We start from the raw sequence: 71,469 nt of genomic DNA on the forward strand, positions 1-71,469 counted from the left end.
GCTGGCCCTCTACAGACCCCGGGTGCCTATCCACAGAAGGACAGGGCACAGGCCCGAGGATGGCACGTCTCTCAATCCACTGTGCTGAGGAAACAGACCTGAAGACAGGGCTTAACTCAGTCCCCACTGCTAAGGGAAAGAGCTAAGGCCACAACTCTCCCAGTCTTCTCTGATCAAAGCCGATGAGGGAGCAGGAGTTTCTCAGTCCTCTCTGCTCGGGGGACAGACCTTAGGACATGACCTCACTCAGTACTCTCTACTCAGGAGCAATTCATAAAGGGACACCTCTCCACATACATGTCACTCAGCAAACAGGAGAACAGGAACTCTGGGTCCTCTCAGCTCAGGTGACCGGCCTGAGGATGGGACTCCTGTTGGGCCGTCTTCTAAGGGGATAGATAAGAGAACAGGACCTCTCTCAGTCCCATCAACTCAGGGGACAGGCCTGAGGGTGGGACCCCCCCTCGGCCCATCTTCTAAGAGGATAGATATGAGGACAGGACCTCTCTAGGTCCCCTCAGCCCAGGGGACAAGCCTGAGCATGGGATTCCTGTCAGTCCATCTTCTAAGGGGATAGAGGGATTGATATGAGGACAGGACCTCTCTCGGTCCAGTCAGATCAGGAGACAAGCCTGAGGATGGGACCCCTGTCGGTCCATCTTCTGACGGGATAAATATGAGGATAGGAACGCTCACAGTCCCCTCAGCTCAGGGGACAGGCCTGAGGATGGGACCCCTGTTGGTTCACCTTTTAAGGGGATAGATATGAGGACAGGACCTCTCTCTGTCCTCTCTGCTCAAGGGAGAGATCTGAGGATGGGACCCCTTCCGTTCCATCTTCTAAGGGGATAGATATGAGGAGAGGAATCCTCTCAGTCCCCTCAGCTCAGGGGCCAGGCCTGAGGATGGGACCCCTGTCGGTCCATCTTCTAAGGGGATAGACATGAGGACAGGACGTCACTGAGTCCTCTCTGCTATAGGCAGAGACCTGAGGATGGGACCACTGTCGGTCCATCTCCTGAGGGGATAGATATGAGGACAGGACCTCTTTCATGCCCCTCAGCTCAGGGGACAGGCCTGAGGATGGGACCCCTGACGGTCCATCTTCCAAGGTGATAGATATAAAGACAGGACCTCTCGATCCCGTCAGCTCAGGTAACAGGCCTGAGGGTGTGACCAATATCGCTCCATCTTGTAAGCGATTAGATATGAGGACAGGACCTCTCTTGGTCCCCCAGCTCAGGGTACGGGCCTGAGGATGGGACCCCTGTCGATTCATATTCTAAGGGGATAGATGTGAGGACAGAACTCTCTGTCCCCTCAGCTCAGGGGACAGGTCTGAGGATGGGACCCCTGTCGGTTCATATTCTAAGGGGATAGATATGAGGACAGGACCTCTCTCAATCCTCTCTGCTCCATACACAGACCTGAGTTTGGGACCCCAGTCAGTCCAACTTCTGAGGGGATAGATATGAGGACAGGAACTCTGTCAGACCCTCAGCTCAGGGGACAGGTCTGAGGATAGGACCCCTGTCAGTCCATCTTCTAAGGTGATAGATATGAGAACAGGACCTCTCTCATCCCCTCAGCTCAGGGGACAGGTGTGAGGATGGGACCCCTGTCGGTCCATTTTCCTAGGGGATAGATATGAGGACAGGGCGTCTCTCAGTCCTCTCTGCTCCAGGCACAGACCTGAGGATGGGACCCCTATTGGTCCATCTCCTGAGGGGATAGCTATGAGGACAGGACTGAGTCTCTCCATCCCCTCAGCTCAGGGGACAGGGCTGAGGATGGGACCCCTGTCGGTCCATCTCCTAGGGGATAGATATGAGGACAGGATCTCTCTCCGTCTCCCCTCAGCTCAGGGGACAAATCTGAGGATGGAATCCCAGTCCGTCCGTCTTCTAAGGGCATAGATATGAAAACAGTACCTCTCTGAATCCCCTCAGCAGAGGGGATAGGCCTGAGGACAGGTCCCCTGTCCGTCCATCTTTTAAGGGGACTGATATGAGGACAGGACATCTCTCAGTTCTCTCTGCTCAGGGGACAGGTCTGAGGATGGAACCCCTGTCAGTCCATCTTCTAAGGGGATAGATATGAGGACAGGAACTCTCAGTCCCCTCACCTCAGGAGATTGCCCTAAGGATGGCACTCCTGTCGGTCCATCTTCTAAGCAGATAGATATGAGGTCAGGACCTCTTTCGGTCCTCTCAGCTCAGTGGACAGAACTGAGGATGGGACTTTTGCAGTTTATCTTCTAAGGGGATAGATATGAGGACAGGAACTGTCCCGGGCCCCTCAGCTCATGGGACAGGCCAGAGGATGGGACCCCTGACGGTCTATTTCCAAGGTGATACATATAAAGACAGGACCTCTGTGGGTCCCCTCAGCTCAGGGGACAGGTCTGAGGGTGGGACCCCTGTCGGTTCACATTCTAAGGGGATAGGTATGAGGACAGGAACTCTCTCAGTCCCCTCAGCTCAGGGGACAGGCCAGAGGATGGGACCCCTGTTGGTCCATCTTCTAAGGAGATAGATATGAGGACAGACACTCTCAGCCCCCTCAGCTCAGGGGACAGGCCTGAGGGTGGGACCCCTGTCGGTCCATCTTCTAAGGGGATTGATGTGAGGACAGGACCTCTCTCAGTCCTCTCTGCTCAAGGGACAGGCCTGAGGATGCGACCCGAGTCGTTTTATCTTCTAAGAGGATTGATGTGAGGTCCAGACCCCTCTCTGTCCTCTCTGCTCAAGGGACCGACCTGAGGATGGGACCCCTGTGGTTCCATCTTCTAAAGGGATAGATATGAGGACAGGGCATCTCTAAGTCCCATCTGCTCTAGGCACAGGCCTGAGGATGGGACCCCTGTCGGTCCATCTACTAGGGGGATAGATGTGAGGACAGGACCTCTCTCAGTCCTCTCAGCTCAGGGGATAGGACTGACGATGGAAGCCCTGTCGGTTTATCTTTTAAGGGGATATATATGAGGACAGAACCTCTCTCGGTCTCCTCAGCTCAGGGGACAGGCCTGAGGGTGGGACCCTTGTCGGTCCATCTTCTAAGGTTATAGATATGAGGATAAGACCTCTCTTGGTCCCCTCAGCTTAGAGGACAAGTCTGAGGATGGGACCTGTGTGCGCCCATCCTCCAAGAAGATAGATATGAGGAGAGGACTTTTCTCTGTCCCCTCAGCTCAGGGGACAGGCCTGAGGATGGGACCCTTGTCGGTCCATCTTCTAAGGGGATAGCTATGATGATAGTACCTCTCTGGGTCCCCTCAGCTCAGGGAGAGGCCTGAGGTTGGGATCCCTGTTGGTCCATCTTCTAAGGGGATAGATATGAGGGCCGGACCTCTCTCAGTCCTCTCAGCTCAGTGGACAGGCCTGAGGATGGGACCCCTGTTGGTCCATCTGCTGAGCTGATAGATGTGAGGACAGGACCTTTCTTCATCCCCTCAGCTCAGGGGACAGGCCTGAGGATGGGACCCCTGTCGGTCCATCTTTTAAGGGGATACATATGAGGACAGGACGTCTGTCAGTCCTCTCTGCTCTAGACACGGACCTGAGTTTGGGACCTCTGTCGGTCCATCTTCTGAGGGGATAGATATGAGGAGAGGAACTCTCTCAGTCCCCTCAGCTCAGGGGAAAGGCCTGAGGATGGGACCCCTGTTGGTCCATCTTCTAAGGGGATCGATGTGAGGACAGGACCTCTCTCAGTCCTCTCAGCGTAGGGGGTAGGCCTTAGGATGGGTCCCCTGTCCCTCCATTTTCTAAGTAGATAGACTTGAGGACAGGATGTCTCTCAGTCCTCTCTGCTCAAGGGACGGATCTGAGGATGGGACCCCTGTCGGTCCATCTTATGAGGGGATAGATATGAGGACAGGAACTCTCTCAGTCCCCTTAGCTCAGGGGACAGGCCTGAAGATACGACCCCTGTCGGTCCATCTTCTTAGGGGACAGATATGAGGACAGGACCTCTCTCAATCCTCTCTGCTCAAAGGACAGGCCTGAGGACAGGACCCCTCTAAGTCCTCTTTGCTCTGGGATAGACACGTGAATGGGATCTTTCTCAGTCGACTGTGCTCAGAAGACAGGCCACAGCACAGGACCTCTCTCTGCCCACTAAGCCTCACATGCCTGAAGACAGCATCTCTCTCAGTCTTCTCTGCCCGGGGACACCGGAGGATGATACCTCTCCCACTGCTTTCTACTCAGGGTCAGGCCTGAGGACAGGACCACTCTCCGTCTTCTCTGCTAAGGGGACAGACCTTAGGATGGGATCCCTCTCTGACCTCTTACACAGAGGATGGGCCTGTGGACAGGACCTCTCTTATGACTCTCCGCCCAGGGATGGGTCTGAGGACAGGAGTCCTCTCAGTCGTCCTGCTCAGGGGATGCCTGAGGATGAGACCTCTGTCAGTTCTGTTTGCTCAGGGGGCAAACTAGAAGATGGGACCTCTCTCAGTCCTCTCTGCTCAGAAAGAAACCTGAGGATTGTACTCTGTCGGACATTTCTGCTCATGGACAGGGCTGATGATAGGATCTCTCTCCGTTGTTCTGCACAGGGGACACCTGAGTATGGGACCTCTTTCAGTCCTCTTTGCTCATGGAACAGGCCTGAAAATGAGACCTCTGTCATTTCTCTATGATCAGGGACAGAGTTGAGGACAGCACCTTTCACAGTTCCCCCTGCTCAGGTTTCGGAGAGAGGCCTCTCTGCTCAGGAGACCCAACTCAGTCCTCTCTTGTTAAGGAACAGGTCTTATGATGGCACCCATCTCAGTTAATTTTCTCAGAGGTATACCTGTAGACAGGACCGCTCTCACTCCTCTCTGCTCGGGGGACAGACCTGAGGACAAGACCTCTCTCAGACCGCTTTGATCAGGGACAGGCCTGGTGACGGGACCTCTCTCAGTCCTCCCTGCTCAGGGGACAGGCCTTAGGATGGGACCCCACTCAGTCTTGTCTATTCTGGGACAGTCCTGAGGACGGGACTTCTCTGAGTCCTTTCTGCTCAGTCTCACCCCCCATGATTGGGCTCTGATCCCGCTCCCTCATCCACTGCTCAAGCCGTCTGTGAGCCCAGGAGGTTGCTGCTTATTGGATGGGCTTGGTCAGCCCCTGGGCACCCGGGAAGGCACCTCGATGGACCTTTCTGTCCCCAGGCCACACATGCCCCGTGCCCCCACCCCCCAGGGACACTTGGTGAGGACTGTGCAGTGAAGCACAATGCATGGTAGGAGCTCTGCCAGCCGGCACACACCGAGGGCCTGGCCAGGATGAAAGGGACAGGGGGCCCCGTGGTGGGGCCCGTCCTTCAGGCCCAGCAAAGTCTCCTTGCTCCAGGCTGGTGGGGAAGCAACTGGTTCCTCCCGGTACCTCCTTCCAGACTCCCTGGCTAGATCCCTTCCAGGTTTCACAACCCAGCTATCCAGCATGTGTGCTCACACGCTCACTGACACAGTCGCACACACGTTCAGTGACACGCTCACGTTCCAGACACACTCACATGCGCGCACACATTGAGTGACAAACACGCATTGAATGACACATACATGCCTGCTCATCGACACACCCACATTTGCAGTCAGCACACTCACGCACAATGACTCACAAACGCACACACACTGACACGCATTGACACACTCACAGTGTCACACACATGCAGCGACATGCATGCTCACCTTCAATGGCACAGCCTCATTCCCCCACACACTCCCACTCACACATGCTTAGTGATGCAGTCACATGCTGTCACTTGGATTCACACACACTCACTTTCTCAGAAACTCATGCACATGCTCACACTGACACACACACGCACATGCGCAAACACACCCGCTCAGACACTCACGGCACACACAGGTCCACTCTGAACAGGGAAAACCAAGGAGCCCTGACAGGCTCTGGCAAGGTCAGCCAAGCTCTTCGCCCTCTCTTCTTGTCCTGTCCCTGAAATCTGGAGGGGCCCTTGGAAAGTGAGCAGTTGACTTGGCCCTGCTGAGACACAAGGGACAGACATGCTGGGGTTGTGCCCAGCCTGAAGAAGGCAGGGACAGCAGAGCACAGTGGGGGCCCCAGGCATGCCCGCGGGGCACCCCGATGCGACACACTACAAGGGTCCCTGAGACACTGGTTAGGCACCTTCAGGCCGAGGAGGCTGCAGACCCAGCCCCAGGGACCTGCTGCCCCTGCCCCTCCCCGACAGCCCCGCAAAACTACCCCCCGCCCACGCCTGCACTCGCCTGTGTATGCCTAGTGTCTCCCAGGGCCCCTGCCGCCCTGCAGCCCTGCTGACTGCAGCTCTGCTCAAGCAGACAGGTCGCCTAGATCCAGGATTCCTCAGCCCAGGCGGGCAGCCACCCATTCCCAGCACTGGCTCCCAGGCTGCTTTGGGGCACCCTGGCTATCATCTGAGCCAAAGGGATGGTCGGAGGCTCTGTGCTCCAGAACAGCTGGAGGAAGCGTGTGGGCACAGACTGAGTGAGCTCTGGGAGACCCTCGCCAGGTCCAAGTCACTGATCCCGTCCCCTCCCCGCACTTGTGCAGGGAGGGGCCTATCAGTTGTCCCAGTCCTGTTGCCCACAGACTCTGGGTTAGTTAAATGGCTGATCGAGGACTACCCTCAATTTGTGGCGAGCTCCCTGGCCTGTTGGGAGAGAGAGCCAGTCCCAGGAGGGCTCAGGAGGGCGGGTTCCAGGATCCTCAGGCCCCCACTGAGGACTGCCCCTCCGGCCAGTGCTCAAGGAGGATTGCTGCCCTGGGGACTCAATCAGCCACTGCCCATGAAAACCAGAATCCTGTCGCCAGGCTCCATGCAGCCCAAAGAACCACACAGGCCCTCAGGGACCCTGCTCTGCCCACACACCAGTGTCAGCCTGGCCACTGTGGCCCTCACCCCACCCAACTCCATCCCCCGCAAACCTCACCTCCAGTTTCCCACAGCAGAGGTGAGGCCGGCTGGAACACTGAATGAAGTTTATTGAAGAGAAACATGTACTGAAACCATTGAAGAGAAGGGAACCACAACACAGAGAGAAACTGCAAATGGCCACCACAGGACACAGGTCCCACACAGGTCCCAGGCCCCCTCCTCCTGGGGTTCCTGGCAAGGCGCTTCATCTACCCGCCCTCCTGCTGCCGACCCTGCTGCCACGTCCCTCCTTCCTGAGGGCCCCAGGGTCCGCCTCTTGCCAGGACAGTGGACTCTGGCAGAGTCCACCGGCTTCAGGGAGCCCCCTCCCAAGCCCATCCGCTGGGGCAGGGCCCTGTCCTATGGCCCTCACAGGACACCAAAAACACAGCAGGGAACACCCCCCCCCCCCAGTCAAAGAAACTGAGTCATGAGTAACAACAGGAGTAGAACGCCAAAGCACAAAGCTCCCCGGGGAGTCTCAGGCAGGGCAAGTCTGCTCTGTCCCAGGTCCGGTTCTTCCTCACACAGTCATGGTCACCATCATGGTCACAGTCACCATCGTGGTCATGCTCACCATAGCAGTCACAGGACGAGCATCCACCGTGCCCTGGCGCCTCCTTCCACCATCTCCCAGGACTGTGCTGGGGGCCTCCGGGGAGGAACTGCTCAGAGAAGAACACACACAGCTCCACGAGAACGAGCAGCCGCTGGCCTAGGTCTACACTGGGAAAGCAGAGGTGGTGCTCATGATGTGGGACAGACAGCAGCGAGCAGAGCCTGGGCTCGCAGGAAGCTCACAGCATGTGCCCCAGGCCCAGAGGCGGCTACACCGATGTGCGCACAGCACACTACTTTGTGTAGGAACAACGGCTAGCGGTGGGTGAGTGGGTGTCTGCTGGACGTGTGGGTCACTATGGGGCCTACACAGGTGAGGGTGGGCTTCCAGGAACAGGGGGCAGCCTGCCCCAGGGATGGCAAGTGGGGGCCACCTCTTGGGAAATGCAGGCAGGTGGCACCCTTGAGAGAGCCTCTTTCCCCTATCACTCCCAACACAGGACAAGGCGTGGGGGCAGACATCTTCAGGCTGGCTGCTCAGGGCTCCCTCCAGGCCAGCTCCCCATTTGGTATCAAACGTGGTCATCTGGGTCACTGGGAAGGACTGGTGATGGTGGCCAGGGCCCCTTGGGGGAGGTGGGAGGCACAGCTCCAAACGTGGGGTGAGGGACCGGCCTTGGCCTGGCCTCCATCTGCCTCCAGGGTGCTGCTGCCTGGGAGGAGAGGAGCCCTCGGGGCCCTCAGAGCCTATTTGCCCGGGGGGGACTTGGGCTTGCCCACCTCCCCAGCCCCGTCCTCATCCTCATTTTCTGACTCCTCCAAGATGGGCTTGAGCCCCTCCTGGGGAGGCTCCTCAGCCTCCTGGCCTCCGACCTGGACAAGGCCCTCTGGCTCCCAGCTGGGACCTCCTGGGGCCATGTCGACTCCACTGCCCATCCGGGCTGGGAGGCCCCCAGGGGCGTCGGGGGGCCTTGCCTGACCTAGGCCTTCAAGGCATGCAGGGGCATTTTCAACTTCCCCAGTGGCAGGGGCGCCCCTGGCAGCCTCTTTGGTGGCAGAAGCAGCCTCAGCAGCATCTTCCGCTCTGGGATCAGCCTCGCTGGCGTTCCCCTGGGTTGGGGATGCCTGGGCGGCATCTCCACCGGCAGGGGACGCCTGGATGGCAGCTGGGTCTTCACTCTCCACTGGGGCTGCTGGCCAGGCCGCACACTGCTGGCTCCTCGCTGGGGAGGCCGCCAATGCCTCCATGTCCCGGATGAGCCGCAGCAGCCTCAGGAAGCCGGGTGGCCTCCTCTCCAGCTGCATCCTCCTCAGGGTATCCTGAAGCGCCTCGCTGGGGTGGGCCCGAGACAGCACCTGCCGCAGTCGCAGGTAGTTGGCCATGGCTGGGTGGACAGCCCCCTTCTCCACGGCCTTCTGCAGCAGGCCTTCCAGGCGCACCACGAAGGCAAACAGCCCCTCCTGGGGCCCTTGTGTGCAGGTCAGGAACTTCATCCGCGAGGTCATCCACGTGTCCCGGCTCCTAAACACCTGCCCCAGCGCCGTCAGGCAGTCCTGCGCAGAGAAGTCGGGCTCTTCCTCCAGGAGGCCGCTCACGATATCCAGGGCCAGGCCATCCAAGCTATCCAGCAGCCGCCTCCTTCTCTCCCTTTCCGACGCATGGCACCACAGCTGCAGCATATCCTTGGCGTCCTCCAACCAGCTCTCAAAGGATTCTTCCACGCAGCCTGGCTGCTCCCTCCCGGAAAAGGGTCTCAGTTCCCGGTAGGCCATAGTTTTCATCAGAGGCCGCAGGGTCTGGCTCCTTGACTGGGTCCAGGCCTCTACCTCACCTGCACCTACTGCCTCACCTACAGCTCCTGCCTCATCTTCACCTCCTTCCTCACCTGCACCTCCTTCTTCACCTGCACCTTCTGCCTCACCTGCACCTCCTTCCTCACCTGCACCTCCTTCCTCACCTGCACCTCCTGCCTCACCTGCACCTCCTGCCTCATCTTCACCTCCTGCCTTATCTGCACCTCCTGCCTCTCCTGCAGATCTTTCCTCATTCACACCTCCTGCCTCACTGACAGATCCTGCCTCACCTGCAGCTCCCGCCTCACCTGCGCCTCTGGCCACTGCTTGCCCCTGGGGCTGTGCAGGGAAACTGGGCATATCCTGAAACTCAGCATCAGGAACCTGGGGCAGGGAGATCACTTTCCAGGGTCCCCCTTTGCCTGCTATTTGGCGAGGAATGAAGCTTCGGTTTAAACCCTCAGTGAACTCCACCAAGGCTGCCCTGGCCCCGAGCTCCTTTCTGAATACCTTGATGAGCACTCGGTACCTGCCCAGGGGCGACAGGGCAGCCTGCACGGCCTCCTGGAACTCATGTTCCTCACAGTCGTCAGGGATATCCAGGATGAGCAGGGAGCGCTCTGTGTTCGCACCCATCCTCCTGCACCAGTCCCGAAGAATCGCCAGAGCCATCGCAGAGGACTTGAGGGAGGGAGCCTGATCAGACAGGAATGTGTGCTGACTGTTGCAGTCTCTGACGCAGCCTGTGAGTGCAAAGGGGAGAGAGGGACGTTGCTGCCAATCAACTCACCCCCACTACAGGCCTTTGCCCTCCCCTCCCAAGCACTGCAGCAGCCAGGGATCCACTCCCTCCCACTGCTGCAGCCCATGCACCCCCGAAGCCCTCCCCCAGTTGGTGACACTTAATCCCTTGGCACACACCCACAACCTCTATTGGGAGACCCCCTTTTGCCTGAGCTGATGTCCCCTTATCACACCACAACGAGTGCACCTCCCCCTCCCGCCATCATCTGTAACATTGCAGCCAGGAGTCCTCCCCTATCCAAGCCCCTGCAACAGGTAGCTCTCCCCCCACCCAGAGTCCCTGCGGCCAGGAGTCCTCCCCTACACAGATCTTCGCAGCCTGGAGTCCTTCCTTACCCAAACTGCGGAAGGGAAGCAGAGAGACCTCCCCCACTCTCTTCCCCAGCTCCAAACCAGGAGCCCCCTCCCTCTTTTGATCTTCCGTGTAACCTGGCAACCCCCTCCGCGTCCCCCACACCTGCAGCCAGAAGTCCCCTTCCTCCCCCCACAGCCAGAGTCCCCCTCTCTCCCATCGTCCCCTGCACCCCTGTAGCAGGAGCCCCCCTCCCGCCCCACCAGACTGCTGCAGCCAGGAGCCCCCTCCTCCTCTCTCTGCGGGCGCTGGGCCGGACCAGGACCCTCTCTCGCGACCACTGCCTGCTGAGGCAGCGATCTGGCCCCTGCCCAGAGCACCCGCGGTCACTCTGGGGTCCCGCCAGCGCCTGCTCACTTTCTCCGATTCTGCGGACGCTGCGACCACCGGCGGAAAAATGCCGCCTTCAAGCTGTGGAGCCCACTCCGGAGGCCGCCAAGAGGCCCTGGAGCAGGAGGGTGCAAGATCTCGCTTCAGTCACGCGGCCGCGCTGCGCAGCGCAGGGGTCTCCCAGGCCCGATGTGCTAAGACCACAGGGCTTCCCGCTTCTCCCAGAAGCCCCAGGTAGATGAGGAAGAAAAATTTCGTAGTCTCTGTGGAAGACAAGTGGCTAGACAGGAGGAGACATCTGTGTTGCCCTGGCAACAGGACCTGCATGGTAAGGGCTTAATGTTCCAAGGCTTGGAGCCTCTGGGAGCAACAGACCCACCGATTGGCCCTCTACCATCAAAATGACCTCCATCAGTAACTGTGGCAAATTGCTGGGATGGGGTGGACTAGAAGTCACGAGCAGGAGATCCTAAGACCAGGTCCCCAGGGTATTCACAGCCTGCCCTGCTCAGGCCTGGAATCCCTACAACATAGATCGATTGCTGGCTGTGTTCCTCATCACAGCTCTTTACCGCCTGGAGGCTGGCCTTCAACCACCTGGGCAGCCATTGCATAGGAAAGCGTGTAGGCTTTCGATCAGACAGATGCAGCCTCACCTAACAGCTGGGTGGCCTATATCTGTCAGTGAACATGTATGCCCATCATCTAGAAATGGGCAATAAAACACTTTCCTTTTTATACATTGCTGGCTATGAGTTTCTAATAAATAGTTTGGCTACACTGTTCATGAGGGATATTTTTCTGTAATTTTCTGGTTTTATATCATCTTTTTATCAGGATTTAGGTTTGTACTGGTCCCATAAACTGAGCTAAGAATTGTTCCCTGCTCCTCTATTTTCTGAAACTGTTGTGTAAAATTGGCAATTTTTGTTCCATAAATATTTGCTAGAGTTCACCCATGAAATCATCTGGGCCTGGATTTTTGTTTTATTTTTAGAAATGTTTTCTGTTAATAAATATATTTACGAAGTATAGGGCTATTCGTTTTTTCTATTCAATCCATTGGAAGTTTTGGTAAATTGCTTTGTTTCCAATGCATGGGTCAATTTTATCTAAGTTGTCAAAATTATTGTCATAAAGTTAATATTCCCTCACTATTCTTTTAATGCCTATATGACCTCTAATGATACCCCTCTTTCTTGGCTGATATTAATGATTCTTTTCTTTTTTCTTGATTAGCCTTCCTAAGGGCTATACATTTTGTTGCTCTTTTAAAATATGTATGATTTGCTTACTTTTAATTTGTTTTCTATTTTGTTGATTTCTGCTCTTGTATCTCTATTATCTCCTTCCTTCTACTTATTCGAGATTTACTTTGCTATTCCTTTTCTAGTCTCTTTAGGTGGAATGTTTTGTATATTTACTGATTTATATTAAATGTTAAATATATTTTATATATTTACTGATTTCCTGTCTAGTGGTTATATCAGTTGCTGAGGCAGGGATGATGAAATCTCCAACTACAATTGTGGAAATGCCTAGTTGTTCCTTTGTACTGTCAATTTTTGTTTCATATGTTTTGAGGCTCTGTTATTGGGTGCAAACATATTTATGAGTTCTATGTGTTTCTGATTAATTGAACCTTACATAATTATTACCTCTATCTGAGGCAATACTCTTTGGAACTCCACTTTGTCTGCTATTAACATAGCAATTCCCACTTTCTTATGCTTGCCCCTTGCATGGTATATAATTTACAACCTCTTACTATCAACCCATCTGAGTCTCTATATTAAAATTGCAACTCTTGGAGACAGCAAAAATCTTGCTCTTTTATTCATTCTGACAGTCTCTGCCTTTTCATTGGAGTGTTTAGCCCATTTACATTGAATGTTATGTTTGATATGTTTGGATTTAGGTCTATCCTTTTACTATTTGCTCCATCTGATTTTGATCCCATGTTCCCCATTTCCTGCCCAGATTAATCAAATATATTTTATAATTCACTTTTAATGTATCTATTATCTTCTTAGCTATACCTCTTTGCATTTTTGTAGTGCTCACTCTAGAGATTACGATGTATATCTTTAACTTTTTACTGTCTACTTAGAGTTAATATTGTACATAAATGTAAGAAACTCTCCATCATATAGATTCACTTCCATTCCACCTCATCCTTTATGCTATAGTTGCCAAGCCCTAGTATATACTATTAAACTGTTTACTTTAAAGTCATATTATTACAAAGAAATTAAGAGCAAATAACTATTCATTAATATTTACCCACACATTTACCATTTCCTGTGTTCTTCATTTCTACCCAAAGATCAAAGATTTCCTCTAGTTTCATTTTTCTTCAGATTGAAAGACTTCCTTTAATATTTCTTTTAGTGCAGTTCTGTTGATGAATTTTCTTAGCTTTCATGTATCTCAAAAGATATTTATTTCACCTTCATTCTTGAATTTGTTCTATTTCCCTAGATATAGAGTTCTGGATTGGAAGATTTTTTTTTTTTTTCTTTCACTGTTTTAGAGATGTTGCTCCACTGTCTTCTGGCTTCCATTGTTTCTGATGAGAATTAAGTTCTTAATATGCTCCCATATGTAGTGTTTCATTTTCCTCTGACTACTTTCTTACCCTTTTTTGTTTTCAGTAGCTTGACTACAACGTACCTAGATGTTGCTTTCCTTTGTAGTTATCCTCTTTGTGGTTCATCGAGTTTCATTAAATTTGTAAATAATGGATTTCCCAAGAAAAATGATACTAGAGGAATTTTTCAGCCATTATTTATTCAGATAGCTTTCCTTCCCCATTTTCTCTATCCCATCCTGGCACTCAAAATACACATTTGAACTTTATATATTGTCCTACAGACCACTGAGTTTCCATTCCTTTTTATTGTTGTTCCTCTTGGTTTATCCGAATAGATCATCTCTATTGATCTAGCTTCAAGTTCATGATTTTTCTGTCATCTGCAATCTGTTATTAAAACAATCCATTGAATTTTTCACTTTATGTTTTTCAGTTCTGGAATTACAGTTGGTTTTTTTTCTCTTTTTTAAATTTTTATTTTAGGTTTAGGGGTACATGTGAAGGTTCGTTGCCTAGATAAACACATGTCATATGGGTTTATTGTACATATTATTACATCACCCAGGTATTAAGCTCGTACCCAATAGTTATCTTTTCTGTTCCCCTCCCTCCACCCACCCACCATCCTCAAGTAGACCCCAGCGTCTGTTGTTTCCTCCTTTGTGTTCGTAAGTTATTATCATTTAGCTCCCACTTGCAAGTGAGAACATGCAGTATTTGGCTTTCTGTTCCTGTGTCAGTTCGCTAAGGATGATAGCCTCCAGCTTCATCCATGTTCCTGCAAAAGACATACTCTTGTTCTTTTTGTGGCTGCATAATATTCTATCATGTATATGTAGCATATATCCTTTATCCAGTCTGTCATTGATAGGCATTTAGGTTGATTCCATATCTTTGCTATTATGAATAGTGCTGCAGCAAACATTCATGTGCATGTGTCTTTATGGAAGAATGCTTTATATTCCTCTGGGTATATACCCAGTAATGAGATTGCTGGGTTGAATGGTAGTTTTGCTTTTAGCTCTTTGAGGAATGACCATACTGTTTTCCACAATGGTAGAACTAATTTACACTGTCACCAACAGTGTATAAGGGTTTCCTTTTCTCCACAACCTCGCCAGCATCTGTTATTTTTTTACTTTTTAATAATAGCCATTCTGACTGATGTGAGATGGCATTTCGTTGTGGTTTTCATTTCCATTTCTCTAATGATCAGTGATATTGAGCTTTTTTTCCATATGCTTTTTGGCCACATGTATGTCTTCTTTTGAGAAGTATCTGTTCATGTCTTTTGCGCACTTTTTAATGGGGTTGTTTGTTTTTCTCTTGTAAGTTTATTTAATTTCCCTGTAGATTCTGGATATTAGACCTTTGTCACGTGCATAGTTTGCAAATATTTTCTCCCATTCTGTAGGTTATCTGTTTACTCTGTTGATAGTTTCTTTTGCTGTGCAGAAGCTCTTAAGTTTAATTAGATCCCACTTGTCAATTTTTGTTTTTGTTTTGATTGCTTTTGGTGTCTTTGTCATGAAATCTTTGTCTGTTTCTATGTCCAGGATGGTAATTGCCTAAGTTGTCTTCCAGGGTTTTTATAGTATGGGGTTTTAGATTTAAGTCTTTAATTCATATTGAATTGATTTTTGCATACAGTGTAAACCATGGGTCCAACTTCAATCTTCTGCATATGGCTAGCCAGTTATCCTAGCACCATTTACTGAATAGGGAGTCTTTTCACCATTGTTTGTTTTTGTCAGTTTTGTCAAAGATCAGATGGTCGTAGGTGTGCAGCCTTATTTCTGGGCTCTCTATTCTGTTCTATTTGTCTATGTGCCTGTTTTTGTACCAGTACCATGCTGTTTTAGTCACTGTAGCCTTGTAGCATAGTTTGAAGTCAGGTAATGTGATCCATCCAGCTTTGTTCTTTTTGCTTAGGATTGTCTTGGCCATTCATACTCTATTTTGGTTCCATATAAATTTTAAAATAATTCTAGTTCTCTGAAGAATGTCAATAGTTTGATAGGAATAGTATTGAATCTGTAAATTGCTTTGGGCAGTATAGCCATTTTAATGATATTGATTCTTCCTATCCATGAGCATGGAATGTTTTTCCATTTGTTTGTGTCTTCTCTAATTTATTTAACCAGGTTTTGTAATTCTCATTGTAGAGCTCTTTCACCTTCCTGGTTAGCTGTATTCCTAGGTATTTTATATTTTTGTGGCAATTATGAATGGGATTGCCTTTCTGATTTGGCCCTCAGTTTGGTTGTTGTTGGTGTTTAGGAATGCTACTGATCTTTGTGTATTGATTTTGTGTCCTGCAACTTTGCTGGAGTTTATTATCAGCTGAAGGAGCTTTGGGGCCAAGACTATGGGGTTTTCTAGATATAGAATCATGCTGTCTGCAAACAGAGATAGGGTGACTTTCTCTCTTCCTATTTGGATGCCCTTTATTTCTTTCTATCGCCTGATTGCTCTGGCTAGGACTTCCAACACTACATTGAACACAAGTGGTGAGAAAGTGTATCCTTGTCTTGTGCTGGTTTTCAAGGGGGAATGCTTCCAGCTTTTGCCCATTCAGTATAATGTTGGCTGTGGTTATTATTTTGAGTTATGTTCCTTCAATATCTAGTTTATTGAGAGTTTTTAACATGAAGTGATGTCAAATTTTATCAAAAGTCTTTTCTGCATTTATTGAGATAATCACATGGTTTTTGTCTTTAGTTCTGTTTATGTGATGAATCACATTTTTTGGTTTTCATATGTTGAACCAAACTTGCATCCTAGGGATGAAGCCTACTTGATCATGGTGGATTAGATTTTTGATGTGCTGCTGGATTTGGTTTGCAAGTATTCTGTTGAGGATTTTTGCATTGATGTTCATCAGGGATACTGGCTTGATGTTTTCTTTTTTTGTTGTGTCTCTGCCAGATTTTGGTATCAGGATTATGCTGGCCTCATAGAATGAGTTGGGGAGAAGTCCCTCATCCTTGATTTTTGGAATAATTTCTATAGGAATGGTAACAGATTGTCTTTGTACATCTGGTACAATTTGTCTGTGAATCTATCAGGTCCTAGGCCTTTTTTGGTTGGTAGGCTATTTATTACTGATTCAATCTCAGAGCTTGTTATTGATCTGTTCAGGGAATCAGTTTCTTCCTGGCTCAGTTTTGGGTGGATGTATGGGTCCAGAAATTTATCCATCTCTTCTAGGTTTTCTAATTTGTGTGCATAAAGGTCTTTGTAGTAGTTTCTGATGGTTCTTATTTTTGTGGGGTCAGTAGTAACATTCCCTTAATCATTTCTAATTGTGTTTATTTCTTCTCCTCCTCCTCCTCCTCCTCCTCTTCTTCTTCTTCTTCCTCTTCCTCTTCCTCTTCTTCTTTTTTTTTAATTTTTTGACGGAGTCTCGCTCTGTCGCCCAGCCTGGAGTGCAGCCGCACGATCTCCGCTCACTGCAAGCTCCGCCCCCCGGGTTCACGACATTCTCCTGCCTCAGCCACCGGAGTAGCTGGGACTACAGGCGCCCGCCACCACGCCCGGCTAATTTTTTTTTTTTTTTTTTTTTTGTATTTTTAGTAAAGACGGGGTTTCACCATGTTAGCCAGAATGGTCTCCATCTCCTGACCTCGTGATCCACCCGCCTCGGCCTCCCAAAGTGCTGGGATTACAGGCCTGAGCCACCGCGCCTGGCCTTTTCTTCTTAATTCATGTAGCTGGTGGCCTATTTTATTAATGTTTTCAAAAAACCAACTCCTGGAATTTCAAGCCTGTGGGTTTAATCTCGTGAGGTGCTGTGGAAGTGGGGCCTACGTGCTGTTGCTGCTCAGACCCCTGGATTCAGCCTCTTTCCTGGGGGTAGGTACAGGAGTCTAACCTTCCACTTTGCCGAAGCTGCAGCTACTTTTGCCAGAAAGCCCAAGTATCTAAGGCTCCAGGTTCTCCTCACATGCCTGAGCGGCTGCTCTGCCAAGACTCCACGTGACTCTGTCAGACTGAAAACTGAAGGCCCTGGTGGAGTGGGTTCACAAGGAGATCTGCTGACCCAAGGGTTGCAAAGATCTGTGGGAGAAGCATGGTTTCCTAGGGTCGCTCATTCACTCACCACTCTCCTGGGTAGGGGAGGATCCCCTCGCTCCGTGTTGCTCCCAGGTGGGCCATTGTTCTATCTTGCTTTTTTTCGTTCTCTGTGGGTAAAGTTGTTTCCTTGATTAATCCCAATGTAAGTACCTGGATGTTTCAGTTGAAGGTGATGTATTTACTCGCCCCTTCTGTTCCTCTCTGTGAGAGCCACACACACTACCTGCTTCTAGTCAGCCATCTTGGCCACTCCCCCAATTGGTTCTTTTCAATAGTTTCTTTTTCTATACTAAAATTTCCTATTTAAAAATTCATTGTTATCCCCTTGGGCCATGTTTGTATATATTTTACATTTTTACACTTTTACCTTTTACATTTTATACATAACATTTACATTTCTACACTACACAATTGGCTTTGTGTAAATCACAGTAAACACAACAGCCAAAGTGATAAGTAGGGTTGATGTATATAATTCATTCATTAATTTATTCATAGATCTACCCATTCAACAAGCATTTACAGTGTACCTACTGTGTCAGACATTATTTTAAGTCCTAGAAATTTAGAGACAAATTAGAAATAGTCCCTGTTCTTAAGGAGCTGCCAGAATGGTAAGAAGAGACAGGCATGTAAACAAATTTAGTAACACAACTTACTGGGGGTAGTGATAGGGTATGTACAGAGTACAGGGGGATACCAAGTGGGAAGGTCATACCTGGAAAGGGTCAGGAAAGTCCTCACATGGAAGGTGTACCTTGTATTAGGATAGAGGAGGAAAGATAGAGGTACATATCAGAAACATAGCAAACAATCATCAAATGGCTTGAAGAACATTAGGGAGAGGTGTCCAGTGAGCAGGTGGACATTGAGATTTGGAAAGCAGAAGTTGGTCCCAGAGAGCCAAACCTGATGGCATTTAGCCTTAAGGTGGTTGTGTGAAGCTGGGTGTATTAGTCTGTTTTCATGCTGCTGATAAAGACATACCAGAGACTAGGTAATTTATAAAGAAAAGGAAGTTTGAGGGACTCACAGTTCCACGTGGCTGGGGGACCTCACACTCATGGCAGGGGGTGAAAGGCACGTCTTACATAGCAGCAGGCAAGAAAGAAAATGAGAATCAAGCAAAAGGGGAAACCCTTTATAAAAACATCAGATCTCATGGGACTTATTCAGTACCATGAGAACAGTATGGGGAAAACTGCCTCCATGATTTAATTATCTCCCACTAGGTCTCTCCCACAACATGTGAGAATTATGGAGCTACAATTCAAGATGAGATCTGGGTGGGGACACAGCCAAACCATATCACTGGGTGAGGGGCTGATATCCCCAGATGGCACCACAGGTATCCTAAGAGGATGTGGGTAAAACAGAGTTGTTCTGAGCCTTAGTCAGTGAAGGAGATCAGAAAAGAATTTGTTGGAACTGAGGGCCAGAAGCCAAGCCTGAGACATTCATAACAAGTTTTACCTTTATACTTTAAGGACGCAGACTCTGGACTCAGACAGAGCAAAGTTCTAAGGCCAGCCATGTGGCATTGAACAAATTACTTAAACTCTGTTTGGCTCAATAACCAATTTCCATAACCATGAAACAGAAGTAATAACAGTGTCTGCCTCAGGACTGTTGTAAGAATTAGATGAGATAATATTTATAAAACAATGTCTGGCACATAGCAAACAATCATCAAATAATAGCCTTTGTTATCAATTTATTGTTTTAATGGATATGAAAAACTAGATAATTAATTTTAACCCCTTAATCACTAGATTGTAACACAGATGCATTCATTTATTTGAGAAATATTTATGAAGCATCTACTATGTGCCAGGCATGTTTTTTTTTTTTTTTTTTTTTTGGTACTATCAGGGAGAAATCAATATCTATGGTCTTAAGACCTTAACCTGGTGTTAAGATCTCAAAGGATCTATGAATCAGATGGCGAAAAATGAATCCTTATTTTTACTAAACTAACTAAACTTTAGTGTTTCCTTCAATTATGAATGTAGGCAACAAACCACAACAGTATCGGCAGTACATGTGACTTTGTCACCAACAGAAATAAATATTTTCATATCACATTACAGTTATTGCCAATAGCTAGACACATTCGCTGGAAATAACATTTCAACAATTTATGATATTGGTAAAGAACTTTTAAGTACTGCTATTTTATGCATTAATGAAGAAGCATATATATCAATATAAAAATCATTATGAGCATGCTTTATGTTCTTGACTATTGTCAGCCCAGGGTGAGTTTCCCTTGGATGCTTTTCCCTTGAGTACCAGAACAATTCTTGTTTCTTCTAGTAATCTAGCATTATATCCTGGACACTGTCCATAATGAGTTCTAGTAGATTTGGCTTCTTAGTTTCTGTTATATTTCTCCAGAGATGGGTCATTGTTTGTTATTGTTGTGGTGGTGGTGGTGGTGGTGATGGTGGTTTGTTGTCTTAGTAGACAACTAACCTAGCTAAACTCACACTAAGTCTCCCCTGTATTGGGTACCAACTGCAATCTCCAGACTCCGTTTCCACGGTATTGGGCATCAGCTGAAACCTCTGCTCAGTTCTTTTCTTGGACTCTGCCCTGTGCATGCATAGCTCCAGGGTCAACCAGAGATTTGGGCAGAGTGTACAGGCCAAACATGGAGCTCGTCCATACGGTGCTTCTCTGCTCCCAGATATTGCCCCTCCTGCTTTCCCTCTGCCATGGCCACCCTAAAATCTGCTCTCTGGGTCTCTGAGTTTTAGCCACCCAGCACAGCATTCTCTGTGGCCCACACTCACATGCAGACAAGCAAGAAACTCACCTTTGCAGAGAGGAACAAGGTTACAAACCTCACCGCAGTGCTCAGCAGTTCGGGCTCCCCTGTTGCTCCCACCAATGACTGGGCAGACATTGCAAACGCTGCCAAGAGAACCACAGCTACCAGTGCTTCTCAAGGAATGGGTGGCATGACGCCTGCCACCAGCAGCCCAGCCTGAGTGAAATCTGTGGGGACCCTGCTTCTTCCCACCTCGGGCCTCAGACTCAATGGGTGGTGGGTTCATGTGATTGGTGGAGCCTGAGTTAGGTGCCCAAGCTGTAGCTACAAGGGAAGCTGGGAGAGTGAATACTAACCATCTTCGGGATCTACAGTGGGAGGCAAATTCTACTTCGTGGGATGGGGCAATGCCCCAAACAAAGAATGGTTAATATAAAAATGATTGTCATTGTCTACTTTATATGGTATTAAATGGACAGAAGAAAGAAGAGAAACACAGGTTAAGAAACAAAACACACAGATTACCAATATCAGGAATCAGGGTGGCGTTATCACTGTAGATAATAATAGAACATCATGTACAACTTTATATTAATAAATTTGGCAACTTACATGAAATGGGCAAATTTCTTGAAAGATACAAATAGCAAAGCTCAGTCAAAAAGAAATAGATACAGGCATACCTTCGAGATAGTATGCCTTCTGTTCCAGACCAGGACAATAAAGCAAATATCACAATAAGCCAGTTACCCAAATTTTTTGGTTTCCCAGTGCATACAAAACTATAGCCTATTAAGTGTACAATAGTATTATGTCTGAAAAAATGTACTCATCTTAATTTTAAAATATTTTATTGCTAAAAATGCTAATGATCATCTCAGAGTTTGGTGTGTGCTGAGGGCCTTCTTACCATGTCCTCATATGGTGGAAGGCAGACACAAAACAGCAAGTTAACCAGATGCTGCACGAAGCCTCTTTCATAAGGGCCTTAATTCCGTTCTGAGGTAGTAGCCCTCTGGCCTAATCACCTTTTAATAGATCTAGGTCTCTCTCTCTTCTCCCTTCTGTCCATTTAATACTACATAAAGTAGACAATGACAGTGCCTCACCTCTTAATAATATCACATTGGCAACACCTGAATTTTGGAAGGGATACATTCAAACTATACCATCCAGTCTCAGGTATTTTGTCATGGCAGTGCAAATTAAGACAATTTCCAGATATTTTGTTGAGTGAAAGGAACCAAACACAAAAGAAGACTTATTATAATATTTTATTATATAAAACTCTAGAAAATACCTTATAGTGACAGAAAGCAGATCATTGGTTGCCTAGGGACAGGAGAGGAGAAGAGAAAGGGATAGTCATGGGCATGAGGAAATTTTGAAGGTGATGGAAATCCTTATTGCCTTGATTGTGGTGATGGTTTCATACGTTTGTGTGTGTGTATGTGTGTGAAAGCTTATCAAGTTGTTTAGCTGAAACACGACAAACTCACAGTTTACTGTCTGTCAAATATATCTCAGTATAAACAGACAACCTACAGAATGGGAGAAAATCATCTGACAAAGGTCTAATATCCAGAATATAACCCTATCAAAAAATGGGCAAAAGATGTGAACAGACACTTCTCAAAAGAAGACATACAAGTGGCCAACAAACATATGAAAAAAATGCTCTCATCACTAATCATCAGAGAAATGCAAATCGAAACCACAATGGGACAGTGTCTCACTCCAGTGAGAATGGCCATTATTTAAAAGTCAAAAAATAACAGATGCTGGAGAGACTGTGGAGAAAAGGGGATGTTTATACACTGCTGATGGGAATGTAAATTATTTCAGCCACTGTGGAAAGCAGTTTGGAGATTTCTCAAAGTACTTAAAACAGAGCTACCATTTGACCCAGCAATCCCAGTACTGGGTATATACCCAAAGGAAAATAAATCATTTTTTCACCAAGACACATGTACCTGTATGGTCATCACAGCACTATTCACAATAGCAAAGACGTGGAATCAACCTAGGTGATCATCAGTGGTGGACTGGATAAAGAAAATGTGGTAGGTATTCACCACAGAATACTATGCAGCCACAAAAAAAGGAATTAAATCATGTCCTTTGCAGCAACATGGATGCAGCTAGAGGATGTTATCCTAAGTGAATTAATGCAGGAACATAAAACCAAATGCCACACATTCTCATTTATAAGTGGGAGCTAAACATTGGGTACTTGTGGACATAAAGATGGGAACAACAGACAATGGGAACTACAAGAGGGGTCAGGGAGGGAGGGGTCAAGGGTTTAAAAAGTAACTATTGGGTACTATGTTCAGTACTCGGATGACAGGATCATTTGTACCCCAAACCTCAACATCACACACTATACCGAGGCAACAAACCTGCACATGTACCCCCTAAATCTAAAACATAAAATTTCTCAGGAACTAAATGTCTGTGTGTATATATATATACACATACACACACACATATATACACACATTGCACATAATGAGCTAGCTTCCTGTTTTGTCTCTACACACACACACACACACACACATATATATATATACACTGCACATAACATTGGGCAAACTACTTGAACAGACACTTTACAAAGAAAGATATAGAAATGGCCAGTGAGCACATAAAAGCATACTCAACATAATTAGTCATCAGGGAGATGATAATTGAAATAACAATGAGATATCACTTCCCACCCTCTCAGATGGCTAAAAATAAAGGCTGACAACCTCAAATGTTGATGAGGATGTGAAAGAAAAGGATCTCTCATACATTTCTGGTGGGAATGTAAATTGCACAACCACTTTGGAATACATTCTGGCAGTTTCTTATAAAACATAAAACTATCCTATGATGTAGCAATTCATCTCTTAGGTATTTGCCCAAGAAAAATGAAAGCATATGTCCACACAAAGATGTGTACATGAATATTCATAGTAGCTTTATTTATGATCACCCAAACTGGAAACAGCCCAGATCATAACCTGGTGAATAAACAAACCAACTCTGATATATCCAAACAACAGCATACTACTCAGCGATAGCACATTCAACAACATAGATAAATCTTAAAAACATCACTTTGAAAGAAAGAATCCAGACACACAATAGTACAGACGATCTGATTCCATTCATACAGAATAGTGGCTTTCCTGGTCTATCGCCCTCAGTTCCCGACCCTTCACTCCCCCCACCACCATCTTGAAGACGCCCAAAGGGGAGAGGTCTCTTCCATTCCTTCGTTCCCTCCTTCGTCTGCTGATCGATTTGTTTGCTCGTTCATTCATTCATTCTCACGCTCATTCCACTCCTCCCCACCTCCCCACAAGCGTTCAGCCCGCGCGCGCAGCTCCCCCGCAGGCTGATCAGATTTGCCTGCCCAGTCCGCCCCGCCCCAAACCCCGCCCTTTTCCCGCCCCGCCCCCTTTCCTGGCCAATCGGGGCCGAGACTGGGGCCGGGGCGGGGCCTCGCTCCCTCAGAACCCCGGGCGGCGCTCACGGCTCCGGAAACGCGCCGCGGGGCTGTTAGCTCTGCCGGGCACTGGCGGCTCCGTGGCGCTTCCTGCCACGCCAGGCCTGCCTGGGCCGCGCCAGCGCTGCTCCACCGAGGGCCGCGCGTCGGCCGCCGCCGGGCCTGGGTGAGTGTGCGGGCCGCGGGAGGATGTGCAGGGGCGCTGGAGGGGCCGCAGGGCGGAGGTGATCGTGGCGGCGGCAGGAGGACCTGAGGGCCCGAGTGAGCGTGGAGGGCCGCGAGAGGATGTGCAGGAGGCTCAGGACCGTGTGCGGGGCTGGAGCGAGTGTGCGGGCCGCAGAAGAGTGCATGGTGCAGGGAGGGGGCGTCTCTGGGCTGTTGGAGAGCTGCTCGGCCTTGGGCGGGCCAGAGCTGGGAACGGGTCCCGGATGACGAGTACGAAGAGGCCCGAAGGCCTTCCCGAGGCGGGCGGGGGGCGGCGGTCCCGGGTGGGAATTGCTAAAGTGCGGAGGCCTGCTCTGCTCTTTGGGGGAAGCTAGGAGTGGGAACCGCTCAGGGGCAGAAAGAGAGGACCCCCGCCCCTAACGCCTAGGAGCCCGATCTGGAGGGGGCGTTGTAGGGGTGGGGATTAAAGGACTTTTCCCTGGTCTAGGGGAGGGGCTGAGCCGCAGTCTGAGCGCTGGGAGGGTGGGCTAGTGGGAACAATTCCCGCTGGGGAGTCCCTCCTTTCCTTTTGAGTGGGTTGGGTGGGGGTTAAGCCTCAGCTTGGTGGGGAGGATGGGGGCAGGTAGGTAGCCTAGAGAGAGAACTGTGGGGAGGGAGGGGAAAGGGGGCCGTGAGCTGAGCTCAAGGCCCTCTGTCTGAACCAGTCTTTTTCTCTCCCCTACTGGGGGCTGCCATCTCCCACTCCAGTGCCCCTGCCCCCTTAAACTCCTTTGCTGGCTCCTCCAGTCTATATTTGGGTGATTAATTACATGTCTTTTCCACAACCCCCCCCCCGCCCCCACTCGCCTGCCGCCCAAAGTCCATGGTCCCTTTCAAACAACCCCCACCCCCATTCCTGGCCCTCTTCCCAGAGGTCCCACCCTGCCACCCTGTTCCAACTGAAGCCCTCCAGCCAGCCTTGGCCTAGCTGGGCCCGCGGCCCCCCTCCAGTCTCCTTGGTCAATGAAACATTTCCTCTTCAACCTCAGCCCGACATTTTTCCTTTACAAGAGAATTTCAGATAGGATTGCGGGAACAGCACCTCTCCTAGGTACTAATGCTGCCTCAGCCCTTCCCCACCCCCACAGTCCCCCCACCCCACAACATTGGACCTTCAAGTAGAAGCCACTTGCACAGTGTCTGACCCAGTTCAGTATATCCCCCTAGTAACATTTGTGGGAGATGTACTACTGAACTGGGCCAGACACTGTGAGTTTTATATATAGAACCCTATTGAGTAGTGATTTTCAGCCTTCTGTCTGTGAGGGACCCCTTGGAAATCTACTAGAACGTGTGAATTCTCTTCTAACCATCAGCACAGACTCGGAGATAGTGGGCTCCCATTTCACAAGGCTCCTGGGCAGGAATCCTGTCAATGACAGAGATTCTGAGAGTTGGAGAATCTGGGAACCTCCAGATTCTAGACAGGCCCAGTGTTAAGGAGGTGCAGCTCTGCATCATAATCTCCTGGGGTGCTTGTTAAAAAATGCAGATCCCTTGGTCTCTCCCAAACCAGCTACACTCCCATATGAGTTGTTAGTGAACTCCAAACCAACTTTCTCACCCGATGATCCAGCCCTTACCCAAACCTGCCTGGGCTCCTTGGATGGCCCTGGGCTCCTTGCAATTTGCATAGCATCCCACCCCACCCCCAGTTTCAAATCCTTTGTATCCAGGCAGTGTTACCTAAAGGCAGCTATACTTACAATTTATTTCGATTTTTAGTAAGATGCCATGAATATTCTTGGGGAAATGGGAACACAAAACTTTCCTCAATTAAGTACAACAAACACTACAAAATCCCCTTCTGGTCTACCTTCTGGCTTTTTATAGAAAAGAAATAAGATAGAAACCCAAACAGAAAGAGACAGGTGCCCAGGCAAAGTGAGAGAGGAAACAGATGCCTTCCCACCCACACATACGGAAAAAGGCACACACAGACACAAATACCCCAAGAGAGACAGACTTTCCTGGTGAGACACCCTCTCTTTAGACCCTTCAGGATTCTGCTACTTAGAGTAGCAGCCTGTTTGCTGCTTTGGGACGGGACAGGGTGGGCCCACGTGGGGCCTTCACTTCTGCCTCCTGGCCTGTCAGGTGGAAAGAACATGAAGACCAGGCCCAGCGTGGCCCTGGGCTTGGCTCAAGGGTTGCATCCTGACCTGGCTAGGGTGGATCCAGATTGTGGTGGTGTACATTCAGTTGAACCCTGTATCTGGCCCAGTTCAGTACATCCCCCAAAATGTGGGGGCCAGGTTGCTGGGAGGCGCACATGGGTCTGCTTCTGTTCACCTGAATTATTGCAATCCAACAGGTGGGACCTTACCTGCCAGGCTGATCCGTTGGAGTAGTTCTGAGCCATGATGAGTCATCCGTGTGTGTCTCTTTTGGGTAAGTCTCGGTGTTTATGCGTGGTGTCTGCTGGCCTCGACGCTGGGCATGCTATCAGAAGACCCTATAGGTGGGGTTACAACATGGTGAGGAGTATCGTTTTGGTTCCAGAAGCACTTATATTTTCATCTATGCCAGTGTTGCTGAACTGTCTTTGCCCAGAGACAGTTCTCTCAATCCAAGCAACGCAACTCACAGGAGAAAAGATATTCAGGAAAGAGAATTTGGAATCTAATCTCCCTTTTGGGTGCGAGAGGGAGCAGAAGCCATCCATCTGAATTGGATCTCTTGTGAGTGGAAACCTTTGAAGACACCCTTTGGGGTACATTTGCTCTGGCCTAGAACTGAACAGAACACAAGCCACCTGTTGTCTTCTGGGTAAACTCAAGCTTTAGGGCCTGAGGACATTCTGCTCCAGGTCTTTATTTAGATGCTTCAGAGAGTTCAGGTGTTTCTGGCACCCCTTGGAAGCTTCTGGAACCTTCCAGATGAGGCTTATTTGGGTGGCCTCGCTGCCTTTCCCCTGCCCAGGGAAGGACAGCGCACCTGTTAGAGAATGTTGCTTGACTATTTGTGTGATAAAATCAGTTGAATGCTGGTCTTTAGGCTCAGAAGCTACTGTTAGCCAGTAGCCAAACATTCAGCAGTGAGGCAGGAGTGTCTTTAATCCAAAGACAACCAGGAAACATCTCATTATTACTACATTTTGTGACGTGGGTTGTTTTTTGTCTCTGTTGAGTTCAACTCTTCATTTCTGTTCTTCCACATCGAAGTGGAATGATTATTTTGAGTCTCTTAGTGTTTTCTGCTTCCATGCAGTAAATTTGATTTAAATAAGTTGGTTAAAATTTACATTGCGATCTAAAGCACGTGAGCAGGAAGATTTGTTCGCTCACGTGAGCTCTCGTGTTTTAGAAAACATAATTTTTCAAATTATCAGGCAGTAGGTTGACATTGACATCATTATTTTCCATTTATTCTAGCAGATGTTTGTTAAACAGCTGCAGTGTAATGGTGCTTGCCTAGGTCCAGTGTGCAATTCACAGCTGACCTTGACAGGGCCTTTGCTTTCTGGGGGTTTATAGTCTTTAGAGTATCTTCAGATCCCATTGAAAGAAGGAGAATAATACCACTTATATTAAGGGTTGGAAATGTGTTTTCCCACAGTATTTCTTTGAGCGTTCATATTTCCCAGTTGTATGTAGGAGTGCACCCTACGAGATTCAGGACATGCTTTTGTGCTGTGAGTGAAAGTGCCTTACTTCAAGGTCAGCATTACCCTGTGTGTCCATCGGGTGTGCATTACAATGATTTTCATGTTCTGTCTGGAATTCCTTCGACCTTGATTCCCCAAGATCCACTGTCAGAAGGCAGTGGACACCTGCATTTGTCACTTTTGTCACAGCATCCAGCTTCTTTTCCTGATTAGTTCCACCATTTTAAAATAGAACAGTTGTGCAACATAGATCCTAAATGATCCGATTATCTCTAGGATTGATGATAATTTCATTTTGATCTGCAGTAGGGATTAATGTGTTATCTTTTTTTTAATGACCTTCCTTTGCTTCTCATGAAGCTCTTTTACCTGATATACTTGATTGATTAATTATGCAAAGTTTCATTTCCTTTTGTGGAAGCAGGGCCCACTTCTTTCCTCCCTTTTTTTTTTTTTTTTTTTTTTTTTTTTTTTTTTTTTTTTGAGACGGAGTCTCGCTCTGTCGCCCAGGCTGGAGTGCAGTGGCCGGATCTCAGCTCACTGCAAGCTCCGCCTCCCGGGTTCCCGCCATTCTCCTGCCTCAGCCTCCCGAGTAGCTGGGACTACAGGCGCCCGCCACGTCGCCCGGCTAGTTTTTTGTATTTTTTAGTAGAGATGGGGTTTCACCGTGTTAGCCAGGATGGTCTCGATCTTCTGACCTCGTGATCCGCCCGTCTTGGCCTCCCAAAGTGCTGGGATTACAGGCTTGAGCCACCGCGCCCGGCCTTTCCTCCCATTTTTATGAGTACCTTTTAAATGATCTCCATGTCGAGGGGCTCTGTCACTGTGGGTGGTGATCACGCAGCCACTGAGATCTAAAGTGCTCTCAGGCTGAGTCCCCTGGGTGAGCTGCTCCAGGAAGGGGCACTCCTGTTGCTGCACAGGAAAGGATTATTAACAATTCATTTGGGAGTTGTGGCTCCAGGATTTCAACAGTTAATCATGCCAATTAAGTAAAAACACTTCAGTAGGATTTGCCCTATTAAATGGAACACTTCAGGAGGATTCACTCGATTAAACGTGGGTGGCTCGGGAGGACTGTGTGTGTGTGTGTGTGTGTGTGTGTGTGTGTGTGTGTGTAAGAGACAGAGACGGAGAAAGAGAGAGAGGAATGACGTCTCGTTGTGCAGTGAGGGCATGTTAGCAGGATGGTTTAAAGGCAGCACCCAAACACCCATATATGCCATTAGGCCTAGATGACACTAAGCCTCACCCCCAGTCTGTCTTCTGGCTGTGGCGTGGTGTTAGAGGTTGAATATTATTTCGCTCTTCTCTGGTGTGGTTCGAAAAGTCTCAAATCTTGGGAGATGGATATTAAGCAAGTTAACCTCCTGGAGCCCTGGTTTCCTTCTCTGTGAATGGAGGCGGTAATAACCACAGGATGTGATAAGTGAATTACAGGAAGGGAGATGCATGGCTCCAAACACGTGTAGTGCATACTCCGGTAATGGAAGTGTGCTTCATTTAACATGCCACTCCCCACACACTTGATTCAGTCACCCCACAATTTATCATGTGCCCACTCAGGGCCAGGAGCTGCTGCAGACACTGGGGATTCAGGAGTGACCAAGAATGAGAAAGCACCCCTGCGCTGTTGGAGCTCCATTTCTCCTGGGGACTGTCAGTTAGAAACAAGCAATTTCATTGGATAGTTTTTAGTTAGCAAAAATGTTCCGAGTAGACTATGACGGACACTAGAGAGTGAAGGCATTCTAAGGAGGTGACATTAGAGTTGAAGCCTGATGTGGGCCAGGTGCAGTGGTTCACACCTGTAGTCTCAGCATTTGGAGGCTGAGGTGGGAAGATGGCTTGAGTCCAGAAGTTTGAGACTGGTCTAGGCAGCATAGTGAGACTCCATCTCTACAATTGTTTTTTTTTTAATTTAAAAATTTAGCTGGGGGTGGTGGCACACAGCTGTAGTCCCAGCTACTCAGGAGGCTGAGGCGGGAGGATCACTTGAGCTTGGGAGGTCGAGGCTACAGTGAGCTGTGATGGCACCACTACATTCCAGACAGAGTGAGACCCTGTCTCAGAAAAATAAAAATAGAGTTGAGGCCCGAATTCTCAGAAGGAGCCATCCATGAGAAGCCCATGGTACTCTCAGCAGTTTCAGAGGCCTTGAAGGCCACAGTCTTGGCCTATCTAGGATTGAATGAAGGCCAGTGTGTCTGGATGTCACTGCGATGTGGCAGGGCAAGATATGGGATTGGGGGGCTGGGGCAGAGCCTTGTCAGAGGGCTAAGTTCTTAGGTCTCTGGCCTGAAGTCAGCGAGAAGAGGTCTCTAACAGATCCTCTTTCTCAGAAGGTATATCCACAATATCCCCCTCTCCATTCCCTTTGGCAGCCAAATGTCAATGTCAATTGGAAGTGAATTTTTTTTAATGAATTGTGTAAGTAATTTATGACCAGTTCATTTTGTACTGGAAGCCAAAGTCAAATCAGGCATTGAATGTATACCAGAGGAATCCAGCGGACCAACAGGGCCCTGCCCAGATGACAGTGGGACAGAGAGGGTATGGCTGCTGAGCACCTGGGGATGAACATGAACTCACACTGCGGAAGCCCCTGTGCCAGACAGCCAGTTAAAGATGGGAATGGGGCTTCCTTGGATTCTGGGACTAGATGAGGCCTTCTGCGCGCACTTCTTAGGTGCTGATAGCTTGCAAGGAGGAGCCCAGGAAGTCACAACCCCATGGGCCTGTCTCTAGGCTTTCTGGTCATTGCCCTTCGTGGACCGCCCACAGATTCCTGCCAGCCCTTCTCCCCTGCACTTGCCCTACTGTGTGGGGATCCCAGGAAATGCTGGATTTTTTACCCAAGCGAAGGGCCACTCCCCATTGACTCCTTGGCCTCAGCCCTTGGCTTCTCACATGCTGAGCATCTTTCTTACTCAAAGTCTTTTAAAACCAAAATATTTTACAATTGTTATGCTTTTCTGATACCAACAAAATTCAGCTTGGTTACTAAAAATTCTCACATTACAGAAAAAGAAAGCAGATCTTTCTAGACCTTGACTCTCCCCAACTCCAACCCCATGTGGTCACATACACATTAGAGATGTGCTTATTCTAGCTACAAGTCACTCTCACTTCTTTCCTTTTTTCTCCTGAAATGCAAATATATACCTAGCCATCTCCTCCCCTTCCCTTACCCTCTTTGGGTTTTCAAGGGAGAGTAACTATCTATGCCTGTATCGTCTATGAAGGATTCACATTTTTGTCATCTGCAGCATATCATCCTACGTTGGCACCTGTTGGTTTTATATTGAAACCCTCCAGCTTTCTTCCTGCTGAGTTCTAGGGCTCTTTGGTAGTGTCTCCAGAGCTCTTAGCCACATTTGTCATTCATTCTTTCCCCCACTTTTTTATGACATTGGGATTTTCTAGACTCTTTGTGTTGGTTCTAGTATCCTGTTTTCCATTTTCCATCCATTTACTTTTAACCTATCTGTGCCTTTATATTTAAAGTTTCTTGTAGACAGTATGTCTTGTTTTTATTACAGCCTGACAATCTGCCTTTTGATTGGAGTATTTAGTCAATTTACACTTACCTTAACTATCCACGTCGTTGGGTTTAAGTTTGCCATCTTGCTATTTGTTTTTATTTGCCCCTTCCATTCTTTTTTCCCCTCTTTTTCTTTACCCTTCTTCTTTCAGATTATTTTTAGTATGTATTTGATCTCTGCTGTTGGCTTATTAGCATGTATCAGAGTCTTGGAGGACTTGCCAGAACACACAATCATATGTTTCACTTCTGATGTTATAAACCCGACACTACCTTTTTATTATTTTTGCTTTGAATGATTGAATGTTTTTTAAAACATTTAAAAGTGAGATTGGTAAAAGCATTGTATATTTCCCCACATATTTACATTCCTGGTGTTCTTCATGCCTTTGTGTAGATCCATCTTTCCACCTACTATCATTTTCTTTCAACCTGAAAGATTTCCTTTAGTATTTCCTATAGTAGAGATCTGCCGGTGATGAATTCTCTCAGCTTTTGTCTGAAAACAAACTTTATTTTGCCTTCATTTTGGGAGGAAATTTTCCTTGAATATAGAATTCTAAGTTGACAGTTTTGTTTTTCTTTTAGCACTTTAAAAATGTCATGCACTGGTTTTCTGACTTGTACATTCTCTGATAAGAAGTTAGTAATTACTCTTTGTTCCTCTCCACGCAGCAACATCATTTCTTTCCTCTGGCTATTTGAAGACTTTCTCTTTATCACTGGTTTTTCAGCAGTCTGATTATTATGGGTCTTTTAAAGTCTTGCTAGGGGTTCACTGACTTTCTTGCATGTGTGAGCTTATAGTTTTCATCAAATTTGGAAAACTGTCCTGCCATTATTTCTTAAACTGTGTTTTTTATCCCTCCCCTACTTTTCCTCACCTTCTCAGGTTCCAGTTATGTAGGTGTTAGACCATTTTCTCTTACCCCAGGTCATTGAGATGCTGTTTGTTTTTAAAAACTCTTTTTTCTCTCTGAGCTTCTTTTGAGATCATTTGTATTGCTATGTCATCAAGTTGTCTATTTTTTTTTTTATACTTTAAGTTCTAGGGTACATGTGCACAACGTGCAGGTTTGTTACATATGTATACATGTGCCATGTTGGTGTGCTGCACCCATTAACTCGTCATTTACATTAGGTATATCTCCTAATGCTATCCCTCCCCCCACATCACGACAGGCCCCAGTGTGTGATGTTCCCCTTCCCGTGTCCAAATGTTCTCATTGTTCAATTCCCACCTATGAGTGAGGACATGCGGTGTTTGGTTTTTTGTCCTTGCGATAGTTTGTTGAGAATGATGGTTTCCAGCTTCATCCATGTCCCTACAAAGGACATGAACTCATCCTTTTTTACAGCTGCATAGTATTCCATGGTGTATATGTGCCACATTTTCTTAATCCAGTCTGTCATTGATGGACATTTGGGTTGGTTCCAAGTCTTTGCTATTGTGAATAGTGCCACAATAAACATACATGTGCATGTGTCTTTATAGCAGCATGATTTATAATCCTTTGGGTATATCCCCAGTAATGGGATGGCTGGGTCAAATGGTATTTCTAGTTCTAGATCCTTGAGGAATCGCCACACTGTCTTCCACAATGGTTGAACTAGCTTACAGTCCCACCAACAGTGTAAAAGTGTTCCTATTTCTCCACATCCTCTCCAGTACCTGTTGTTTCCTGACTTTTTAATGATCGCCATTCTAACTGGTATGAGATGGTATCTCATTGTGATTTTGATTTGCATTTCTCTGATGGCCAGTGATGATGAGCATTTTATCGTGTGTCTGTTGGCTGTATAAATGTCTTCTTTTGAGAAGTGTCTGTTCATATCCTTCACCCACTTTTTGATGGGGTTGTTTGTTTTTTTCTTGTAAGTTTGTTTGAGTTCTTTGTAGATTCTAGATATTAGCCCTTTGTCAGATGAGTAGATTGCAAAAATTTTCTCCCATTCTGTAGGTTGCCTGTTCACTCTGATGGTAGTTTCTTTTGCTGTGCAGAAGCTCTTTAGTTTAATTAGATCCCATTTGTCACTTTTGTCTTTCGTTGCCATTGCTTTTGGTGTTTTAGACATGAAGTCCTTGCCCATGCCTATGTCCTGAATGGTATTGCCTAGGTTTTCTTCTAGGGTTTTTATGTTTTTAGGTCTAACATTTAAGTCTATAATCCATCTTGAATTAATTTTTGTATAAGATGTAAGGAAGGGATCCAGTTTCAGCTTTCTACATATGGCTAGCCAGTTTTCCCAGCACCATTTATTAAATAGGGAATCCTTTCCCCATTTCTTGTTTTTGTCAGGTTTGCCAAAGATCAGATGTGTGGTATTATTTCTGAGGGTTCTGTTCTGTTCCGTTGGTCTATATCTCTGTTTTGGTACCAGTACTATGCTGTTTTGGTTACTGTAGCCTTGTAGTATAGTTTGAAGTCAGGTAGCGTGATGCCTCCAGCTTTGTTCTTTTGGCTTAGGATTGTCTTGGCAATGCAGGTTCTTTTTTGGTTCCATATGAACTTTAAACTAGTTTTTTCCAATTCTGTGAAGAAAGTCATTGGTAGCTTGATGGGTATGGCATTGAATCTATAATTGAATCTATAAATTACCTTGGGCAGTATGGCCATTTTCACGATACTGATTCTTCCTATCCATGAACATGGAATGTTCTTCCATCTGTTTGTGTCCTCTTTTATTTCGTTGAGCAGTGGTTTGTAGTTCTCCTTGAAGAGGTCCTTCACATCCCTTGTAAGTTGGATTCCTAGGTGTTTTATTCTGTTTGAAGCAATTGTGAATGGGAGTTCACTCATAATTTGGCTCTCTGTTTGTCTGTTATTGGTGTATAAGAATGCTTGTGATTTTTGCACATTGATTTTGTATCCTGAGACTTTGCTGAAGTTGCTTATGAGCTTAAGGAGACTTTGGGCTGAGACAATGGGGTTTTCTAAATATACAATCATGTCATCTGCAAACAGGGACAATTTGACTTCCTCTTTTCCTAATTGAATACCCTTTATTTCTTTCTCCTGCCTAATTGCCCTGGCCAGAACTTCTAACACTATGTTGAATAGGAGTGTTGAGAGAGGGCATCCCTGTCTTGTGCCAGTTTTCAAAGGGAATGCTTCCAGTTTTTGCCCATTCAGTATGATATTGACTGTGGGTTTGTCATAAATAGCTCTTGTTATTTTGAGATATGTCCCATTGATACCTCATATATTGAGAGTTTTTAGCATGAAGGGCTGTTGAATTTTGTCAAAGGCCTTTTCTGCATCTATTGAGATAATCATGTGGTTTTTGTCTTTGATTCTGTTTATATGCTGGATTACATTTATTGATTTGCATATGTTGAACCACCCTTGCATCCCAGGGATGAAGCCCACTTGATCATGGTGGATAAGCTTTTTGATGTGCTGCTGGATTTGGTTTCCCAGTATTTTATTGAGGATTTTTGCATCGATGTTCATCAGGGATATTGGTCTAAAATTCTCTTTTTTTGTTGTGTCTCTGCCAGACTTTGGTATCAGTATGATGCTGGCCTCATAAAATGAGTTAGGGAGGATTCCCTCTTTTTCTTTTCTTTTTTTTTTTTTTTGACATGGAGTCTCGCTCAATCACCCAGGCTGGAGTGCAGCAGCGTGATCTTGGCTCACTGCAAGCTCCGCCTCCCAGGTTCACGCCATTCTCCTGCCTCAGCCTCCCAAGTAGCTGGGACTACAGGCGCCTGCCGCCACACCTGGCTAATTTTTTGCATTTTTAGTAGAGACACGGTTTCACCATGTTAGCCAGGATGGTGTCGATCTCCTGACCTCATGATCCGCCCGCCTTGGCCTCTCAAAGTGCTGAGATTACAGGCGTCAGCCACCGTGCCCGGCCGATTCCCTCTTTTTCTATTGATTGAAATAGTTTCAGAAGGAATGGTACCAGCTCCTCCTTGTACCTCTGGTAGAATTTGGCTGTGAATCCGTCTGGTCCTGGACTTTTTTTGGTTGGTAGACTATTAATTTTTGCCTCAATTTCAGAGCCTGTTATTGGTCTATTCAGGGATTCAGCTTCTCCCTGGTTTAGTCAGGAGGGTGTATGTGTCTAGGAATTTATCCATTTCTTTTAGATTTTCTAGTTTATTTGCATAGAGGTGTTTATAGTATTCTCTGACGGTAGTTTGTATTTCTGTGGGGTCGGTGGTGATATCCCATTTATCATTTTTTATTGAATCTATTTGATTCTTCTCTCTTTTCTTCTTTATTAGTCTCGCCATTGCTGAGGCTTGAGTAGGTAAACAAAGTGGCCTGGAATCTCGAAACTGGTGGAGCCCACCACAGCTCAAGGAGGCCTGCCTGCCTCTGTAGACTCTACCTCTGGAGGCAGGGCATAATCAAACAAAAGGCAGCAGAAACCTCTGCAGACTTAAATGTCCCTGTCTGACAGCTTTGAAGAGAGTAGTGGTTCTCCCAGCATGGAGTTTGAGATCTGAGAATGGACAGACTGCCTCCTCAAGTGGGTCCCTGACACCCAAGTAGCCTAACTGGGAGGCACCCCCCAGTAGGGGCAGACTGACACCCCACACAGCCAGATACCCTTCTGAGATGAAGCTTCCAAAGGAACGATCAGGCAGCAACATTTGCTGTTCAGCAATATTCGCTGTTCTGCAGCCTCCACTGCTGATACCCAGGCAAACAGGGTCTGGAGTAGACCTCCAACAAACTCCAACAGACCTGCAGTGGAGGGTCCTGACTGTTAGAAGGAAAACTAACAAACAGAAAGGACATCCACACTAAAACCCCATCTGTACGTCACCGTCATCAAAGACCAAAGGTAGATAAAACCACAAAGATGGGGAAAAAACAGAGCCGAAAAGCTGAAAATTCTAAAAATCAGAGCACCTCTCCCCCTCCAAAGGATCGCAGTTCCTTGCCAGCATGGAACAAAGCTGGACAGAGAATGACTTTGACAAGTAGAGAGAAGGCTTCAGACGATCAAACTTCTCCGAGCTAAAGGAGGAAGTTCGAACCCATCACAAAGAAGCTAAAAACCTTGAAAAAAGATTAGATGAATGGCTAACTAGAATAACCAGTGTAGAGAAGTCCTTCAATTACCTGATAGAGCTGAAAACCATGGCACAAGAACTATGTGACGAATGCACAAGCTTCAGTAGCCAATTCAATCAACTGGAAGAAAGGGTATCAGTGATTGAAGATCAAATGAATGAAATGAAGTGAGAAGAGAAGTTTAGAGAAAAAGGAGTAAAAAGAAACAAACAAAGCCTCCAAGAAATATGGGACTATGTGAAAAGACCAAATTTACATCTGATTGGTGTACCTGAAAGTGACGGGGAAAATGGAACCAAGTTGGAAAACACTCTGCAAGATATTAACCAGGAGAACTTCCCCAACTTAGCAAGGCAGGCCAACATTCAAATTCAGGAAATACAGAGAACGCCACAAAGATACTCCTCGAGAAGAGCAACTCCAAGACACATAATTGCCAGATTCACCAGAGTTGAAATGAAGGAAAAAATGTTAAGGGCAGCCAGAGAGAAAGGTTGGGTTACCCACAAAGGGAAGCCCATCAGACTAACAGCAGATCTCTTGGCAGAAACTCTACAAGCCAGAAGAGAGTGGGGGGCCAATATTCAACATTCTTAAAGAAAAGAAGTTTCAACCCAGAATTTCATATCCAGCCAAATTAAGCTTCATAAGTGAAGGAGAAATAAAATCCTTTACAGACAAGCAAATGCTGAGAGATTTTGTCACCACCAGGCCTGCCCTACAAGAGCTCCTGAAGGAAGCACTAAACATGGAAAGGAACAACTGGTACCAGCCGCTGCAAAAACATGCCAAATTGTAAAGACCATCAATGCTAGGAAGAAACTGCATCAACTAATGAGCAAAATAACCAGCTAACATCATAATGACAGGCTCAAATTCACACATAACAATATTAACCTTAAATGTAAATGGGCTAAATGCTCCAATTAAAAGACACAGACTGGCAAATTGGATAAAGAGTCAAGACCCATCAGTGTGTTGTATTCAGGAGACCCATCTTACATGCAGAGACACATAGGCTCAAAATAAAGGGATGGAGGAAGATCTACCAAGCAAATGGAAAACAAAAAACACAGGGGTTGTGATCCTAGTCTCTGATAAAACAGACTTTAAACCAACAAAGATCAAAAGAGACAAGGCCATTACATGATGGTAAGGGGATCAATTCAACAAGAAGAGCTAGCTATCCTAAATATATATGCATCTAATACAGGAACACCCAGATCCATAAAGCAAGTCCTTAGAGACCTACAAAGAGACTTAGACTCCCACACAATAATAATGGGAGACTTTAACACCCCGCTGTCAACGTTAGACAGATCGACAAGACAGAAAGTTAAAAAGGATATCTAGGAATTGAACTCAGCTCTGCACCAAGCAGACCTAATAGACATCTACAGAACTCTCCACCCCAAATCAACAGAATATACATTCTTCTCAGCACCACATCGCACTTATTCCAAAATTGACCACATAGTTGGAAGTAAAGCACTCCTCAGCAAATGTACAAGAACAGAAATTATAACAAACTGTCTCTCAGACCACAGTGCAGTCAAACTAGAACTCAGGATTAAGAAACTCACTCAAAACCACTCAACTACGTGGAAACTGAAAACCTGCTCCTGAATGACTACTGGGTACATAACGAAATGAAGGCAGAAATAAAGATGTTCTTTGAAACCAAGGAGAACAAAGACACAACATACCAGAATCTCTGGGACACATTTAAAGCAGTGTGTAGAGGGAAATTTATAGTACTAAATGCCCACAAGAGAAAGCAGGAAAGATCTAAAATTGACACCCTAACATCACAGTTAAAAGAACTAGAGAAGCAAGAGCAAACTCATTCAAAAGCTAGCAGAAGGCAAGAAATAACTAAGATGAGGGCAGAACTGAAGGAGATAGAGACACAAAAAACCCTTCAAAAAATCAATGAATCCAGGAGCTGGTTTTTTGAAAAGATCAAGTTCTCTAATTTTTTTGTGTGATATCTAATCTGCTGTTAATCACATCCAGTAAAATTTTCACTTTAAATATTATAGTTCTCACCTCCAGAAGTTCTATTTGGTTCTTTTTATATCTTCTATTTCTCTCACTGTATTCCTGTTTTTCTTTTAATGCTTGTACATCATTAAACTGGCTGTTATCCTTGTCTGTGAGTCGTCACTGGTCATTTCTGTGTGTTTCTATAAACTGATTATTCTCCCTGCCCTGGCCACATTTCTGTGCTTTTTGGCATTTCAGTAACTTCTGATTGGATGTTGGGTATTATAAAGATTATATTGTTGAGTGTCTGGATTTGGGGTGGTAGTTATTTGTGGATCAGTTTGATCCCTTTGAGGCCTATTTTTAAGCTTTCTTTGAGACAGGTCTTGTGTAGCTTTGGCTCTAGGAATACATCAGCCCTACTACTAAGGCCTCTGGATTCTCTACTGTGTGTCCCAGGTAATCACAGAGGACTCTATACTGGTTGGTCAGACCTTGAATGTCTCTCTACCTTTGTGTGTCCTGAGAATTGTTCAGCTTACAGCTTCCTCGTCACCCTTTTCCTGGGCTTTTGGAGTTTCGCTCTATGCATGCATGGCCTAGTAGTCAGGAAAGACTCAAAGGGAAGCTTATACATATTTTTTGAAGCTCTTTTTACTGCATAACTAACTCCTTTCTGGAACTCTGCTCTGCAACTTCCAGCTGCCTCAGCTGCTCTGAATGCTGGTCTGTGTCTCCTCAACTTGGCAAAGCCACTAAGCTCTCTTTGGTTTTCGCCCACCCCAACACACAGTCTCAATCTGGAAATTGCCTCCAGGCAGACAGCTGAGGCAATGATAGGGCTCCCCTTATCTGTTTCTCTTCTCTTGGGGATCGTGATTCTGTACTTCCTGCTGTCCAGTGTCTGAAAACTTGTTTCACATATATTTTCTCCATTTTTTTCTACTTATTTATGGCAGGATGTGAAATCTGTTCCTTGTTACTCCATCGCAGCCAAACGTGGAAGTTTCTGTCCATTCTTTTTAATTAACATCTTTAATTTTATATAAGAGTCTTTCTGGAGTAGCTAGATTTTGTGGGTCTTGAGCCAGTGTAAAAAGCCTTCCTTTTTACTGAATTATGAATTAAATTGAACTGTCATCACAACAGGAACTGTGTAGCTGTTTCTTTGAACTCACTGATGTGAGAGGCCTGTGATGCATGGATATCGGTGGTAGGATCTTTCACATAATTTGCAACTTGGAAGGAGAAGAAAATTTGTAGAAATCATTCAGCTCTTTTGTTTAACAATTTAGTGTTTGAAGATCTTTTCTTTGAGGCTTATTTTTCCAGCTGTTTTTTTCCACTTCTCATTTGGTTGAATGCATTAGAGAACTGCTGTCATGTGTACCTGTCTCGCTGTCACCAGGCTCCTTGTGTCAGTGGGCTATGGCTTTTAAGGGCCTCACTGCTGGTCTAGAAGCCCCCATTCCTGCTGTCTTCCCTCCGGCATCCTGATCCAGTTTTTTTGTTGCCTCTACAAAGTTGGAAAGGGTCTCTCATTTCCTGGTTATTTCTTCTGATGATCTTGGTGTGCCTCCTTTCTGTGCAGCGTCAGCATGGACTTCTAGGCTTGCCAGTCTTCCTGCCCTTGGATCTCTGTCTAGGTCTGTCTTCACTTGGCTGTGCCTGGGCTGGCATCTGCTGGTCTTGTCTTGGCTCCCTCTGGCCTGCCTCTGTTCATTCTTTGCCAGGCCCTGTTCAAGGTGTGTTTTCTCACACATCTCCATGCCCTGGCTTGTCATTCAGCCAACATGTGAGAGAAGACTCAACAAGATCAGAAACCAAGGAAGAGGAAATCACCAGTCTCTTCACAGGGGATCCAGGGACAGGGCTGTCATCACTCATGGCCTTTTTCACTTTCTTTAGTTCCACCTAATCCCCAAGGTCTTACTCTCCCCAGGATGGAGCACCAGGAAACCACGTCCTGGCAGTCCCCCTTGAGATGCCGGAGGCTGAGGTGAGCTGTGCTTCCCTCTGCCTTGCTTGGGATTCTCTCACCGCTCCCTGAATCTGGCCTCAGCCTCTGTCTCTTGCCCCAGCATGACACACGGCAGAGTATGAACCCCAGCTGCTGCCTTCCTGCCCTCCCACTGCTTCTCTTCTAGAGGCTGCCAAGGATTGGATATCCACTGGGCTTGAAGTCCCAATCATCCAGGTGGGGAAGCTGAGTTTCCATCCAGGAAAGTGATTGAACGGAGGTCCCTTGGAAAGATGAGACGCCAGGGCCATGGCCCAGGGATCCTAGTGCTTGATCAGGTTCTCTTTTCAGGACTTCTTGGAGCTGTGGTTAGGCCTCCATGTTAACAACAGACACCCACTCCAGACCCTCGCCTCTTGTCCCTGGCATTACTGGCGCTGCCTCTGCCTCATTCTAAAATAGATGGAAAGACTGATTAGCCCTGGGAATTCTTTCAGGATTTGGTGACATTTGACGATGTGGCATGGTACCTCACCACAGGGGAGTGGTTTAAGCTGGACCCTGAACAGAGGGTGCTGGCATATTATGGGAACGTGACCTATGTGGGTAAGGATGTCCCAGCCCTTCCTCAAATTCACCACCTGCTTGGAGTGGGGCAGGGGGCACATGGCTACCCCCACAGAAGCTCACCTTCTCCCTGGATTGTGGGGAAACACAATGGGTCTGCCACATCTGATATGTCAGAGTAGTATGCCAACTCCTCTTGGCATGGAAAGAACCCCTCTCAGTCTTTCATTGGGAAAGAAATTAGAACACTGCCACTGTAATGTAGAATACTCTTTTCATTTTAATGCACAAATTATGCAAATTGCATGACCATTTGGTTTGAGTTTATTTGTGAGAGAATGGTTGACGTGATCAAGATCTTGTTCACCCATTAGGGGTCTGCATGTGTGCAGTGGGGAGGAGGTTTTAGGAGGAGAGACTGTTGGGAGTCAGATTTGGGAGTTGTGGAAGTCCACATGTCTGGGAAGAGCATGAAGTTAAATGTGTGAGCACTGAGGGGGTGGACAGGCAGAAGGCAGGGTGAGGATCACCTCCTCAGGGTGGCCACTTGATCCTCCACAGAGCCTCCCCCAGGTGGGCCCAGAGCCTGCCTTCCTCAAGCTCCTGGAAGGAGCCTGACCTTGGGAAACACCTTTGAACTGAATGAATGACTTGCCTAAGGTTAAGGCCAGCCTGGTCTTTGAAGATGGAAGGGGGTTCCCCTTCAAAGGCCTTGCCTATGTTCCTCCACTATTCTCATGTCATCTTTGGCTGTCGCCGTAACCAATCTCCTTTCCCATGAGCAGGCGTTCCTGTTTTGAATCCTGCCTTGGTCCCTCACCTGGCACAAGGACAAGTGCTGTTGGTATCAGACCCATCGCCCAACACTGATCCAGCTAAGTACTCTGGTGAGTGAAAAAGAAATGTGAGGAAACTGGGGGAGGCCCAACCGAGCTGGGGTTTGGGTTAGGGTTGGAGGGCCCAGCCGAGCTGTTAGGCTTCAGGTTAGGGTTGGGGGTCCCAGCTGAGCTCTTGGGCTTGAGGTTAGGGTTTGGGGACCCTGCTGAGCTCTTTGGCTTGAGGTTAGGGTTGAAACAGATGAGCTCTCAGGGGTTTGGGTTAGGGTTGGGGAGCCCAGATGAGCTCCTGGGGTTGAAGTTAGGGTTGAGAAGATCAGCTGTCCTCTTGGAGGTTTTGAATTAGAGTTTAGGAGTTCCAACTGAGCTCTTGGGGTTCGGGTTAGGGTTGAGGGGCCTAGCTGAGCTCTTGGAGTTGAGGTTAGGGTTAGGGGATCCAGCTGAACTTTTGAGGTTGAGGTTAGGAGTAGAGGGGCCCATTTGAGCTCCTGGGGTTGAGGTTAGGGTTGAGAGGATCAGCTTGGCTCTCTGGGCATTCGGGTTAAAGTTAGGATCCCAGCTGAGCTCTTGGGATTGAGGTTAAGTTTGGGAACCCTGCTGAGTTCTTGGGGTTAAAGTTAGGGTTGGGGGGCCCACCTGAGCTCTTGACAGTGAGGTTAGGGTTGAGAGGATCAGCAGGGCCCTTTGGAGATTCAGGTTATATTTGGGGATCCCAGCTGAGCTCTTGGAGTTGAAGTTAGGGTTGGGGGTCCCAGCCGAGCTTTTGGGGTTCTAGTTAGGGTTTGGGGCCCCAGCTGAGCTCTTGACGGTGAGGTTAGGTTGAGGATCAGCAGGGCCCTTTGGAGATTCAGGTTATGTTTGGGGATCCCAGCTGAACTCCTGGGGTTGAGGTTAGGGTTGGGGGCCCAGCTGAGCTCTTGGGGTATAGGTTAGGTTTGAGAGGATTAACTGGGCTCTTGGGGTGCTTGGGTTAGGGTTAGGGGGCCCAGCTGAGCCTCTGGGGACGTGTGTGGCTGCTCTCCAGTCACAGAAGGGGTGACCTCCTCAGCACCACTGTGGTAGAGAGTGTCCAGAATGGAATGAGGCCCCTCTGCCCCTGGCTTCTGCAGTCCTTGCTTCTGGTGGCTTCCGGGCCCAGGCCCCATGCTCAGTGGCTGTCTCAGAAAGAAAAAGATTCTTGACAAAGGAGAGGCCCTTTCCTCCGTCCTCCTCTGCAGACTACACTGCCTTGTGTTTATCGTTTCAGAAAGCACCTCTGCAACCCGACACCAGACGATGGGGGAAGACGCCCAGCCACAGGAGATGGCGTCCACAAGCTCCCCAAGGGCCAGTGGCCCCAGTCCTGAATTCAGACAGCATGGGGACTCTGACAGGAAGAGAGGGAGCCCACAGAATCTGCCCATAGAACATCATTTTGCTTGTAAAGAGTGTGGGGACACCTTTCGGCTTAAAGTCCTGCTTGTCCAGCACCAGAGAGTCCACAGTGAGGAGAAGGGCTGGGAATGTGGCGATTGCGGGAAGGTCTTCAGGGGGGTGGCGGAGTTTAATGAGCACAGGAAAAGCCATGTAGCTGCGGAACCCCGGCCCGGCCCCAGTAGGGTCCTGGAGAATGCCGCGGAGAAGAGGGAGCAGACGGAGAGGGAGGGAAAGCCCTTCGAGTGCGAGGAGTGTGGAAAACGGTTTAAGAAGAATGCAGGCCTCAGTCAACATCTGAGGGTCCACAGCAGAGAGAAGCCCTTTGATTGCGAGGAGTGCGGGCGGTCCTTCAAAGTCAACACCCACCTCTTCCGACATCAGAAACTTCACACTTCAGAAAAGCCTTTCGCCTGCAAGGCATGTAGCAGGGATTTCCTGGATCGCCAGGAGCTTCTCAAGCACCAGCGCATGCACACTGGCCACCTGCCCTTCGACTGCGACGACTGCGGCAAGTCCTTCCGAGGGGTCAACGGGCTGGCTGAGCACCAGCGCATCCACAGTGGGGCCAAGCCATACGGGTGTCCCCACTGCGGCAAGCTCTTCCGAAGGAGCTCGGAGCTCACCAAGCACCGGCGGATCCACACGGGTGAGAAGCCCTACGCCTGCGGCCAGTGCGGCAAGGCCTTCCGCCAGAGCTCCAGCCTCCTGGAGCACGCACGCATCCACAGTGGCGAGCGGCCCTACGCGTGTGGCGAGTGCGGCAAGGCCTTCCGCGGTCCCTCCGACCTCATCAAGCACCGGCGCATCCACAGCGGACTGAAACCCTATGAGTGCGACAAGTGCGGCAAGGCCTTCCGCCGGAGCTCCGGCCTCAGTCGCCACCGGCGGATCCACAGCGGGGCGCGGCGCTGTGAATGCAGCCAGTGTGGCCGTGTCTTCAAGAGGCGCTCGGCGCTACAGAAGCATCAGCCGACCCACCACGAGTAGAAATGCCCTGCGGTCCCGCGGGACAGGGACGGAATCCCCAGAGGGGATGGCAGAGTCAAAGGAGATGAACAGTTTTGTAGCGCTTATATATTTTGTCTTCCAAAAGGTTGAGACCGATTTATACTGCCACCAGCAATTTATAAGTGTTACATTATGCCCATCGAGAGTAGCTTGTACCATTTAACTTAGTTTGCCTAGTTTAACTGGTAGGAAGTACCATCGAGGTACACATGCCTTGAATCCAAGAATGAGAGAGGACAAATCTGGATGTGGGGTAGGGAGGGGCTTAGAGGTCATCAAGTCCAAGCTCCCCCCGCCCCAGAAAAATACACAGAGCTGTTCCACGGTGGCGGCCTTATAATACGATCCCAACTTTCCTGAAGAGAACGTTGCCCTCATGATTTTTGGCCTACTTGAATTTATAAATTTTTAGGGATGTAAATAGAACACTCAAATGTCTTAAAATATTTAATTTATTAATTTAGTTATACATACATACTGTAAATCACATATTATATAAAATAATATATTAATTTAGAAAATGCCCCATTTTTGCCATCCTCCCTTTCACGAAATCATTTTACTCTGACTCCTCACGGTCTTCACCGACATGGGAGCCCTGTTTGAGTCATCAGACAGTTTCAAGATACACCCAGTCACTTCCATCCGAACTCTGCACGGTAGCTCAGTGACAATCCCTTCATGAGGCTCTCATTAGAAATTTTCTCCCAAGCCACAAGACCATATTTGCAGAACATAAGGACTATTTCTCTTGTCATTTTTTAATCTGTCCTGTGACTCTACAATATAACCACTTAAGGTGGTACTTTTTCAAACAACCTTTAAACGTCTTTTCTTTTAAAGCACCCAAAATGTCGTTGTGAGGCCAAACGCCTAGTAACAGTTACTGAATCTGGGTTAAATGTCTGTATCTTTTTTTCTTAAACCATTTCAATTTGGTGTCCCCTATACATGTCCAAAACTAGCATCGATTGGGGTTGTTTTGAACTAATGGGTCTTGTCCTCAAGCAGCACTATTTTGTTCAAAACAAAATAGTTGAGAGCATGCCCCTAAGAAGAGATACATCTCAAGGACTCCAGTGCAGGGTGACGCCTCCTTTTGGAAACAAGAGCCTCTCCTGGTATCAGGCCTAGATGGTACTTCTCCAACCTTCCGTTTCTAGCTCTGTAAAATGGGGGTGATCACAGCACCTACCTCCGAAGGTTATCACGAGGACTGCCATCGTGCCTGCAGAGTGCCAGGACCACCGGCCTGGCACGGAGGCACACACTCAGTGAAGGCCATCTGCTGTCATTGTCATTGTCATAGTTATTGCCATTATTCTGTGGCTTGTCAGTACCAGAACTGGGGATAGACCCCAGGCCTCCTGACCACCAGTCTCATCTTCTTTCTCTTATGCAATGACTTAAATGCTGTTTCTGTTGCATGCAAATTGTTTGTTCATCTCCTTTGACTAGTTATCAAGTTACCTTCCGATATATTGACTTTACGTGGCAGTTCTTTCTATATTGATGGTGATGTTCTCTTTTCCAGTTTTATTGCTTTGCTCTTTGTGGCAGTTTTATTACATTTTTGTTGTGAAAGCTTTTAATTTTTACATATCCAAGCATTCATTTTTTGTCCACTCTGTCATAACTTTCATTGCTTCTGTAGCTAGATATGATGACATTTTCTCCAGAATTTTAATTACAAACAAAAAGCTGCAACCCCTGCCCATCGGAAGGTGAGTACACCAGGTGGGCAGGCTGGATGGAAATGGGCCAGAGAAGCAGGCTCTTTCCTCATCCGAGATGCAGACTCCGTGTCTATCTGTGGGCACCACTTGACTATCCAACCTGGCCACTGCAGCACACTGGAGATGCTCCCATCATAGGTTAGCCAGAACTCTGTGACTGTTCATCAATATAGACCCCGCCAGCAGCAGCAGGGCTTGGCCTCACCTAGATCAATGGGGTGGTCCAAACTTGATCTGGGAGCAAGCAGCCCAGCCATCCTTTGAGCTCCTGGGAGCTTTGGCAGTGCTCGGAGTGGATTCAGTGACTGAACAGCAGATTCACCCACGAGACATCTCCTTGGACACAAGAAGACTCGCCTGGACCACATCCTCCTTTCAGCCAGTGACTCTAGAACTAGAAAGAGATTGGTTCATAGGCTTCTGCTTTGGGTAGCTAGGGGAAAATTCACCCATGTGTTCTGGCATCACTTCCTGCAGCCACACCTAAGCGAGGGCAACAGAGCAGAGGCTTGGAGAGGAACCCTGCCCCTCCGATGGCTTGCGTGTTATGTGGATGGAAGCTGGCAGCACTGCCCTGGGCTATGACTTGCAACAGTCATGACCAGGAGGAGCACTAAAGCAAAGGTTTGGAGGGCAGTGGAACCCTTCTGACAGTCTGTGTGGCATACAAGTAGAAGCTGGTCCTCCTGGGTCCGAGCTGCCATTTCTAGCGGGCTCCCCCAAGAGGAACAGCAGCAAGGTCTGGCGAGGAACCTGCCCCTCCAGTGGTCCACAGAAGCCACAGATAGAAGCCAGCCCCACCAGGGCTGTGGTGTGACTTCCCAGCAGCTGTGGCTGGGGACAGGGACACTAGGAGGGCCTGGCAAGAAAGTGTGCGCTCGTGGGCCCACCAAGGCTGAGGCAGAGCTTCCTAGCAGACACAACTTGGAAGGGCTTCTCAGGCTCCCATCCTGGGAAGCAAGGTCCTACAATGACCCCTGTGACCTTGGCCATAAGGTCCTCTCAAATGGACCCAGGCCACCACAGTGGCATTATGCGACATCTCCACCCTGACCCCTAGGCTGGAGAGGAGCCAAAAACACTTGTTACATAGTGATTCCTTTTGCCCTGTGGGCCTCAGTTCTTGGAGTAGTTGTGAATCTGTGTCTGAAATCACTACTTTCTTCTCGGATCCGTTTTCTCTTTTCGAGTTGTTAGGATGTGTTTTGTACAGCTGTCATTTGATAAAGAAGGTTGACCTCGACCAGGGCAAGTCTGGCACCTTTACCTAGAAGTACTCTGCCATGTCTTGCCCGTTCGTTCATCGTTTGTTGCGTTTCATGAGGGATCCCATTGAAGTAGATCCCTTTTATGAAGGGATCCCATTGAATGCAGCATTAACTCAGAACGTAGCATAAAGTTGTCACTGCTCCCAACTGGGACGTGGCGTCTTGGCATCCCTTCCTGTCCTCCTTGACTCTTTCCCATCTTCGGTTCAATAATTTTCTCTCAAACAAATGCTCTTTTAGAGTTAACACTAAAGATCTGGTCTTTGCTGTCAAGGTTGATGGAACAGCTGTTTGTAGTGTTTGCGGTAAAACCCGTGTTCTCTTTCAACGCAGTCTGTGGCTTTAACGTGTGTCATTTAATTTCGCCGAGTTCATTTCTCGCCTCTGGTAACTTGGGGTGGATTTCCTTGGGCTCTCTAGGTGTACTACTATGTCAGATGCAAAATATCACCCAGCTTCCTGTCACATATCCTTGTCTGTGCATTCATGCATCTACCTCGTTCCAGTTTTCTTTCTACTCTCATGTATTCCTATTGCGAGGGAATGTGTTCTTTTCCTGATCCTTTTGTAGTTCATACACGTGACAATTGGGTTTTCATGCACATGTATGAGATGTGCCTCCTTCAAACCTTGTTACTATGTTGGCACATTACCCACCTGACATGGAAAAAGAAAAAAAAAAAAAGAAATATGTTCTTTTCCTACCATTTGAAAAAAGAAATCCTCCATTACTTTTATTAGAGTTTTGAATACTTGTGAAAATTTTCAAAAGAAACTAATTGTTTACCATTTCTGCTGCTTATTACAATGAGCTGTGTCCATTAGCTGTGTCACCCCACTCTTGCATTTCCAGAATAGTCCCCACCCGATTGCAGCAGGCATCTTTCTCCAGTGGTGTTGCATTCCATGTGCTTGATTTTGTGCTAGAACTGGCACAGCGCCTGCCCTACCTGCAGCCCTGGGTTGTGGCCCTGTTGCATACCATGTGATTTGCCACCCCCCTTCTAGGCCACATTAATTCAGCCAGAACTGAACACCTGACCCAAGGGCAGCAGGCAATCTTCAGAGCATAGAGCTGGCAGAACACGACGGACCATGGACACCACCAGGCCTTCCAGATCGGCAATGCAAACAAGGAAACAGAACCTTCTAGGCATCAGAAGGTGTGGGGGGCAGCACAGTACTCAGAGGAGTGAGGAGTGTGGCACCTGCTGGGAGGAAGGCCTGGCCATGGTATGTTTTTGGATTTCTGGCAGCAGCCCTCATTGGTCCACGTGTGTCCCCACTACAGACTCCTTGACTTGAGTCAGCTTGAGTGGGCTCTACTGTTTTCTATTGCATTTTGCCACTTGACTGCTTTCCGGCCAAGTCGCACCTGACTGCGTGAACACCTGTTTAAATGTGTGTTCTCTGTTCTCTAAGATGGGTGAAAGTTGATGCCTTCTAGTCTCAGTGAATTTAACCTGTGATTTTATGTCTACGTATTGTTCCTTTACTGAACCCACCACGTGCAGGCCATAAAATGAGTGAAGTCACAGCTCACCCTGTTCTCTTATTTTTGAAGTGTTTCACGATTTCCAGCATGTCCATCAGATGGGGGGATTGCTAACTTTTCTTACTAATGTGCTTGCATTCTGTGGTTCTCATTGCATCACTTTGGGTGTTTACTTTGCAAAGCAGAAACTGTCTCTTTAAACTTGGCCCTCAGTGTCATTTGCGTATCTCTGTATTTTCTGTTGGGTTGGCACTCTTTTCTCATTCCCCCCATCTCATTACCTTGTCTGTTTTCTGGCACTCACTATAATCAGCCTTGCACTAGAGCTGTTTGTGGACTTGGCTTCACCCCCTCCTCCTCAGCCCTCCCCCACCCGTTTAATTGTGAGCTCTTAGAAGACAGGGGTGGCCTTTCGTGTCTGATCCCCTACCAAATCTAGCACAGTGCCTTGCATCAAGTAGATTTCAATAAATATATGTTAAATGGCATTGGTCTTCCTTGACGTCTTTTGTCACAGCTTCGTTTGCCACTTCCCTTGCTCCTTTCTCCATGCCATAGGGTTCTATACTTGTCCTTGCACTTGGAAACTGCCCCCTCCTAGGGTCCAGGTGCTGTTGTGGCCCCTGCTGGGAATGGTTATTCCAGTGCTTGCTGGGCACTTGGAGGGAAGAGGAAGCACCCTGATGGGGAAGCTGGTTTGCCTGGAGCTCTGAGCTCTCCCTCGGCAGAAAGGGGTCTTTCATTCAGCCTCCCCTCACTGCAGCGAGGGCTCCCCAAGTTGTAATTCCAGGTGGGAGCAGAAGACAAGGCCAGATCCTCAGCTCCTTCCTCAGGGACTGGGAATGGGATTAACATGGCTTTGGGACTTGAGAATCATTCCACCTCTCTAGGCTGCATAAGGGTGGGAGCAGGAGTTCATTCCTCTTGGTGGCCTGTGGCTGGCCCTCTGCCTGGTGACCACTGCCTCAGAGAAGTCGGGGGCAGGAGCAGGCCCCAGTTTCCTGACCCTTCTAAATGCCAATGGCTCAGCTGTGGAGCCAGCAGCCCAATTGCAGAAGGACATCCCATCCCTTGGGCTCCGGGGTGCACATCCCGATGGGAGCCAACAGGAGGAGACAACATGACTCTCTCCACTGCCCCAGTCTCCCTGGCTTCTGGCAGGGGCCCATGCTCATCACCACTGTCAATTCTTCTACCCCAGGTGCAGCTCTGGGTGGGTGGAGCGATACTGCCCCCCCTTGAGGGTTGCTTCCTACTTGGCAAGGCAGCCACCTCCCAGTGCGTCTACCCCTAGCCAGTGCCTGCCCTGGCGTGGCCCAGCCCTCGCCACTTGCAAGTCACTTAGTTGCTGGAAAAGCATCATTATGGCACTTGTTACTGAGAATTCCACCTGTTTTTTCTTAAAACGTGTGCAAGCTGTTCTGGCAAGCCTCAGATGTGCATGGGTCCATTTGCACAGCTGACACTGCACCCAAGGCAGGAGGGGACAGCATGGGGTTTCCTCTGGGGGTCCTATGGGCCCCTAGTAGGCCAAGTCGCACCTGACTGCGTGAACACCTGTTTAAATGTGTGTTCTCTGTTCTCTAAGATGGGTGGATTGAGAATATTATCTCAATCCTAGTAGAGGATTGAGAATATTATCTCCTGCCCCTCTCCTAGTGCCCCTGCCTGCCTGAGCACTGTAGCTCTTCCAACACCACCCTCTGTAGAACAAACGAGAAGGCATCTGAGGAAATGGGATGTGCCTTTTGGCTCTCCTCCCTGGTGGAACATTAAAAAATCCAAGATTATTGGAAAGATCACGTGCTACACCCTAGAAGTCTCTTGCTGGCCTGAGAGTTCACAGTCCCCAGCCCCTAATCTCTGGGCCAGTGTCTGCAGCCCCGATTCCTCTAGCCCAGATTCCCCATCACAGCCCTCAGCCCCAGCCTACCTCTCATTGCAGGAAGGACAGGCCAGCAGGTAGAAATGGGGGCTTCTGCTTTCATGCCCACTGCATTTTAGCTTCCCCTCCCCAACACTCTCCCAGCCTATTTTCCTGAAGCTTCCAGAGCTGTGTCTTTGTCCACCCTCATTAGTCTCCAGTAGACGTGATGCACCTTCTGGGCTAAAATGCATTTCATTCAAAAGCTCACTGCACAATAAAAAAACATGGCCTCAAATTTTTTTCGGGCAAGATGTGTCAGAAAAACTCTATGCTCTGTCATCCCTTTTCTGACCTTTATTCAACAAGTATTTATTGAGCACCTGCTCTGTGCTGGGCCCCAGAGATGTAAAAGCAAGTGACAAGGTCCCTGCCCTCAAGGACAGAGTGCCAGAGAGAAAAACAGACTTGCAGCCAAAATGTCACCACAAGTGGGGCCTATGTAAATGTTCACCAAGCTGTGCTCCTAGGTAGGATTTGTGCACTTGAGTGGAGGTGGGTTACACAACAACTACCAAGCCAAATGCATATACAACATTAGTGGATAAATCCCCCCACTCCCTCCTCAGATGCTATGGGATTTTATTAATACATTACTCTCTGGCACCTCTCCATCCCTGCCCCAGCCCTGCTCCATCAGCCTCACTGGCATCCCTGCCTCTTTGCCTTGCCTTGCCTTGCCTTGCCTTTCTGGGCCCAGTCCATGTTCCACTCTGCACCTGTCGACCTCTGGGGAAGAAAGGCAGCTCCAGTGGGGTGGTCCTCACCCAAGCCCAGCAGGCCCCACCGTGCTACAGAGAGTTCTTTACTGAAAGGTCAGCCTGTCACCTCAGCACTTTCAAAGGTGGGTGGGGCCGGCACCTCAGGGTGCTGTGAGCTGGCTGGTCTACGTCACTCCCGGGATACTGTACTGCTAGTTCTCTGTCCATCCCAGTCCTCTGCCACATCTTCTCCAACAAGCCAGCTTCTCCCACAAGTTTAAGTCTGTTCATCCCTTTCTTCCCTATTGCAAATTCTGCAGTCCTGAGGTGTTTCCTCTGGGCCTCTACAGTCCAAGGACTTCTGGCACCACCACCCCTTATTGAGCTGTTTGTCATTGGTGTCTACAGGTGTCTCCCTTCCCCACAGAAGTCTTCTTCACCTTTGAACACCCCCCTGCTGGATGCCACAGAGGCCCAGACAGAGAGGGTACTAACTACACCCTGCCCCCAACTGGGAAGAGGCCCCTCCCTCCTCCCTGGGCTCCCTGTGCTGCCAGACCCTGACCCCATAGCCTGGGAGGGGTTGCACCCCCAGACTGGGAGACCCCTAGTGGGGCACATCTTCCTGACCTCACTGGACACCGGGGCCCTGGATGAAGATGTCTTTGGAATTCATGAGAGAAATTGGTTCTCCCACCCAGGGCCATGTCCTTGGGGATGGGACAGGTGGGACAGAATGTAGCCTCAGCCTGGGCCTCACCTCATCTCCTGCACCCCCAGATGGAAGTGGTGGAGATGATGGATCAGATCGTCCACTGGGTGTGGAAGGACTCATCAGGACTGGGCTGGCCCCAGCTCCATGGGTCCCCAGCCACAGAGCCCATGGCATTACCCATGATGCTGCTGAACCTGGCAGAGCAGCTCAGGGAGGCAGACAAGGAACTGGTGGGCAAATATGCAGAGCTGGGGAACTGGTGCACTTGGAGGATTCTGCAGTGCATGCAGGTGGGGGGGCCTGGGGACCTGGGCAACAGGGGGCCCTCTACTCTCCAACTCCCCAGGGTGTCCTCAGGCTTTACACACCTGGAGAGAGAGACATGGGGAGGTCCCCACCTGAGGAAGGTGGAGGGCTGGAGGGCTGGAGGGAGGGTGCAGAGCCTTAGGCAAGGCCTGAGAGCAGGAGACCCTCCAGATCCAAGTCCCTCCCAGGCCTCTGGGTGGCCACTGCACAAAGGTGCTGACTTCCTGGTTGGAGGTGGCAGGTGGGTGGCAGGTGCCTGGAGAATGGGGATGGATGAAGCCTCCACCATGGCTCAGAAGGTCCCCAAGGCCAGGAGCTGCCAAATGGGAGGGGCCAAATGGTGGAGGATGGGTGCGTTGCCCCTGAACCTCAAGAAGCCTCAGGGCACCAAGCCCACTTTGGAAGGGCAACAAATGCCAATGACCAAAGCCAAAGCCCAAATTTCACCATTGGGGAATGAACTTCCAAGATTCAATAGTAATTCTGAAATTTATCTCTGGTATGGTTTGGCTGTGTCCCCACCCAAATCTCATCTTGAATTCCCACATATTGTGGGAGGGACCCAGTGAGAGGTAATTATCCAATTACCATGGGAGCAGGTCTTTCCCATGCTGTTCTCAGGATAGTGAATAAGTCTCACAAGATCTGATGGTTTTTAAAAGGCACATTTCCCTGCACAAGCTCTTTTCTCTTGTTTGCTGCCATGTGAGATGTGCCTTTCACCTTCTGCCATGATTGTGAGGCCTCCCCAGCCACGTGGAACTGTAAGTCCATTAAACCTCCTTCTTTTGTAAATCACCCAGTCTTGGGAATGTCTTTATCAGCAGCATGAAAACAGACTAAAACAGTAAATTGGCACCAGTAGAGTGGGGTACTGCTGAAAAGATACCCGAAAATGTGTGTGGAGGAAAAGTTAAATGTTAAATTTGAACTCAATTGAACATGGACACAAACAGTGGTCACCAAGTCCCGGAACAGGTTGTGTGAGCCCCTTGAGACGTTCATCCACTGCTGTTTCAGAGAAATCTCCATTTCAATCTATTCCTATACATTGAAAAACGATAGACAATTGCAAAAACAAGTTGACTTTTTTATATTCCTTGAGCCCAGTCGTGAAGGGCCCTCGTGACTGGGCCTCATGCCAAACAACTCGTTACAAAAAGAGCTAGGGTCCCAGACTGCACCAAACCTTCATGAGACCTCTCCTATTCTGTGCCGCAGATGAGTGGCCAACTCTGGAGCCCAGGCTGTTGCTTCCCAGTCTGATGGTGAATCCTCCATGGTCAGGTGAGTGAAGTGTCTGACTCTGGAGCCCAGGCTGTTGCTTCTGACTCTGGAGCCCAGACTGTTGCTTCCCAGTCTGGTGGTGAATCCTCCATAATCTGGTGAGTGTAAATATATATATATATTCCCTTCTCCCCTTCCCATTGCAATTTGCTTATTGTATCAATCTGTTTATTATATCATTTGCTTATTATTATATCATTTGCTTATTATATCTGCCTTGCCATTTACATGGGATAAAGTTTGTTTACCCTTAAAAGTATTGTGTGTGTGTCTTTTTTCTCCCCTCATGCATTTCCTGCACAGAACAATGTGGAAGTGACTGGAACTGGGTAACAGGCAGAGGTTGGATTCCAAATTTTGAAGGACTCAGAAGAAGACAGGAAAATGTGGGAAAGTTTGAAACTCCCTAGAGACTTGTTGAATTTCTTTGATCAAAATGCTGGTAATTATATGGACAATGAAATCCAGACTGAGGTGGTCTCAGATGGAGATGAGGAGCTTGTTGGAAACTGGAGCAAAGGTGACTCTTGTTATGTTTTAGCAAAGAGACTGGCAGCATTTTCCCATGCCCTAGAGATTTGTGGAACTTTGAATTTGAGAGAGATTATTTAGGGTATCTGGTGGAAGAAATTTCTAAGCAGCAAAGCATTCAAGATATGACTTGGGTGCTTTTAAAGGCATTCAGTTTTAAAAGGGAAACAGAGCATAAAAGTTAGAAAAATTTGCAGCCTATCAATGTGATAGAAAAGAAAATTCCCTTTTCTGAGGAGAAATTCAAGCCGGCTGCAGAAATTTGCATAAGTAAGAGTAAGTCAAATGTTAATCACCAAGACAATGGGGAAAATTCTTCTAGGGTGTTTCAGAGACCTTTGTGGCAGCCCTTCCCATCACAGGCCTGGAGGGCTAGGAGGAAAAAATAGTTTTGTGAGCCAGGCCCTGGGTCCCTCTGCTGTGTGCATCCTGGGGACTTGGTGCCCTGTGCCCCAACCACTCCAGCTGTGACTAAAAGGGGCCAAAGTACAGCTCGGGCTATTGCTTCAGAGGGTGGAAGCCCCAAGCCCTGAGAGCTTCCACGTGGTGTTGAGCCTGCAAGTGCACAGAAGTCAAGAATTGAGGTTTGGGGCCAGGCATGGTGGCTCACACCTGTAATCCCAACACTTTGGAAGGCTAAGGTGGGCAGATCACTTGAGGTCAGGAGTTCGAGACCAACCTGGCCAACATGGAGAAACCCTGTTTCTACTAAAACTATAAAAATTAGCTGGACGTGGTGGTGCACGCTTGTAATCCCAGCTACTCAGGAGGCTGAGGTTGGAGAATCACTTGAACCCAGAAGGTGGAGGTTGCAATGAGCCAAGATAATGTCACTGCACTCCAGGCTGGGTGACAGAGCAAGACACTATCTAAAAAAAAAAAAAGTTGAGGTTTGGGAACCTCCACCTAGATTTCAGAGGATGTATGGAAATGCCTGGATACCCAGATGGAAGTTTGCTGCATGGGTGGGGCCCTCATGGAGAACTCTGCTAGGCAGTATGGAAGGGAAATGTGGGGTCAGAGCCCCCATACAGAGTCTCTACTGGGGCACCACCTAGTGGAGCTGTGAGAAGAGGGCCACCATCCTCCAGACCCCAGAATGGTAGATCCACTGATAGCTTGCACTGTGCACCTGGAAAAGCTGCAGACACTCAACACCAGCCTGTGAAAGCAGCCAGGAGAGAAACTGTATCCTGCAAAGCCACAGGAGTGGAGCTGCCCAAGTCCGTGGGAGCCCACCTCTTGCATCAGCATGACCTGGACATGAGACATGGAGTCAAAGGAGATCATTTTGGAGTTTTAAGATTTGACTGCCCTGCTGGATTTCAGGCTTGCATGGGGCCTGTAGCCCCTTTGTTTGGGCCAATTTCTTTCATTTGGAACAGCTGTATTTACTTAATGCCTGTACCCCTATTGTATCTAGCAAGTAACTCATTTGCTTTTGATTTTACAGGCTTATAAGTGGAAGGCAATTGCCTTGTCTCAAATGAGACTTTGGCCTGTGGACTTTTGAGTTAATGCTGAAATGAGTTAAGACTTTGGGGGACTGTTGGGAAGGCATGATTTTTTTTGAAATGTGAGGGCATGAGATTTGGGAGGTGACAGGGCAGAATGCTATGGTTTGGCTGTGTCCCCACCCAAATCTCATCTTGAATTCCCACATGTTGTGGCAGGGACTCAGCAGGAGGTAATTATTCAATTACCATAGGGGCAGGTCTTTCCTGTGCTGTTCTCATGATAGTGAATAAGTCTCACAAGATCTGATAGTTTTTAAAGGGACGTTTCCCTGCACAAGCTCTCTTCTCTTGTCTGCTGCCATGTGAGACATGCCTTTCACCTTGCACCATGGTTGTGAGGCCTCCCTAGCCAGGTGGAACTATAAGTCCATTAAACCTCCTCCCTTTGTAAATTGCCCAGTCTTGGGTATGTCTTTATCAGCAGCGTGAAAACAGAGTATTAAAATCTCCAAACCTAACTGTTACTATAATGCAATGATCCATCTTCATCCTCACTTTCAGAGCTGGCCCTCTGGTGCCCAAAGCAGACTCCTGGGGTCCCTGTATTGGGCTCTTACCCCCTTCCTGCTGGCCACAGGATGACACCTGATGCTCCTGGAGCAGCCAACTGGATTCCAGAAGAAAGGCTTCAGTGACATGTTTTCCAGAAGGAACCTAGCTCCTAGGATTAACAGTTGGGTCAAATCTCAAAAATTCTTTGCCCTTAACTACAGAAAACTGCCAGCATCTATAGCGGTCATAGTCACAAGATTTCCTTTAACTTTTCAGCAAGTGTTTTCCTAAAGCATTCTGTAAAGTCTGGCTTGAAATTTGTGTAGTTGAGATAAAAATGTATTTGACTGCACTCCAGCCTGAGAGACAGAGTGACATACTGTCTCAAAAATAAATAAGTAAATAAATAAATAAATAAGTTTTTAAAAACGTGTTTGAGAACCACATTTTTCTCCAGTGCTTTATTTTTTTCTTTATATTTTTATATTCTTTATTTTGGGGGGATTAGAGACAATTTATCAAAGACACAATTGTACACAGCTTTGGAGTTTTTCCTCCTGGAGGTTCTCCTTTTTTTTCTTGCAAGATGAGAATTCCCCATGGTGCTCTTTCTGAAGACACTTATGACTTAAATGGAGTCAAACAAGTAAAAACTAAATTCCATTCTTAAAGTTCCTTTATTCAATGCTACAAACGCTGGTGTGCCAAATCATCAAGTGAGATTTTTTATTCTGTTCTGTGTTGTTATTAAAAATGTATGAACAGGTCAGGCACAGGGGCTCGCTCCTATAACACTAACACTTTGGGAGGCTGAGGTGGGCAGATCAGTTGAGCGCAGAAGTTTGAGACCAGCCTGGGCAACATGACAAAACCCCATCTCTACCAAAAATACAAAAAAAAAAAAATAGCTGGGTGTGATGGCACACACCCATAGTCCCAGCTACTCAGGAGGCTGAGGTGGGAGGATCTCTTGAGCCTGAGAGGCAGAGGTTGCAGTGAGCTGTGATTGCACCACTGCACTCCATCCCGAGTGATAGAATGAGACTGTGTCTCGAAAAAAAATATGAATATTGTCTATTTTATATTCATTTTTAATTACACAAACAAAACGTGAACATAATCTCATTTTAAAATATTAAACAAATATGAATAAAATAAAAACCCCGTTTAGTCACTATCTGGCCCCTCCCAGTCGCACTCCCCTTTCTGAAAGGATCTGTCCTGATGTTTTTCTGCCTATTTACCTGCATATATGTACATACACAATAGACAGTTTATCATGCCATCTGCTTGTCATGCAACTTACTTTCTTCACATAAGTAAGCATGGGAGAATGTTGGGAGAGTGTTGTTAACTACAGCTCAGTATTTCATAGCATGAGCATAGTGAGGTTTATTTGACCCTTCCCCTTCTTGGTAAACATTCAGGTATTTTCCAGGGTTTTGCTAATAGAAACAATGCTGAAAGAGCCTTGCTCAGAGCTCTTGTGCACAGGTGTGAGCTGTACAACAGATGCTGAGTTAGGTGGAGTGACACTAGATTGCTTCAACAAAGAGACCTGCAATAAAGCAGTAGCTTAGAGAAAATTGAGGATCATTTCTCATGGAAGTCTGAGCCATGTAGTCCTGGTTGATGGGGCAGCCCTGCTCCACACAGTCACTCAGAAACCCCAGCTCCTCACGTTGCCTTTTTCCTCTCTTCTCTAGGACAGCACTTCTCAAACTCTATGGTGAAAGGCCAGTTTATGTCACTCAATTGTAGAGTGAAATTTTTTTAACTTACAATAAAGATGCCATGGTGATATTCTGTTACTATAAAAGCCTTAATATCTGTACTAACCCAATGTAAACTAAAAATAAAGTCCTAAGCCCCCAGCTGACTGAACAAACCCCCTCTTGGCCAGGGAGACATTAGAAAACCTTAAAACTGAGTTCACAGCCATGATGAGACAGGAGGTCAGACATGCCTCATTGTACTCCCTCCCTTTTGGAGATTAAGCACAACAACTAACCTGCATTGGTGTTAAAATAGAGATCATAAGACTGACAGAACAGACTCTTGATGACAATTAGATGTGAAATTATAAACACGACCTAAGGCCATGCCATGCAAGGGTTAAGTCCCACACCCCTACACTTACAGAATGAACTGTGCTCTCACTGCCACAAGCTTTTTCTTTTTCTCTAGCAGCTAAACAAGCACTGGCCTTGAAATAAGCAAGATTATAAATAATTGCCGCTCAGCCAGCTTCAGACATGGACTAACTGAACCCCTGTTCCACCAGACGTAACTACAGCTTTGATGGGACAAGAGATTGATTTCAGTAAGTTTCTCCTGATAAGACCAGCAGCCACATGCTGATTCTTGCCAGTTTACAGAGATTTCATGCTTGAGTGACTTCATGTCCTGAAAAGACCTTTGGATGTATAAGACCTAACTGTAATACATTTAAATGTTAAGTCTCCACCCCAAAGTGAACATGGGTCATATGTTACATGCATGTTTGTTCAGTACACGTGTGTCAGGACCCCCTTTATGAATATTCATAGCTATTCCTGTAACCTGTTGAATATGTATGTTTAGCTAACCTGTCCAGCACTAAGATCCTAGCCCAACCCCTCCTCCTTCGAAGTGCCTGTCTCTTGTCTTGACCAGAGGCACACTTCCCAGCCTGTGGGATGACCACCTTGCAAGCTGTAACCCTTAAAAAGAAGTAAAGTCTCCTTTCTCCTTTCCAAATTTATAGATTTGTTTAAAAATTAACGCTGGTCATGGACCCACCACTAACAAACAATTTGTGGGTGCACAGTGGTTCAGGGACCCTGCTATAGCAGCTCCACTTGAGGAGGAGCTCAAGTGGGGAGTGGGCACCACACTCACCCCAAGGGATGCTGGGATAATCTTGTCTAGCTGAGCAGCCTAGCACCCAGGAATAATAGCCCTTGGGCCAGGGAGACAATGAGCAGTCTTGCCCAGAGATCCCCAGAAGTGGCATTTACTGGGTTCAAAGGGTACAGGCATTTTAAAAGTAGATTCTGGCAACTTTCCCTCCAAAAAAGCCTGTACCAAGTGGCAAGAGTTCCCATGTCCCCCCACCCTAGCCAAAACAAATGGGCAAAAATGGCAGATACTTCCTTATCATTTGCACTTCCCTGATTACTAGTGCTGTCAGGTTGAACATCTTTTTACTATTACAGACCATTCAATGGCCTCTTCTGTAAACTGCTCTTTCATACTCTTTGCTGATTTCCCTATGGACATGCAGTTCTTTTTATATGCTTGATAGTAACCCTGTCTGTTATGTATGTTGTAGATGCTTCTTCCACTGTGTTTTGTGCTTTTTTGTTTGTTTTTGTTTTGTTTTGTTTTGTTTTTGAGATGGAGTCTCACTCTGTCACCCAGGCTTGAGTACAGTGGTGCGATCTTGGCTCACTGCAAGCTCCGCCTCCTGAGTTCACACCATTCTCCTGCCTCAGCCTCCCGAGTAGCTAGGACTACAGGTGCCCACCACCACACCCGGCTAATTTTTTTTATTTTTAGTAGAGATGGGATTTCACCGTGTTAGCCAGGATGGTCTCGATCTCCTAACCTCGTGATCCACCCACCTCGGCCTCCCAAAGTGTTGGGATTACAGGCGTGAGCCACCGTGCCCGGCCCCACAGTCATATTTTTAACTTAGTTAATGGCACGTTTATTGTCCTACAGAAGTTATATTTTTCACAGTTATGTCCTCAAATGTATCAGGCTTTTCTTTTATGGTGTGTGCATTTTGTGCCTTACTTAATAACATCTTCTTTATCCTCTAGTCTTGTTTTTATAAATTTGCTTGTATACTTTTCTTTTTACAGTTTTGTTTTTTATGTTTAAACTTTTTATTATTCACTCAGGAATATGTCTTTTCTATGATATATAGTTAGGATCTATTATTTTGTTTTCCTTACATGAATAGCCAATTGTCCCAACACCATCCTTCCCCTGATTATTTGAAATGCCAAGTTCATCACGTAGAAAGTAAGCTCCATGCTTCCGTGAGGGCAGAGGCTTTGTTTTCCTCACCCCTAAAATAATGTCTGGCACATGATGATTTGTCAACTGAATGGATGGATGAATGAATTCTAAGTAGCCAAATTTTCATGGGTGTGTTTCTGGAATTTCTGTTGTGCTATCAATTAATATGTTGATTCTTGCTTCAATACTCTACTGTTTTAACTATTGCTTTATAAGTTTTGATATCTAGTAGTTTCTTTCTTTTAAGATTTTTTGCCAATCTTGTACATTTCTCTTCCAAATTGATTTAAGATTTGCCTCCCAGGTTCTATTGAAATCCTTTGGGGATTATTATTGGGATTGCATTAAAGTTATAGATTACTTTCAGAAGAACACACGTCTTTCAAAGTTGAGTCTTTCTATCCAAGAACATGATGTATCTTATCATTTATTCAGACTACTTTTATGTCCTGTAGTGAGTTTTTATATTTTTCTTTATATCAGTCTTATGCATTTTTATGCCTTTTAAGTTCAAATGATTTTATAGTTTGTGTTGCTCTGAGGATTACGAGGTTTTTAAAAATAGTATATTGGTTAATTGGTCATTGCTGGAAAGGTAGAGCTTGTGAAAACATCTCATATGAACATTAAAGATTTGTCAGGTCCTTCTTTTAGATTCTTTAGAAAATGAGCACAACATATCTGAATAATTATAGTCTTTTCTCGTCCAACATTTATACTCTGTATTTCTTTCTTGTCTTGCATTGATCAGGCTGAGTCCATTACAGAAAGTTGGCAAGGATGCTGAGAATAGATGCTGAATTTTATCAAATGCTTTTCCTACATCAGTTGAGATAATATATTATGTTTCCCCTTTAACCAGTAATGAAGTGAATTACATTAATAACTGTTAATATTGATTTATCTTTGCATTCTTGGAGGGAACCTGTACTTTGACATGATAAAGGATCCTTGTAATGCCCTCATGGATATGAGGTGTCTTTGTGTTTTTGTTCAGGAGGAAAATTGATCTACACAGTGCTTTTACTGTGCAATCTTATTCCAATTTTGGTATCAGAGTTATAGTAGCCTCGTAAAATGGGTTTGGATGCTTTCCATCTTTTCCAATGCAGAGAAGGGTTTGTACAATATGAGAATTACCTATTTCAATTCAGATTTAGCAGAATTTAACCATATAACCACCTGGGCCTGATGCAATATTGAAGCATAAATCTTTGACTATCTTTACATTTCTTCTACGGATATTGGTTTATTCTGATTTTCTACTTCTTGACCAATTATTATAATTTGTATTTTTCTAGAAAATTTTCTATTTTATCTGTATTTTCTAATTTATTCACATAAAACTATATATAGTATTCTTTTTGTGTGTGTGAGACAGAGTCTTGCTCTGTCGCCCACGCTGGAGTGCAGTAGCACAATCTCGGCTCACTGCAACCTCCGCCTCCTGGGTTCAAGTGATTCTTCTGTCTCAGCCTCCTGAGTAGCTGGGATTACAGGCATGTGCCACCATGCCTGGCTAATTTTTGTATTTTTAGTAGAGATGGGGTTTCTCCATGTTGCCCAGGCTGGTCTCTAACTCCTGACCTTAGGTGATCCGCCTGCCTCAGCCTCTGCTGCGCCCGGCCTATACATAGTATTCTCTTACATGTTTTAGAAAAACAGACTCTGCATCTGAAGTTTACACCCTGTCCTGTTTCTTATTATATTTATTTGTTTTTTCACCTTCTTTTCTCCTGACCAATATCTCCATGAATTTGTGCATTTTTAAATATTGATATTTTCAACTATTCTGGGCTTTTTGCAATTTATTTTATTAATCATTATTTTCAGTATTGGGGGCTTTCCTTTAGTTACTAATGTCTTATTTTAGTGCTTTGTATTCAATAAATATGGTTTCTGCCTTTGAACTTGAGATTTTCTTTGCGACCAAATATATAGTCAGTCTTGGATACTGTTTCATATACATTTGAGAAGAAAATCTGTGTTATCTGATTGCCAGATGCAGTTATGCACACTGTGCACCTCTTAGGTCAAGCTCCTAACTTGCGTTATTCAGAGCTTCTATATTATTATTTATTTTGTTGTTTCCTTGGTCTATCAGTTCCTGAGAGAAGTATAGCAAATCTCTTTCACTCTGACTATGAACTTGTCAATTTTTTCTGAACTTCTATCAGGTTTTTGTTTCACATATTATGAAACTATATTGGGCACCAACCCTTTAAGCTTGTGTCTTTTACGTATAGGAATAGTCATATTTGTCCCTGAGAAAGCTTTTTGCTTTGAGCTCCATTTTACATGATAGTAGTATTGTTCTACTTGCTTTCTCTCTGTTAGTATTTTCCTGGCCTTTTTAAAATCCATTTATTTTGACCCTTCTCATTATTTGTTTTGTAAAAAGTTTGTTGGGAGTAGTAGTGTTGCAAGTTTCAAATCTACATTTCCCATTCTCCTTTGCAGATAGGGGTGGCCAGTAAAATGAGAGTGGAAGTCATTGGGTGGAGCTTCTGGGAAGTTCCTGACAGTGGGCTGAATTACCAGGAGCTGCCCCATTTGGTCCCCACACTTTCTCTTTCTCCTAACCTAGAACACATATTTAATGGCTGGAGCTTCAGCAGCTGTGTTGGTGCGTATGGAAAAAAAAAAAAAAAAAAAAAAGCCAAGAAAATAGTAAAGATCTCTCTTGACATCCTTGAGCAACTAACCAAAGCCAGCAACTGCCTACTTCCATACATCTCCATACATGGAAAAAATAAACGCTTTTGTGTTTAAATCCCCATTGCTGGTTGTCTGTTACTCCATTGAATACAGTTCCTAATTAATACATTGCCTGTGGAGGCAACCAGTATTCCCCAGTTTTTGTTTATTCTTCTAGAGATGTTCTTTTTACTGTCATCATTTAAGTATATTTTTCAACTTTTTATAATGGGCAATTTCAAACATACACAATAAATAGCAAATGGTATAATGAACCTCCACATACCCACCACCCAACTTCAACAATTATCCATTGACATTCTATGCATGTACATGCACACACACACACACACACACATTCCTGTTTTATACAAATGCTAGCATACTACTCACGCTGTGCTTTACTTTTCTTTCTTAAATTAACATTGTGTGTTGGAGATGGTTTATATCAGCACCTAATTTCTTCATTCTCTTTAATGTTCATCTAGTATTCTTTTATCTTTTCACAAAAATATATCTGCAGAATCAATTCCTGCATGTGCAATTGCTGGGTCCCAAAATGTAATTTTGATAGATGTTGCCAAATTACCCCCACAGAAGTCATACCAGGTCCAACTCCCATAAGCAACATAGGACAGTGCCTATTTGCCCACACTCTTGCTAACATTGGGTGCTATCAAACTTTTCTACTTTTGCCAGTCTGATAAATGAAAGCAGGTGGTTTTGATTTGGATTTCTCTTATTTGGAAGTCATTTGTATTTCTCTCCCATTAACCATATTCCTAGTTTATGCCTGTTTTGCTATTGTGTTGTTGCCATTTTTCTTACTATTTTGTAGGAGCTATTAAATAATAGGAAAATTAGCCTCCTTGTCTCCAACAGGAATTGCAAATAATTTTCCCGGTTTAACATTTGCCCTGGACTTTGCTGGCAGGAAGTTTTGTATTGAAGTAACTTTTTGTTTTTATCTGCTGAATTAATCAAACTTCTCTGTTTTGGCTTCTATCATAACTTTAAAAGGCCTTCTCTCTTCCAACGTATTTTAAATGTCCCATATTTTCTTCCAATATTTTTATAGTTTTTTTTTTAATCTTTAAATCTGATCCATCCAGAATTTAGTTGGTTGCTTATGAGGTGGGATTCAACTTCACATTTTTCCCAGATGGCCACCTACTTGTCCCTACACCATTGATTGAATAACCCATCTTTCTCCAAGAAACTGAAATAACATTTCGATCATATTCTAAATCCTCGTTTGTATTTAGATGTATTTTAGACTTTCTGTTTTTTCTATTGTTCTGTCTTCTATTCATATATTAGTACTACATTGTTCTTTTAAATTACTCTCAATTTATGTTTTGATATAATAAGCATTATATTAAATATTACATCATACATATTATAAGTATTATATTAAACATTACATCACACATGTGTTATAAGTATTATATTAAATATTTCATCAAACATATATTATTATGTTATAAGTATTACATGAAATACTACATCAAACATATAAGTATTATATTAAATATTACATCAAACATGTTATAATAAATATTATGTTAAATATTACATCAAACATATTGCATCAAACATACTTATTATGTTATAATAAGTATTATATTGATAGAACTAGTGCCCCTCTCATTAGTCTTCCTTTTCGGAATACTTCTGGCTAATTTTACTCCTTTAGTTTTCTACACCAATGTTAGAATCATCTTGATGAATTCCAAAATTTTCTGTGGTTGTGTGTTTGGAATCATCTTTAATTTAGAGACTGATGTAGGGAAATTTTGCTTCTTTATGAAGTTGACTTTTTCTATCTGAGAACATAATAGGCCATTCCATTCATTCAAGCCTTTTTTGACGGCCCTGAGGAACATTTTAAAATTTCTTTACATAGATCTTGCACATTCCTTGTTAAATTTATTTCAAGGTATTTTATTGTTTTTATTAAATGGCATCTTTTATTTTTTATATATATATATATATATATATATATATATATATATATATATATATTTTTTTTATTTTTTTTTTTTTTTTTGAGACGGAGTCTCGCTCTGTCGCCCAGGCTGGAGTGCAGTGGCCGGATCTCAGCTCACTGCAAGCTCCGCCTCCCGGGTTTAAGCCATTCTCCTGCCTCAGCCTCCCGAGTAGCTGGGACTACAGGCGCCCGCCACCTCGCCCGGCTAGTTTTTTGTATTTTTTTAGTAGAGACGGGGTTTCACTGGGTTAGCCAGGATGGTCTCGATCTGCTGACCTCGTGATCCGCCCGTCTTGGCCTCCCAAAGTGCTGGGATTACAGGCTTGAGCCACCACGCCCGGCCTCTTTTATTATATATTCTAACTTGTTTGTCTCAATGATTTTGTACCCATAGGACTTACTGAATTCTCCTTACTCTTTGTAACTTTTTTTTTTAATTTGTTTTTGTTGTTGTTTGTTTTGAGACGGAGTCTTGCTCTGTCGCCCAGGCTGGAGTGCAGTGGCGCGATCTTGGCTCACTGCAAGCTCCGCCTCCCTGGTTCATGCCATTCTCCTGCCTCAGCCTCCCGAGTAGCTGGGATTACAGGTGCGTGCCACCATGCCTGGCTAATTTTTTTGTATTTTTAGTAGAGACGGGGTTTCACTGTGTTAGCCAGGATGCTCTCAATCTCCTGACCTCGTGATCCCCCCACCTCAGCCTCCCAAAGTGCTGGGATTACAGGCGTGAGCCACTGCACCCGGCCCTACTCTTTGTAACTTTTTTTAGTAGATTCCCTTAGATTTTTCCCAGTGCAGAGACATATATATAATATATAATCTGCAAATAATCATTGTTTGAATTCTGCTTTCTAATGTTCCAACTTTTCAGATTGTGAAATACAGCCTAGATACAGAGGACTGTATAAATCATATATATTTTACATGCATTTTCTGCACTTTAAAACTCTACAGTTATAAAGTGAACATATTCAGCTAACCTCCCGGACCCCAGATCAAGGGCTAGACCCTTGGCCCCCACCCCAGCCCAGAGTGTGTCCCTTACAATCGTCTTCTTATTAAATTTTTCGTAAACTTTTCCTTGCTTTGCATCAGAGTTTTGCCACTGAAGCACACATCCATCCATAAATCATATGATTCCACTTTGCTATTTTTGAACTTTACATAAATGCAACTGTAATGTATGCTTTTTGTGTGTCTTGCTTCTTTCATGCATCACTGTGTCTTTAAAATCCATCCTTACTGTAGCATACGTGGAGTGTATTCCTGTGCATCCCGGTAGAGTATTCCATTGTACAACGTTACCATGATGTATTTATCCATCCCACACCTGCTGAGTATTTGGTTTATTTTCAGCCACCAAATGCTGTGATGAACCATTGTACAATTTTCCTATGGCTGCTGCAACAAAGTACCACAAAGTGGTCAACTTACAATAACAAAAATGGATTCTCCAACAGTTCTGGAAGCCGGAAATCCAAGACCAAGGCATTAGCAGAGCCACACTTCCCCTGAGGGTTTGAGGAGAGACTCTCTTTCTTGCTTATTCCTCCAGCTTCTGGTACTCCAGGCTTGAGGCCACATCACTCCACTTTCTACTTCCATTTTCACACAGCCTCTCTCAAATGGCCTCGTGCCTTTCTCTTATAAGGACACTTCTCACTGTGTTTAGGGCCCACATGGATAACCAAGGATGATGTACTCTCAAGATTCTTAACTTAATTACATCCACAGAGACCCTTTTCCCAAATAAGATCCCATTCATGGTGCCTACGGGTTAGGGCGTGGACATATATCATTTTTGTTGTGGAGTGGGAGGCACCATTCAACGTATTGCAACTGTCTACACTTGCTTTCTGGCGCCTACCTACACAAGTGTCTCCAGAGTTTGTATACTTAGCAGTGGAACTGCTGGGTCATAGGGGAAGTGTGTCTTCAATATTACTACGGGATGCCAACCCTTTTCCCAACGCACACCCCCACCAGCATTGTGGGAAGTTTCCATTGCTGCACAGCTTCACAAACTTATAATTGTGATACTTTTCGGTTTCTGCCAATCAGGTGGGTGTGTAATGGTATCTCCCGCTAACATTAACTTACAGTTCTGAAATGACAAGTGAGGTCGGGCACTTTTCATATGTTGTGAAGAATTGTCTGTTCAAGAGTTTGGCCCATTTTTCTATTGTATTCTATGTATTTTTCTTATTTTTTGTTCCTGCTGTCTTCTAGTTATGAGAACTTAGTTACATCTTTGTTTCCCTTCTGTTCTCCAAATCTCCCATCAGAATCTCTCATGTTGCCCATCTCATCAAAACCTATAGAAAAGGGAATTCTAGAAAACATAGTTCAGGCTAGCCAAGGTGACACATGACAAAGCCACCTCAATCCATTTCTTGAACTCTCCTCAAATTACTCAGTCTGCATGTGACATTCGTTTCCTGTCAGACAGCTGACTGTTACAGATGTGTGGTATGTTTTATCATTCAATAAAATATTTTTTAATTCCCATGTTACTGTCCTTGCGCCCTGGGTGATTTCAATGTGCATTTCTTCTTTTCTAAACACCTGGGGATTTTTCTAGTTGTATACGGTGGTCTTCTTCCTCTCTGCAGTGAGGGAGATGTGCACCATCTCAGAGAAAGTATGTTAGAAAAAAAACCTATTAGATTTGGACTTTTGTGGGGTATTTTGAGGAGGGTCTGAGGAAGCTGGGGTTTGCTCTAAGCACTATCAGAGAGTGAGAACAAGTCTATGATTGGGTATCTTAGTAAATCTTTTCTCTGGGGAGGGCAGGCTAGAACAAAGTTAAAGTTGTAATTTGTAAAGAAGCAGCAGTCACCCATACTAGCCAAGCAAGAGGAGGACGTTTGGTATTTTGTGGGTTGCACGTTAACCTTGTTTTTATCTGCACTTAGACAAAATGATGAAGTGGCCTTGCTTTGTCTCATTTTCTCATGGTCTCCAAGTAACCTTGTCTGAGGTTGGTATTCTGCGAGATTGTTTATGTCCAATAGGAGAACAGCATGGCCTCGCTGCGAGGGCCAGGCCAGCTTCCAAATGTCAGGGTCTGCTGTTTATTTTCCCTTTCTCTTGGGTTTCTAGCTTAATGACACTGGTCAGAGATCACGCTCTGAATGATTTTAACCGTTTGAAACATGGTAAGATTTGCTTTAAGTTCCAGTTTGTGGTTGGTTTTTATTAATATTCCATGTGTGCCCAAGAGAATGTGCAGTCTGCAGTTGGGTGTGATGTTCCACATATGCTCATTAGGTTAAGCTGCCAGTTCCTGTTCAAAACCATATTCTAACTTGTATTTTGTTTGCTTGATCTACCAATTACTGACAAAGGTGTGTTAAAGTCTTCCAACACTGCATATGAATTAGTCTTGAAAAAAAAAAAAAAAAGAACTCACATCTGATTAACCTTCTGGATCCAACTACCAATACAGGAAATACAGAGTTTACTACCCTACAGGGCTGCAGCCATTAGTATCCAGACTGAGGGGAATGCCACAGTACGAATAACACTGTTTTATTCAACAAATACATTGCAAGGGGAAAACAAGAGACAGAGGAACAACCTGTAGATTAAAAGACACTTAAAACCAGGACAGGCACAGTGGCTCACTCCTGTAATCCCAGCACTTTGGGAGACCAAGACAGGAGAATCAATTGAGCCCAGGAATTCGAGACCAGTCTGGGCAACATAGCGAGATTCCATCTCTAAAACAAAAAAAAATTTAATTAGCCAGGTGTGGTGGCACACGCCTGTGGTCCCAGCTACTCAGGAGGCTGAGGTGGGAGGATGGCTTGAGCCTGGGAGATGAAGGCTACAGTGAGCCTGGATGACAGCCTGGGCAACAGGGCAAGACTCTGTCAAAAAAAAAAAATGTAAAACCATCATCAGTCAATGGATGAACCTCAGATGACTTCTTATCCAAACAAACTATAAAGGAAATATGTGACAATGGAGAGCTTGAATACTGACTGGCTATTTGACAATAATTAAAAATTATCACTAATTCTTAGCGTGATCATGGCATTATAGGATGTCTGGGCTTTGCCTCAAAATACTTCAGGAAATTCTGGGAAGATGGCAGTGGCATAGCTCTCTAATCTCCCCATATCCTCACATAAAACAGAACCGGTGGCAGAATCAAAACTCCAAAGACAACATTTACAACAGTGCAAAGTGGAAAGGTCTTCCTAATGAGCTCCAAAATACAAGTGGGTGGGTGCAAACCACCAAGAGCCACAATATCCACAGAGCAGCCTGAGTGTAGGGTTCTGTTTTATGTGAGGATTTGGAGAGATTAAAGATTCATGCCACTGCCATTTTCCCAGAATTTCCTGAATTATTTTGAAGCAAAGTCCAGACATCCTATGATTTGTCTCATAGATTGTAAGTGTGGACCTATAAAACATACTCTATTAACATAATGACAATGCCATGATCATATTAAGCCCAGGGAATAAAAGGACAGGTGACTGACTTGAGAACAGGGGACCCCAAAGTAGTCAACAGGTGCTCATTGGAAAACCAGGCAGGCCAATTTGAGAACAGCAGCTCAGTCTGGGAGGGGTTTTGCCGAAGGCAATGGCAAGTGAACAAAGGGGGTCCTTAGTAAAGTCTGGCCTCTGTGAGTACCTGAAACCTGCCAGACAGGGCTCCCTTCTAGGACAGAGCCCCACACTGGGAGAAACTGCCAGAGAGAAGCTGAAATCAAGGAAAACACAGAAAGTGGAGCCAAAAGAAAGAGGAGATCTAGCTCAAGGTCAGCCAGAGGAATTGAGCCAGAAGTTTCAGAAGGCACATCACCACATTTTTGATCATCAAAAGAAAACCATGAAAGAAAGAAGGAGATGGGTGAAGTTAGAAAAATTATCCTGAACCATGCCTCCTTCTAAAAGTTAAAGAAAAATAATTTCACATGAAAACTATCATGGTAAAATGCCATACCTTTTCTTATAATGAAAGCTGTTTGGAAAAAAAAAAAAAAAAAGCTGTACTGTAAGGAAAAAAGCAAATAAAGAACAGATTCCTATCTATCTGCAAAGAACAGATTCCTATCTATCTGAAAAGAACAGATTCCTATCTGGAAAGACAGCAAGCACACCAGAAAGCTATGTCCTCAAAACAAATCCAAACTAGAATTACGATTTCCCAAACAAGCAGAAAGAAATTAAGAAAGTAATGCAAGACATGAAAGAAAAACATATATCAGAATTAGCAAAACTCGGAAATTAGGTGATGGGACTCAGGAAAGAATTAGAAACAAGATTTTTAAATGTTAAAAAGGAAAACTAAATTGGAAGAAACACAAAAACACAACAGATAATGGATTAAGGGACATAAAAGGTAAAAGCAAGGACTTTTTTTAGCACAAGAAATAATGAAGAAATAGATTAAAAGGATTTGAGACAAAGTGACAAATATCGAAGTGACCTTATGGGTAATCAAGTTAAAATGAAATCATCAGAGTAGACCATAATCCAATATGAGTCATGTCCTTATAAGAACATAACAAGGAAATTGGGGCACAGATGATACACCCAGAGAGAAGATGATGTGAAGAGGCACAGGGAGAAGATGGCCATCTACGAGCCAAGGAGAGAGCCTTGGAACACATCCTGCTTTCATAGCCCCTGGAAGGAACCCACCTTGCCAATAACCTGGATCCGTTTCAGTTGTTGAAGCTCCCAAGTCTGTGGTACTTTGTTATGGCAACTGGAACAAATCCATCCACTCCCAAATCTGAGTGAATCCCAATTTTCAGCTCTGTCCACTCTGGTGTTTCACTCATCTATTAAGATTTTATTTCAATGAGCATTTTTACTTTCTAAGATTTCACCTTAGCATTTCTTATCTGCCTGTCTTTGTTCCATGACCTCCCAATTTTCTTCTATGGGTGCTAGTCCTCCTTTCTTTCTTTGGAATTTCCCAGGACTCTCTTTCAGGGCACAGGACTTCTGGTGTGTTTTATGCTTGCAGTCTGAGAGTCTGTCCTCATGAGGGAGAGATCTTCCACAGTGGTCCTGAGCATGCCTGGGTGGTGTGGTGGTCCCCTGCTTATCTGCAGTTTCACTCTCTACAGTTTCAGTTACCCGTGGCCAACCTCAGCCCAAAAATATTAAGTGGAAACTTCCAGAAATAAATAATTCATTTTAAATTGAATGAACAATTCAATTAAATAAACCATTTTAAATGGCACCCCCTTCTGAGTAGCGTGATGAAATCTCAAGCCCTCTCCATCCTACCCGGAGCATGAGTCCTCCCTTTTACCCAGCCATAATTTCTGCAGCTTCAAAAACTAGCACAAATTTCTTATTCCTTCTTCACATTTTCATGGATGGAAGATTTGTTCTTACTGCAGCTCTTAACAACCTCAACATGTATTTTAGGGCAATTATTAAGAAAAGAAGGGTAACTTGAACACAAGCACTGTGATACGGGGAGAGTCATTCTGAGAACCAAGGTGGCTACTAAGTGGCTAATTGGCAGGGAGGCATTGACAGTGTGGAGTCACTGTACAAAGGGAGGATTCACATGCTGGACAGGACGGAACAAGACTTTATCATGCTACTCAGAGTGGTGCACAATTTAAAACTTTTAATTATTTCTGGAATTTTCCATTTAATATATTTGGACCACAAGTCACTGAAACCACAGAAAGTAAAACAGAGGAGGAGAAGAGACTACTGTCTTTGGGAAAAGGGTCTTTGCAGTTATAATTAAGGTAGGGATGTCAAAATTAGGTCATTCTAGATTAGCGTGAGCCCTAATTCAATGACAAGGGGCCTTGTAAGTGACAGAAGAGGAGAAAGACATACAACAGAGGCTAGAGTGAGACAGCCATCAAGCTCAGGATGCCTGGAGCTTTCTGGAGCTGGGAGAGGCAGGAAGGAGCCTTCCTTAGCGCCTCTGGGGGGAGTGTGGCCCTGAGACACCTGATTTT

The 71,469-nt window shown here is 46.0% G+C and overlaps 2 protein-coding genes and 1 non-coding gene across 3 annotated transcripts; 2 read left to right on the top strand and 1 right to left on the bottom strand.

Moving 5' to 3' along the window:
• Nucleotides 1-8,214: 8,214 nt before the first annotated feature.
• Nucleotides 8,215-9,933, bottom strand: LOC112615056 (paraneoplastic antigen Ma6F-like). Its single transcript, XM_025371713.1, has 2 exons — nt 9,784-9,933; nt 8,215-9,201 (listed from the first exon to the last, which is right to left on the bottom strand). The coding sequence occupies exons 1-2, from the start codon at nt 9,931-9,933 to the stop codon at nt 8,215-8,217; spliced, it is 1,137 nt and encodes a 378-aa protein (XP_025227498.1).
• A 13,786-nt stretch (nt 9,934-23,719) lies between these two features.
• Nucleotides 23,720-48,837, top strand: ZNF275 (zinc finger protein 275). Its single transcript, XM_025373381.1, has 4 exons — nt 23,720-23,852; nt 26,205-26,281; nt 41,376-41,477; nt 42,673-48,837. The coding sequence occupies exons 2-4, from the start codon at nt 26,251-26,253 to the stop codon at nt 43,827-43,829; spliced, it is 1,290 nt and encodes a 429-aa protein (XP_025229166.1). The 5' UTR covers nt 23,720-23,852; nt 26,205-26,250; the 3' UTR covers nt 43,830-48,837.
• On the top strand, nt 47,414-47,517 carry LOC112616759. The gene has a single exon (XR_003117778.1). It is a non-coding gene; the product is annotated as a small nucleolar RNA U13 (small nucleolar RNA).
• Nucleotides 48,838-71,469: the final 22,632 nt, after the last annotated feature.

The sequence above is a fragment of the Theropithecus gelada genome, chromosome X (genome assembly GCF_003255815.1).
Source record: "Theropithecus gelada isolate Dixy chromosome X, Tgel_1.0, whole genome shotgun sequence".
NCBI classification, from domain to species: domain Eukaryota; kingdom Metazoa; phylum Chordata; class Mammalia; order Primates; family Cercopithecidae; genus Theropithecus; species Theropithecus gelada.

What these genes read in the sequence shown, in the direction of transcription:
- LOC112615056 (XM_025371713.1), bottom strand. Translation starts at nt 9,933, where the DNA reads ATGGCTCTGGCGATTCTTCGGGACTGGTGCAGGAGGATGGGTGCGAAC. An exon ending in CGCCCCTGGGCAGGTACCGA is followed by an intron (nt 9,202 to 9,783) that starts GTGCTCATCAAG and finishes TCCGGGAGGGAG; the next exon opens with CAGCCAGGCTGCGTGGAAGA.
- ZNF275 (XM_025373381.1), top strand. Translation starts at nt 26,251, where the DNA reads ATGATGAGTCATCCGTGTGTGTCTCTTTTGG. An exon ending in TCCGTGTGTGTCTCTTTTGG is followed by an intron (nt 26,282 to 41,375) that starts GTAAGTCTCGGT and finishes TCCCATGAGCAG; the next exon opens with GCGTTCCTGTTTTGAATCCT. An exon ending in TGATCCAGCTAAGTACTCTG is followed by an intron (nt 41,478 to 42,672) that starts GTGAGTGAAAAA and finishes TTATCGTTTCAG; the next exon opens with AAAGCACCTCTGCAACCCGA.